Below are 72,089 nucleotides of genomic sequence, written 5' to 3'. Positions count from 1 at the left end.
GCTGAATTTCATATTGCGTGTAATGGAACATTTAAAATAGGAAGGGGCTGTAATACAACTTATTAAAATATAATGAGTTAATTAGGCCTGGCACTGCTGAGAATTCAGAAGTTACCTGGGTATAAGTGGAAAGTTTGTGTAGTGCGTGTACGTGTAGCTGATGGAGGAGGGGCAGCTAACAAATCGTGTCTTGAGGTAGAACTCATGCCACGAGCTTCCTGGACCAGGCAAAATATATTTGATTCAATGGCCACTCCTTACTTGGGGAGGATGAAGGAATCTGAGTGCAGTCTCAGTATCATAGCCAATACTAGAATTCACGTCCGCTCTCAGCAGTGTTTTTAATAGGAGAGTGCGTGGTACACACTAAAATGTTGAAGTTACCTAAGCCTTGGGATGCTTTGGTGGCCCAAAGAGAGTCAATGTTCTTTTTGTGTTGGTACCTCTGCAGACAGCGGTCCTCCCTTCGGGTCAGGGCCATTGTTTGCAATGAAAGACTACCTCCAACAGAGCTATGGGAGAGATGATGACTCTTGGTAGGCAGGCCAGAAGAGCTCGAGGGCCACCGCACAATAGCAGGCAACAATCACCACTCCACTGGAAGGCTGAACCTGAAGGCATTCAGCTCAGGCTCAATTGGTCAGCCAAGCCAGCTCCCTGAATTAAGTGCCCAGAGACACTTCACTGCAATAAGACAGCCTTTGGCACAAAAGCACTCAGCTTTACTTGCCCCTTGGGTTGGGGCGTCCACCACTCTGTTCCACGCTCTGGCTCCTGGTTCTGCCGCTATGACTCTGATAGTAGAGCTGCCTTCTGGATTCTGGAGGCTCACTGCGTCAGAAACTTGAGTAAACTTGGATCCGGGGCCTTGCTTCACTCCTGGCTCTTGCTGGTAACAAGATTGCTTATCCTGCTTCTCAGAGGGTTCATTTTATATACAGCAAGATGGATTTCAGGGAATTCTGTTCACAATTACTCACAAGATAATTCTATCGGTATCTTCTCCCACCTTCTTACCAGATCAATGCACAAAAAGATTGTTTGGTGGGAGTTAGAGACTTTGGATAAAAGAGATCAATCAAATAAGTCCCTATCCCTCCAAGGAGGTTCACAAGGAAAATTCAGATCACAAAACATTATTTCAACTCCAAAACTATTATGCAGTTGCAGTAGTCAAAACAGCCTGGTAATGGTGCAATGATAGATACACAGACTGATAGGACATACTATAAACCCAGAAATAAATGCAGGCACCTATAGGCAATGGATTTTTGAAGGATGACCAAAGAACACTAACTGGGCAAGGAACAACCTCTTTGACAAATGATGCTGAAAAACTTGGATCTTCATTTGCAGAATAATGAAATACGACTCACACTATGCCCGTGAACACACACAAGTTTCACAGGGATTAGAGATCGCAATTGAAACCCCAGAGCTATAAGGATCATCAGTGAGAAAACTGGGACAAACTTAACTGCCTTGTTGCAGGGCATACAGAGTCTACCACATACAATATAGGAAACACACGGGGTGGAAGACAAAAAATGAGGGACCTATTAATAGTTAAACCCTGCTGCACATCGAAGACTTCATCAAAAGAGCAAAATGTGAGCCCACAGATTGGTAAAAAAATTTTTTAGCAGGAATGACTCAATAGACAAGGGAAAAAATCCTAAAATATATAGAATTCTGAAATACCGAAATAAGAAAAAAATAATTAATTAAAAACTAGGAAAATGATATGAACGGACAGTTCACCAAAAATGACTATTAAATGGATAACAACCATATGGAAAAATTGTGGTCACAATTACTGGCCATTAGTGAGATGCAAATTAAAACAAGATATCACTATATCCCCACAATGATAGCCCTTAAAAAATTTTTTTAATTGAACAACAAATGCTGGAGACAGTATGAAGGGATTAGAAGTCATAGGCACTGCTGGTAGACATGTATACATATTAAAACCATGGGGTAAAGCAATATGATGCTACTTAAAATAACTGAGACAAGAAAGACCATAAAAACCCAGTAATACCTCTACTGGGCATATTACCCAAAGAAATGAGAGGCAGAACAGGGACAGGTGTATGCTCTCTCATGTTCACTTCAGCACAGTGCACAGTAGCAAGAAGCTGCAAACCGCCCAAATACCCATCAATAGAAGACTGGATAAAGAATGGTACATACACCAAACAGAATACTAGGAGTCCCTAAAAAGAAAACTACAAATCATTTCATGACATTTAGAGACCTGAAAACCACTATGCTTGGCAAAGTTAGTGAATTACAAAAGAACAAAAATTATAGTAGAGAACTACTCTAAGGACAAACACCAATACAAAGGCAGCCTTCTCTTCTCAGGTTGTAATCTTCTAATCCAGGCCCAAGCACTGAGGTAGTCAGTGAGCCTGCCTAGGGTCCATGAACCATATTAGTGCCCCACTTGTACATCTTAAAAACCACTTTGAAAGTTTGAAAAAAGCGTTCTCACCCCAGCTGGGGTCTGTTTCTCAAGATGTGATGCAGGGAGACCAATCAGTTCCTGTCATATAACATGATTCTATAATTACCTCAAATCAACATAACTTCTATAAGATTGACTAGAACGCCTTACTGGAAATCCAAGCCAAGGAGTGGACGGGGTTGGCCTTGGGGAGGCATGTCTGTCTCAAAGCAAGTGATTACACTGCTGTTGGTGGGTAAACCAGGTTGGGCAACCTGCTATTTGTTTCTTTAAAAACTTACCATTACTTATATAAACTAACAACGGGATAATACACCCAACATCATGGTCCTAATTGGAAACTTTGGGCCAAGTTTCTATCCAGATCGTGGTGACTTGGTGTGTACTACAGGAAGCTGGGACTTTAGAGTCTGTCCTTTTGAGATGCACAACTTCCTTCATAGGTCACACCGAAAGGGTCTGATCCAGAAACCCCACTAAGCAAACTAGACTTCACCTTAAGTTCAACTGTAGTAGATCTAAGGGACTGAAATATGCCCTTGGACTTAAAACACCCGAGTGTGAGAAGAAGCAGAGGACTGCTATCCCAAGGATACAGAACTGGTGGTTGCTGGATGCTGGTTCTGGTCTCTTGCTCTGAAAGCACCCAGGATTGCCATATATTCATTATTTTCATGCCCTCTTTGTTTTGTTTTGTGACATTTGTTAGTCCAGCAGGCATGGCTCTGCCGTTGTGAACGTGTGCTATTGAAAGTGCTGTCCTCCTACCACCCTCACTGTTTGTGTAAGTCTTGTCCAGTCCTTCAGCTTTGAGTCTCATCTGTTGTGGTCTGAAGACCTACTGTCCTGTGCATGTATGCTTTCCTTTCTTCAACAGTGTTTTAAATTCTATACCATTAGCGAAACTAATGATACTATCAATCAAATTACCTTAAGCCTCATGGGGATGATTTATAACATTCTCCCATAAAATGATAAAAATGTCTCTAAAATGAGCCAGTGACATACATAAACCATAGATATATGAAAGGAGTTGGGCACTCCCACTTTATCATAGCTCTTATCTAAGAACAATTTGTTCTTATGGCATGGCCCTACTAGATGCCCTCATGAAAATATCACTGAATATATGGGTACAATAGCAAAGTGTGATAAAGAAAACAGATCACTAATGGATCATGCAATATACCTCTGATCCCTGGTGGCCTCCTCACTGCCTCCTGCGCCCCCGCCCCCCGCCTTATCACGACCTCAGTGCCGCTTCCCAATCTAGACTAGACGGCAGCATATACATAGGTATAGGCAAGAGATAAAACTCACAACACATGGAACCCAGGAACAGAAATTGGAATAGAGATACCAAAAGGGTAGGGGGAAGGTGAGAAGAGGTGGGGAGGGAGTGGGACACAGATTGCAATGAATGGCACACACCCCCATCTAAGGGGGTAAGAACAACAGAAACCAGAGGGGAAGGGAGACCGCGATCGGTGTGAGATTTGAAAATAATTAACAATCTACAATTTATCAAGGGGTCATGATGGTTGAGGGGGATTGGGAGGAGGGAGGTTAAAAAAAAAGAGGAGCTGATCCCAAGGGCTCAACGGAAAGTAAATGTCTCGAAAAGAGCAATGGAATATATGTACGAATATGACGGATACAATTGATATATGGTTTGTAACAAGAGTTGTAAGAGCCCCCAATAAAATGATTAAAAAGAAAGAAAGAAATCAGAGGATGCCTGGCTATCAGAAAGAATAGCATTTGGAACTCAAAGCCTTGCCTTAAAGAAAGCAGTCAACTAAGTGAGATACTCAGCTATATTCACATGGAAGAAGGGCAACCGCCTGTGTGATCTACAGGTTGTAATAATAGAGTCAAATCCAGAGGCGGGAACTGTATCAGAGCCTAAATTCTGAGCACCTGGTTCTGAGAAGAGAATGGATAAGAGTGGCGGCCCAGAAGTCATGTGCAGGGTTCCCGTGTGTGTGCAGCCTCCAGGGAACCCTTTTTGACGAAGGCCCAGCAATGTGATATAGCCTTGTCTTCAGACAGAGAAACTGCAAAGTCAATTATGGCAGATGTAATTCAGTTAAAGTGGAACCCTTTATCATTTGAGCTCCCTTTTAAATTCATTTAATATTCCCTGCCTTCTTTTAGATTGGAGTTTCTGTTTTATTTTTGGAAGTTTTAGTTTTTCTGTTTTATAGTTTCTTATTTTTGTTGTGTAAGTTGTTCTGCTTATGAAATCCAGGAGCTATAGAGCAAATCGATAGCGCTACTACCTGAATTAATAATTACATAGGGACACGGCAGGGGTTGAAGGGAAATGGGACGTAACAATGATTATAAGAAAGAAGAAAACATTCTGAAACTGGTTGTGATGGTGATTGCACACTCTTTTTAATCTGATTAAACTATTGATTTGTGTAATATGCGAATCACCTGCCAATAAAAGGAAACTAGATCTGTCAGCATAATCTTTGCTCCTGGAATATAACTTGAATGAGGACACCGACTTTGTGTTCCCAACCAGCAAGCAGCCTCCAATACATGTTTACTGATTGAATAAAAGATTTAAAGATTGACCAAAATGTTTCATTTGATTGGTAACATAGAGAAAAGGTTTTCTGTCATTGAATAGGGACGGTTACAGAAGAATCAATGTGTTCACATGGTGCTGCTGGAGAAGAATGTTGGGGTGCCACGGACTTCGGGGAGAGCAGACTGATGTGCATCTGAAGGAGAGAGGCCAGGGTGCTCCTGTGGGCAAGGATGGAGAGGCGTTGTCTTACATTCTTTGGATATGTTGTCAGGAGAGACCAGTCCCTGGAGAAGAACATCGTGTTTGGTACAGCGGAGGGGCAGCAAAAGGGCGGAAGGTCTCCAGTGAGACGGATGGACACAGGGGCCGCATCCATGGGCTCAGGCATGGGAACAATTGTGAGGATGGCTCGGGACCATGCAGCGTTTCATTCGGTTATGCAGAGGGTCGCTTTGGGTCGAAGCCAACTCAGGGGCACCTAATAATAACAATGATATTGAGAAAGGGAATCGACATCGAGTGAGAGGCAAGTGGAACATTCCAGGTGAGAAATGATACGGCCACAAACAGAATGAATCTGTGGGAACCTAGTTAAGAATTACATGAAAGAGAACTGCATAGTTTGGGGACTAGCTGAAGGGACACTCGAGGACTGCCAGTGGCATTTACTGTCCTAGGACTGGCACTGTGAGAAGCAATGGTCCCCCTGGTCTGGAGGCAACACCTGGCCCTCACTCAGGATGCCCGGACAGGAGTCTAATTGGAACAGCAATGGGGTGGTTCTTCCTGTGGGAGGGGCTGTTCCCAGCTCAGGTTCCCACAGGCACAGTGGCTTCTTCCCTGAAGAAAAGGAGCTTCCATTTCTGATTGTCACTCAGAGCAGGTGGTTGCCTGGACCATGCCTGGGAAAATCCGGCAATAAACAGACTTCTTGGCACCAAGGTCCATGTTTACTTCTTCTCCCTCCCACTCATATTTTCCCATGCACAAGGAAGTGTTAGAGTGGGAATCCTGGGACCATACCCACCATGCATGCTCAGCAAAGCATCCTGGAGCGGTAAACTGATGGGACCCATGCCTTCTCTTCTGTTGCTGCTTTATGGCTTTGTTAGCATATTCGCCGCTCAAAATAGATTTACTCTTTGACCCATTCTGTTGTAGAATTTGTGTTAGACTCTGGAGCAGGGGCCCTCAAACTTTTAAAACAGGGGGCCAGTTCACTCTCCCGCAGAACCATTGGAAGGCCGGACTATAGTTTAACCACACACACAAAAAAACTATGAACAAATTCCTATGCACACTGACTGCACATATCTTATTTTGAAGTAAAAAAACAAAAGGGCAAAAACACCTGGCGGGCCGCATGTGGCCTGCGAGCCGTAGTTTGAGGATGCCTGCTCTGGAGTATGACAGACGGTGACCACAAAGGGACCCACCAGGCATGACTCAGTGGTCGAGTCTTATGAATGATTCAGCACTAGCTGGCCCAGTCTGGGGTTATAAATAGTAGCAAGTGGATTAGGGCGGGGGTTAGCTCAGGGACTCTCAAAAAACCATAAGCGATTCACAAATTGACTCTTGCATTTTCAATGATGTAGAATAAAAGGTCCTAAGAGCTCCCAGGGTACTCAAAATGAGCTATGATAAAGTACGCCATATTCATTAATGTACTCAAAGACCTGAGGACTTAAATCGATATAAAAGGCAGTTTGCCTCTGAAATTAGTAATATCCAATGTTTCTCTGGTGCAAGTAGACTTGGATGTCAAGCACACGAACACAGTTAGCAGCAGGGAATTAAAATAGGAGAATTACTACCTGCTTGTCATGTCCTTATTTTACTATCTTATATCTCTTTTCTTATTAAACCAGACAGGCTAAACTCTCTTCTTGGAAGTGTCTATCAAAGATTTCTTTGCCTAAGTTCTGTCTAACCCTTGGTCCAAAACAGCCATATGACACAAAGAAGAATTATACATTTTAAAAATGGTATGGCAATTTAAAAACTCACTACCAAACCAGAAAATTGCCTCCTTTGATTCTGTAAATTTGGCTTGAGATTTTAATAGCGGGTCTAATTCCCAAGCTTTGGTGTCCCATGCAAGTTTGTTGTTATTTGAAATTAACTCCAAGATAGGTTTGTGACTTTGGTCTGTGCGTTGAAGCAATATAATTATGACAGCTGTGTTAATAGATCAAAAAGCTCTGCCCTAAAAGTCTGTACCTAAATCCCTTTGTGCAATGCAGGGCATTTCAGAAGGACAGCTCAGTTCTAGGAGCTGTGGGGTTCTGCTGCTGCCTAGACAAGTCTGAAATAAGAGCAAGTTTTAAACATTTTTTATTTTGAATAAACCATAAAAATTAACACCAGTGATGCTTTGATATCCACCAAGACTTTCTTTCAAGTATTGTCCATAATCTGACTGACAGAGGGAGTCCTGAGATAGATATTTTTTACTTCTCCCAGCATCAAAACAAAGAATAATTTTAGTTTGGGTTCGGGTATAATGTGATATTTTATTGACAATAAAACACATTGCTTTCATGTTCTTCTTGCTTTCTTCCCATCTCACCGCACATGTTTGGCACGTGTGTTTGGCACGTATGTATTGGGATCCCCTTCACCTTCGTGCTACTCGAACTGCCTTTGAACAGAGGAAGTTTGGTGGAACAGGTAGAGTAGCTCCTTTCTGCAGAATATTCCTTGTTGGCCTGTAAGCAGCATCTTGTCTTAGGTTCAAGTCAGTGGGTACCCGGCTATTCATAGAACAGAGTGTGGTATATCCAAGAAAGAAATGCTTGCTACAAGCCATGAAGAACTGGCCATTGGAAATGCATGAATATGGCCACGGATTTGAAATACACAAACCCAACCTGATTCGGGCACACAGCGAGCCGTGATAGATTTCCTGAGACTGTGCACCTTTACAGGAGCAGAACAGCTGCATCTTTCTTTTGTGAAATGACCGATAGATTTGAACTGCCAACCTTGGACTTACTAGTCCAACATTTAACCCACAACGCCACTAAGGCTCCTTGGAATATACAACAGTTGGGAAAAATATGATCCCTTTGAAAATGAAACCTCCTTCACAAAAATCCTTTGTTGGGTGCCTGGTGTTGTCAGCAAGCTAGGAAGGCTGTGGGGACAGTACAGAATCCACGCCAGGAATTCCATCCATGCTGTAGGACAACCAGTCTCTCACGTGCCTTCAGAGACATCATGAAGAAGCACCGTTCTCTAGATGTGCTGGGCTTTACTTAGTGTAGGACCAGGGGCACTTTTGCTGGAAGTCCCTGATGGTTTACCATCATATAGAAACAAGGTAACACCCTCTTCTCTTAGGAATCTGGCTTAAATTCTACCTCTTGCTCCTTCATGGAGCATATCATGTTTCTCACTGCCCTTAGATAATACCTCTCACTTTTCAGACTTGGGTATCTTGTCCCTGTTTATATATATATATATGTTCTTTGTAAAACTCTATTCACTATTTTGAGTTCAGTTTGAACTCTTTCAGATAGAATTCATCCTTTCCTCCAAACATTCTCTCCATCTCACTCTCCTCCTCCCTTTGCCTCTTTTTTCAGCAGTTCGAAATCACCGGCCACTCGACAAGAGAATGATGAAGCTTTCTTTCTACTCATAGGAATCTACAATTCCTCAAATCCAATACCCTCCCAAAATTTTTCTCATAATCCATTTGGTGGCAAATCCTGACCTGAAGTTGCTTGTAATCGTGGTTCTGCCTCTTGATGTAGGTACTAATCCATGCCTTTTACTACCAAATTTAGCAACAAGCAAAAATGCGTTCAACCATAAACTGCGGGGTGGCAGACCCCACTGTATATAGTACTTGGACTTCAGGAACCAGAAGAGCTGGGAATTTCTACATACCTCCCCCGCAGATGTCTCTGAAATCTACTGCAGAGGCATTTCCAGTGGGAAGAGGGATGGGTGCCTTGAACCCAGGTCCAGATGCCACCATGCAAGAGTCCTGTGGCTTCTTCACCATCGTTCTTATGGTGAAGCCCATGTGGCAGCGCCTGTGTCAATCCATCTCATGGCGAGTCTTCATCGTTTTCTCTGCCTCTCCTCTTTACCACCCATCGTGGCATCCTCCAGTGACTGCTCTGTCTTAATAACATGTCCCAAGTAAGTGTGAACCAGTGTCTCCATTGTGCCTCTCAGAAGTTGCCTGGCTGTATTGTACCCTATAAGACAGATCTGCCTGTTCTTTCGGCAGTCCGTGGTATTGTTAATAGTCTTTGCCACCTTCAGGTTCAAATGCATTGGTCTTTCTTTGGTCTTCCTTATTCAATGTCCAACTTTCCCATGCATGTGAGGCAATTGCAAATACCATGGCATACCTTACCCTTCGGAGTAATGACCTTGCTTTTCAACATGGTAAAGAGGTCTTGTGTAGCAGATTTATCCATTGCAATGCATCATTTGATCTAGTGACTGATACTTCCATGTTCATTTATTGTGGATCCAAGCAAAATGAAATCCTTGATGATTTCAATCTTTTCTCCACTTATTATGATGCTACCTATAGGTCCAGTTGAGGCAGACATCACAATTTGCACACATTGAAAACTCTGCAGAACAAGATAGACTATGGAATGGTGTGACATTTTTGCTTCAATTTCTTTTTTAAATGATGGTATTTATGTATAATTTTGTAAAACGTTGTGTTTATGTGTTTGGTTCAGGAGCAAAGAAGAATTATATTATTTCACATCTTAACATGACTTCAAACTAAGTCAGACCTTGGCTTGAATGTATAAAAGCTTATTATAATGAAGAAAGACTATAATAACCATCATGCAACCATGGAAACTTACATTAACACAATGACTTCCTACCTAGTAACTCCCCTCAGCTTAAAATGTATATAAACATTCTCCTTTATCTTTCTGAGCTCCAGGCTATACACTAAATTGCTGTATACGAGAGACTTCATTTCTACTATGAAGTTCCACTATATTGCAGCAAACCACCAACTAATAAAAGAAGGGCGGCGCTGAGGGCTTCTGATGAGCCACACAGAAGGCACATCTGCGTAGCATCTGTTTCCGTTCCTTTCACAGAGTTCCTCAGGGAAACACCTCATCCTCTTAGAAAAGCTCCCTGCAATGTGTTAGGGTCTTAGCAATAGGATCTCCCTTCCCACAAGAGGACAGGGTGGGAGAGTGAATCCAGAGTGGGTCAGTGGCTCTGTCTGCTTGCTCATCCATAATAAAGGCCGACTTCCATGTACCGCCTCCTCCCTATTCTTAAGTGGTGCCCAGTCTTCTAGAGGGAGTATTGATTCTTGATGATATCCTCTCAGCCTCAGTACTTTACCCAGCAGTCCGGCGATGTCAAAACCTATGAAAGAACAGCATGGCGAAAGAGCAAGATGGTACGGCTGGTGCATTACTTTCTGGCTTTGAACTTTTATCTCCTCATAGTTAAATCATTGTTTCCTAATATCCCATTAGGTTCTAACACTTAGATTTGTTCAATGATAATTATTAAGAAGAATACAAATAAAATATTGAACAAACACATGCTTATGTAAGAAATTAGATTTTCCAAGCAGTATATAGGAGGAAGGGAAAATGGAAGAAATCATTTTTAGAAAACTGAAATTACCACTATGATAAATATGCTTGTATAAATTAAATCAGTGAATCCTCTGCAAATTTAAATTATAGAAATAAAGTACGTACAGTGCTTGTCCACCAGAGAATAAATATTCAATATACCAATGTTATACATCATAAAATAATTTATATTTGTCTGCATAAATTATCACATACAATATATATTCTTATGTATTGTAATCTTATGAGTCCTGGTGGTGTAGTGGTTATTTGTTGGGCTGCTAACTACAAGGTCAGCAACAGAAACCATTAACTGTGCCTCAGGGAAAAGACAGAGCATTCTACTCCCATAAAGAGTTATATATTGATATAATGTTGGAAACTCATAGGAGCAGTTTTACCCCATCCTATAGGGCCACTCTGAGTCATCATCAACTCGATGGTAGTGAGATTCATTTTTAGAAAATATTATTAATATTTTATATGTATACACTTATAGGTAATGGCATGCTTATATAATATAGTTAGAGTATATGTATTATCAGAAGTTTTCATTCTCTTTCAAGTCTAAGGTTATGAATATATTTATTAATATATATTCTGCATAGTTGTAATTTAAGGGTTGTGTGCTAGTATCTAAGCTGCACTGAGGCATTGGTCGAAACCCAGGCTCCAGGAATTGATGGAATACCAATTGAAGTTTCAATAGTTGACAAGGCACTGGGAGAATTTACTGATCTATGCCAGGAAATTTGGGAGACAGGTACTTGGCCACCTGACTGGAAAAAGATTCATATTTGTTCCCCACTCCAAAGAAAGGTGACTCAACAGAATGCTCAAATAATAGGACAATATCATTGATATCAAATGCGAGCAAAATTTTGTTGAGGATCATCTAACAATGGTTGCATCAGTACATTGACAGGGAGCTTCCGGAGGTTCAGGCTGGTTTCAGAAGAGTCACAGAGCAAGAGATGTCATTGCTGATATGAGATGAAGTCTTACTGAAAGCAGAGAATCCAGAAAGATGTTTATTGGTGTTTTATTGCCTATCCAAAGGCATTTAACTGTGTGGATTATAACAAACAATGGATAACCTTGAGTAGAATGGGGATTCCAAAATACTTCATTGTGCTCATCCAGAAAGTGTATATGGATCAAGAGGCAGTTGTGTGGACAGAAAAGGTGTGCGCTGGGATCGGATTCTTTCGCCATACATCCGCAAACTCTATGCTGTGCAGATCGTCAGAGGAAGCTGGATTATACGAAGAACGTGGCATCAGGACCAGAGGAAGGCTTATGAACAGCCTGCGAGATGCAGATGGCACAGCCTTGCTTGCTGACAGTGAGGAGGGCCAGAAGCCGTTGCTGATGAAAATCAAGGATTACAGCCTTCAGCCTGGGTTAGGGCTCAATGTAAAAGAGACCAAAATTCTTACGACTGGGAAAATAGGTAACATCACGGTAAATGGAGAAAAGGTTGAACTTGTCAAGGATTCCATCTTGTTGCATCTACCAGCAATGTTTATGTAAGCAGCAGGCAAGAAAAAGACAAGTCACATTAGGTAAATCTGTTACACAGGACTCTTCAGTTAGTTGAGAAGCAAGCGTGTTACTTTGAGGACTAGGGTGTGGCGACCTCAAGCTATGGTATTTTCAATTGTCTCATATGCATGTGAAATTTGGACAATGAGTAAGGAAGACCAAAAAAAAAAATTATGCATTTGATTTGGTCCTGGTGAGGAATTTTGAAAGTACCATGGTTACAATTATAACAATGAATAAAATTTTCTAAAACTGATTGCGGTGATGACTCTACAATTTTTCTGGATGTGATTAAAATACTGAATTGTATGATATTTGAATTATATGCCAATAAAACCTCTGGAAAAAAATTAATAAAAGAAAGTACCATGTGCCCAGCTATCGAAAGAGATAGTGTCTGGGGTCTTAAAGGCTTGAAGGTGAACAAGCGGCCATCTAGCTCAGAAGCAATAAAGCCCACATGGAAGAAGCACACCGGCTGGTGTGATCACGAGGTGCCAAAGGGACCAGGTATAAGGCATCATGCAATATATATATATATATATATATATATATATATATATATATATATATATATATATATATATATATATATATATACATATATATGTGTGTGTGTGTGTGTGTGTATACCTTAGTGAATGAAGGGGGAAGTGCAGAGTGGAGACCCAAGGCCCAAGTGTCGGCCACTGGAGATCCCCTCATAGAGGGGTTTAGGAGAGGAGATGGGTCAGTCAGGGTGCGATGTAGTACCAATAAAGAACACAGCTTTCCCCCAGATCCTGGATGCTTCCTCCCCCCAACTACCATGATCCGAATTCTACCTTGCAGGACTGGATAGGGCAGAGGTTACACCTTGTTGCATATGGGAGCTGGAGGCACAGGGAATCCAGGGTGTACGATACCTTCAGGACCAGGGGTGTGAGGGGCGATGCTAGGAGAGGGGAGGATGAGTGGGTTGGAAAGGGGGAACTGATTACAAGGATCCACATGTGACCTCCTCCTTGGGAGACGGACGGCAGAGAAGGGGGTGGAAGGGAGACTCCGGATAGGGCAAGATATGACAAAATAACAATCTATAAATTATCAAGGGCTCATGAGGGAGGGGGAAAAAAAGAGGACCTGATGCAAAGGGCTTAAGTGGAGAGCAAATGCTTTGAAAATGATTAGGGCAAAGAATGTACGGATGTGCTTTATACAATTAATGTATGTATATGTATGGATTGTGATAAGAGTTGTATGAGCCCCTAATAAAATGCTTAAAAAAAAAAGAAGAAAGTACCATGAACTACTAAAAGGACAGTCTAATCTGTTTTGGAGGAAGTACACCCAGAGTGTTCCTTAGGGGCAATGATTGTTTAATGGAGCAATGCAGAGGTGAAACTAGCAAGCCAATGGAGAGTCCTACGGATTCCCAATCTAAAGCTCAAGGCTGGGGTACATAGTGATGTCAGATATCTACCCCAGTAAGAACCCAAGATGTATCACAATCAGAAAGAATTTAATTTTCAAGAACAATCAGGTTTGAGCCTAACAACTAAAGTCTAAGGGACAAGAGCTGCGTTTTGCTATTATTGCAAAATATTTCAATCATGCTGCATAGATTTGGATTAAGATGCTTGAGGAGCTTGGCTTAAGAGGCGGGTCTCTGGAAGCTAAATTACTGTGGACTGGCAGCGCTTAACTGAAGGTGAAGAGAAAAGGGGACCAAAGGCCAGCTGGCGTGTTTTCCTTCAAGCCAGACTGGAAACTTTCACGGCTGACTTCCTGCGGGTGGGCAGGGAGAGAGAAGGCAAGCTCCCGGCGTTCTACAAGATTGTCAAACCTTTACTCTGTCCATTTCTCCAAGCCCTCCAGGGCCCAGGGCTCAAGAAAGACTTGCAGCAAAGGTCCAGAAGGGGTTCATCTGAAAGGAAACTCAAGAGATAGAAGAAAAGAAAAAGAAGTCCTGGAAGATGTTGCAGGTGTGCCGCTCTGCTGCAAGTCTCCTCTGGACGCCGTTTGCTGCTCTCAGCGAGCTTTGGCATGAGCCCAGAATCTGGAATTTATTCCGTAAATATTTATCAAATGATAGCAATGATTCAAATAACACCTCTTCTGCTGCCTGGGCCTCTTCTCTGTAAGGCTTCTTTGCATCACCTTCTTTCTGTGCGTGTGTCTCCATAGACTCCGTGTAAACATAAAAAAACAGACCCAGCTGTTGCCAAGCGGATTCCAATTTATGATGACTCCGTGTATTTCATCAAGCTAAACTCCATGGGGTTTTGAAGGATGCTACTATTAAGGATGCTACTGTGGTTTGTTTTTCCCTGAGACCCCTCTCCATGGTTTGGATCACTGGCAAATCTTTGTGCTAGTAGTCATTGATGCTAGTAGACATAATGTAGGTTAATCATTTGTGTCACACAGAGACTCCTATATACACATTTGAGAGTACATCACTAGTGGAAGAAGTGGCAGGAGAACAAAGGGATTTCTTGATGTGCATATTTCAACAACTTTTATTATAGTAGGTTTAAAATTAAGGGACTAGATGTCTAAATTTAATATTGAGAAACACATGACCTTTTGTGGTTATAGCTAAGAAGTTTTCATAACCTTGCTCCTATTAGGTCTACCGCATTCATGGATATGTTTTCCATCAGAGGAAAATACACAGATACAAATATTACCAGTCATATTACCCATAAATATTCATGGGTATATTCCGACTCCCCCTCCTACACCTGTGCAGTATGTGTGTCTAGCCATACATTTACTTGTAGATCTCAGTTACTGTGAGGTCGACACACATGATTTTTTAAAAGAAGTTATGTTTTTCATATGAATTGATTTCTGATACTGTGTTAACAGAATATCCTACACCCTCATTCCTGAGATGTTAGGCTTCTGGATAGCATGGGCTCAAAAGTGAAGCTACCAACAACAATCTGACTTCTAGAAGAGTGTTTGATTGTAGGTCAGGGGCCTACTACTCTCAGCTGGATGACCTTGGGCAGAACGTGTCTCTGAGGTGAGGCAGAAGGCTACCCTAGTCTTGTTATTGCTGCTGTCAGTTGTTGTAGAATTCACTTCAACTCATAGCAAATCTTGTTTTCTGAGTGTGAAATTTCACACCAGATTCAGAAGAGGAGTGAAGGAGATGATTATTGATATCAGATGGATTGGGGCTAAAAGCAGAGATACAGACTATCAATGTTTTATTGAGTGTGCAAAGGCATTCAACTGTGTGGATCATAACAAATCACAGATACTATTAAGAGCAACGGGAATTCCACAGCATTTACTTGTGCTCTTGTAGAACTGCTCATAGACCAAGAGGCAGTCTTTCAAATAGAAGAAGGGGATGCTTCAGGTTTAAAATCAGGAAAGGTATGCATCAATTCTGTATATTTTTACCACACTCATTCATTCTGCTTGCTCAGAAACTAATCTGAGAAGTTGGGCAATGTGGACGAGAACACGGCATCAGAATTGGAAGAAGATTCAAGAACAATCTGCAGTAAGCAGATGACACAGCCTTGCTTGGGAAAGCAGAAGAGCCTAAGCACTTACTGATAAGGATCAAAGATTACAATATTCAATGCGGATAACTACTCACTGTAAACAACGTCAATACACAACTGAACCAGTGCACAAAATCATGATTAAACAGAGAAAAGATGGAAGTTTTCATTTTATTTGGATCCATCGTCAATGCTTATGGGATCAGCAGTCAGGAAATCAAATGGCATATTGCATGGGGAAAAGCTGCTGCAAAATAAATCCCTCAATGTTGACAACCAGAGACACACTTGACCCAAGTATTTTCCATCATCTGAGATGCCTGTGAGAGCTGGACAGTCCATAATGAAGTGTGGTTAGTAATTGATGTCTTTGAATCATGGTGTTAGCAATGAATACTCAACATAGCAAGGATTCCCATAAGAAGGAGCAAATCTGTCTGGCAAGAAGTTGGGCAGCAATTCCCATAAGTGTCGAAGATGAGACTCTGTCACAGACATTGGCTGTGTTACCCGGAGGAACCAGTAGAGAGGGATGTTAGGCTTGGTGAACGTCGAGGGGTCATTGAAACAGAGAAAGCCCTCTCAGGAAATTTAATGACCCGGTGGGTGTCATGGGCCCGCACATAGGCAGGCTCCGGAGGAAGAGGAGGGGCGGGGCACGGTCTCCTCAGTTGTGCACAGGGACTATAGGAGGCAGGACTGGCTTCACTGCTCCAAATACAGCAAACTCCCAGGGAGGGACGAGGGATGTTGGGGGCCAGAAAGATTTCTGATTTCGTGTGAACAGCTCAGTTTTTATTTGTCGTACATTTTGGGACTCTACATTGGATTTCAGAATAGAAAAGAAGTTCATGACCAAAATGAATGAATGTCACACTGCCTTAATCAATTAATTAAATACATAATTCCAGACGTGTCAATTTTCTAAGATAACAGGAAGTGCTATCGGGATTCAGAGAAGTCCCTGGCCACTTCCGTTGTGTAGCTTCTGACATGATAGAAGATGAAGAAATGCTAAACGGTATTACCAAAACAATGGATTCTATAAGGAAATGAGGACTACCTTTTAGTGCTGTCGATTCTGATGGCTTTATGAGTAAGCCTCTTGCAGCGAGTCTCTCCGTGTAAATAAAGTCTTTGATAAAGGAGAGGCCCAGGTCACATCGTTTTCTTGGCTTCCCTCAACAACTGCCTTCAGGATAATCCTCGGTTTCTACCAGGTTCCTGGCCCTGTGAAGTTGTAAGGTTTAGGAAACCTTCGTGTTCCAATAAAATCACGCCACAGAAAGGGTCCTCTATTGAGAGTCCAGAGAGGATTCCAGAAGGTTCTTTATCTGCTTGTACTGCATATTTCTAGATATAACCTTACTAAATGTGCTAACAGGTTTACTGTATTTCAACACACATATTATTTCAACCATTAAACTATTTACTTAATCCAAATACAACAAAATAAACATATTCCTATAGTTCTCTGAATATGCAGCAGTAGGACCTGCCAACGGTTGCAACTTTTATTTCATCAGTGTTGCTTATTTCATTAAAAGTATAGGAAAATATTTCATTTTAAACCATCTAAGCCCTAAAAAGAGCCGTAAAATGTGCCAATCACAAACAGTGACAAGAGCTCCACGTTTTATAATAGAAGTGAGTTCTTTGTTTTTAAAATCAACCCCACAGTTATTGAAGACAGGTAACTTTTAGTAGCTCCAATGACAAGTCCATTCAGAGATACGCTGAAACACTCAGGAAATGCTATACACACGTCTCAGGAAAGGGACGAAGACACCTTGAAAGAATACAAGCTGAACAGTACGAGCCCACTGGGGACGGTCATGTCGCAGAACAATACACGAGAGTGAGCCAGCCAGCCACAAGGAAACTGGTGCACTGTCAGGTCTGCGGGTGGAGGACTCGATCCCCATCTTCCTGGATCAGGCCTCGTGATTCTTGGTGGCCGGTGCTGGCTGGAAGGGCAGGGTCCCATTGTTGAATGCCACAGAGCCAGCCCGTGCCCGGGGGCCAGGTAGAAGTGAGTTCATTAAAAAGACTGTGTATGTCTTGCATGAGTGGGCTAATATAAGCTCTTTGTTTTATTAGTGCCGCTGTACTAACCTTGTCATTCATATCTCTATAAAATCAATGCTGGCTCTGCATTTAGCTAGATAATGAAAAACCTGGAATTATTAGGGGACTAAAACCGGTGGGAGCATTTCTTGCAGTAATTGAATTCACCAGGTAAGGTATTTTATGCAAAATGAGACGTACCCTGCAATATACACAGGAACAGGATAATGGGGCAGTGCTCACATCTTCGGGTACAAGGATGAGTGTAAGCAGTGAAGCCCTTTTGAGAGGATCCTGATTCCTGTTTTGTTTGTTTTCACAATCTGAGAGACGTGCGCTGGGCTCACCACAAGTCACCATTTCTCAGAGAGTTGATTCTGAATCGTAGTGAATTGATTTGTGTTAGAGTAGAATTGTGCCCCATAGAGTTTTCAATGGCTGATCATTTTAGAATTACATTGATAGGGCTATCTTCTGATAGGGTTATCAAGCCTTTGAGTGAACTCGAACCTCCAAACTTTGGTTAGCAAACACATGCTTTTACAGTTTGATTCACCCAAGGACTTTTTTCCAGGCTGAGGTCACCATGACTTTCTATTTCTATTGCTTTTAGAGTATATGAAGCAAGCTAAGCTGTGGGTGAGTATATATATATAAATTAGTCTCAGTTACACGATCAAGGATATTGGTTTAAATACATATTCAGGACTGTGAATTTAACCCTTATGATGGTGAAGACTCTCAAGAGCTTCAGGAGAAGGTTCACACCAGGTAGCATTTTATCTTTATTTTGCTGAAGCATGCATTTAAATCTTAAGCTTGCAAGCTTACTAAGCAAGAGATGATTGTTTTGCAAGTGAGCCCCCTATGTTGTTTTTACACACCCACACGCCATTATCGTTCTACACTTTTTCTGCCTTTACAATAAGTTTGGTGGTAAAAAACTAAATTCATATTTTTCTTGGAAATGTTCTGAATTTTCAGTGATCAAAAAAGTTAAAAACAATTCAAAGGAAGTCATAATTCCTATCTAGAAAAGAAAAGTTTCAAATAGCGAAACTGTATTAGGAGGTAGTGTTTTAGGAGGTAGCTCAGAGCTATGCAAGATGACCAACTACATATTGTGGAAACCAAACTAGCGATCTATTCTGATCCCTTTTAGTGAATGCTCCACAGTTCGCTGTTTGTTAAATCGGAAATAAACTGCCCTTCCAAGTTGAATAGGTAGTTATCGTGTTGTTATGTGAACCAACAAACAAAAAAGACTGCCAACTGAAAATGTTTTTGGAAGAAGCCTAAAACATTACAAATACTTCAAAGACGGGAACAGTGAAACTATTCAATCGATCATTTTCATGAGCAAAATTTTGAAAATGTCAAATTAATAGGAGAATCATTTAGCTGAAAAAAATGCTGAGTTAAAGATAAGAAAGGAGCAAATATTAAAGGAAGATACCTTCACTCAAAAAATAAAACAAACTTTGGTGTCTAAGGATAGACCATCTCTCCCGACAGCTTGAAGAAACACTTCAGCTATCAGAATCGCCTTCCTGAGCTGCCACGACCTAACTTCCTGCTTCTGTGTGGCACGTTTCATGTTCATGGTCATCTTTGTCTACCCAGCAGCACGTTTTATCATTGGTGTGGTAGTTTTGTTCATTTAAGCTATTTAAGTGGCTGACTTTATTTTAAGAGTTATAACCATACAAAAGTCATATATCTAGAATTTGTAAAAGTCTGAAGAATTATGCTGAAATTCTCAGTTACACTGAACTGTGTTTTGTGGATGGGGAATTCAATGTCATCTTGAAATGAATCAACTGAGGATTGTTGCAGGCCACGGGATGGGTCCCTAGTGAATCCCAAAGTCTACATCAATTTGAAGGAGGAGGTAATAGGCAGTGTTCCACAAGGAAAGTGAAACTGCTGCTCTGAAAACCAGTGTTTGCATGATGAAGCTAAATGATGGCACTGGAAGCCAACTGAATAGAAACAAAGGAAAAGTACAACAGCAGCTCAGGGGAGTATCTTCTTTTCTACAGAGATCAAAGTAAGATACCAGAGACAAGGAAAGCTTGCAAGAGTGCTTAAATGAGGGGGGGGGGGGGGGGGGAAGCTTGTTTCTAGCTTAAGGTGTAGTGAATGAGGCACTTGGCAACTAGTCAAAACGTGTATATTTTAGTCATGTCATACAGCTTCCTCTGGCCACATGCATTACTGAGTGAAAAAATTACCCATGTCATAGAGCAGTGACATTAAAGGCATCATTTTGCCCAGCACCACATAAAATAAACATCGAAAGGTTTATGGCTAGGAAATTATGTCAAGTGCAGTGCTCTCCAGCTAAATCTGGGTTTTTTCCATCTTATGTCTTCTTCAATCATTAGCTCTTAACCCCTACGGGAATTTACACGAGGACAGCTTACATACCTCTGCAAATATAAAATTTCCAGGGGTTCTACTTGATCCTTAGAAGGCCGTAGGCATTAGTGCTTAGAAGCCTGGACTGGGTTGGCTATTCTGAAAAAGGACAATATTTGGGTACATGACCATAGGGGGTTGTGCAGGACACAAGGAGATAGAACAAGGCAGAGTCCATGCGGACATTTCTATTTTCCCTCTTCTATTCCTACAGGATGAATCAAGGAGAAAAGGCTTAAGGGTAAGCCAAATCAAGTGATTTGAGTTATTTTAAGAAGAAGCAATTCATTGCACTGGTTGCCAAACTTAAAATGCCTGGACAACCTCTGGAAAGAGCCGGCAGCAGGACGAGGCCGGATGGTGCCAGAAGCCCTTGCCAAAGAACACAGTGAACGCTGGGACAAGAACCCCTCCTGTGAACTCACATTTCAATGGTCCTCCTCACCAGGAGATTCCGTAATTTGTTTATCTGTGCTAGGTTCCCGTGAACTTTCTTTTCCATGAAAAGCATCTACTCCCTAGGTCGGTTGTGGCTGCTTCAATGACAGAGTAGGGGCTGTTAGGACAGAGAACGCATGCATCGGGCGGTCTAGGTATACTTTCCCGCTCAGTAATACTAGCTATGGTGGGTACGGGGCTTTAGAGTGTCCAAAGCATTTCTCATCTTATTAAAAATCACAGACTCTGTGAAAGGGTATGATTGTTTCCCACTTATTGATGAAGAGCTTAGACTTAGAGAAATTGTAACTGGTTCAATATATGGAACACAATTAACGGCAGAGTAAACGCTGGAAAATCCCAGTGCAGTTTCAATGGAGCCAAAGGCCCATCCCTAAACCAGGCAGAAAGAACGTAGAGCAGTAACAGACTGCGCGCCTTGTAAATGACTGCTCTGTACTAGCTGTTTTGCATACCGTGACCCCTTGAATCTTGGCAAATCAAAACTAGGTACAAGAAGAAAAATCCTTGAGATCATTTCAAGATAAAATGGATAGAGATGACATGGAAAGTTATAGGAGATACATAGCCCACCAGCAGCGATAGAAAATAAAAATTCTAAAGGAAATGTAAAGTTTTCACCCAATATAGATGAAGAAGGTTCTGTGACGAGGCAGGGACCAAGTGCAGCTTCTCATTGGAAGGTCCGTATTCATGGTGATAGCTACAAACCTGGAGATTCTTATTTCACAAATCAGTTGTCGCTTATTCAGTTACTTTCATTTCCAGAATCTAAAATATAACTTCCTCCACCACAAATGAGATAGTCAGTGAGAGGCCATTTAATTTACATTTTATCTTTTTAGCTAATAAATAATAGCTAAAAAATATGTCTAGGCTAAGTCATTTCAAATCGGGACCATTATCAACTGAAGGGAAAATGTATAGCTAACACTAATAAATGGGCTTGATGCAAGGAGACATGAAACAGAGCGGTTTCTGCCAAGTTCCTCCTGCGTCCTGGCAACTCTCCTGTGTGTCGGGGTAGAAACGTGCTCCACGGGGCTTTTCATGGCTGATATCCCAACAGGAGGTTGCCAGGCCTTCCTTCCAAGGTATCTCTGGGAAGACTGGAACTTTCAACCTTTCCAGGAGCCGCTGAGAGAATTAACTATGTGCTTCACCCAGCGACTCGGAGAGGCACAAGATCATTTTAAATACAGTTAACTTGGGTTTATTGTTACTGTGTTTCTTTCAAGCAATCACTGCCCAAATTGGTAGGAAAGTAACATTTTTACACAGGAAGACATCCTGGTCCTAGCCCTGTGTGAGGCAGGAACCTGTCAGGTGGATATAAAGCTTTTGATGGATGATCAACTCACACATCAGGATACTTTGTACGTCAGATAGTGTGTGCCTCATTTCCTGACAAACAATCAGCCTCAGAGAAAGGGAAATTAGTTTTTCTGTAAAAGCAGAGTATTCCACCAGACGCAGACAGAAGGGCTGATGAACATAGGTAGAATCATATTTCCTGTCTCTCCCTTATCCCACCAAACTTCCAACCACACTTGTGAAAAAGGTAACTGCAATTTTGTCTGTCCATTTTCAGACTTAGGGCCAACCCATACGAAGCTGTAACTTATGATAAATCCATATTTATTATAGTCACAATTGCTATTTTCTGCCTTTCTGTTCACAATTTTCTAGGTTTTTTTAAAACATATTTTAATATGTTAGTAAAAGGTCATTTGAAAATATTTAAGCTTGGTAGCAAATTTAACCTTGATAACACAATTTCCCTGGAAAATGATTTCCTAATAACACATTATGCAAATGTTGAATTTGCCTGTGTTTATGTTTATAAATAACACTTTCAGTTTTTTTAATCTGGTTTTCATTTTAATGTGTTAATTTTTTCCAATACAGAAACAAAAATTAAACATCACTTATGCATTGCTGAACTTTTCTGCCTCAAAGACAATTTTCCAAAGGCAGACGTGTGTGTGTACCATGTCCCATTTATCAATGAGAGCACCGTTGGTAGAGTAAGGTGGCCTTGCTGTGATACGATGCTCTTGTTTCTCTCTTTCCCATCTCCCACTCCCCTCTTCCTGCGTCTAGTGTCAGCAACCCTATGACACGGATGCTCAATGGCTGAAAGGAGGATTGCACCAGGGAGAAAACCTCACACTGTGTACGGAATGAAGAAGTCACAAAATAAAACCAGAACAGTCGGCCAGCATTGCTCCACATTGCCATTGGCATTCATGAATTGAGTGCTTACTTTATCTGGGGGTCTATGCTGGGTTGAGTACCAAAGGAGCTGGGCAGATAGCCAGTGTTCAAGGTGATTTTGTTCTGGTCTGGGCACCATGAGCCTGATCTAAGACATAGGAACAAAACCTGTTCCCACTGCCATCGAGGTCATTCTGACGGAAAGGGACGGTAAATCTCTCCAGGCGCAGTCTTGTCTTTCTCCCGGGGCTGAGATGACCACCACAGAGGAGATATCGAAATGAGCATAGAGGCTGTAATTCCTCTAATCGGAGAGGAATAATGGAAGGCTTTGTGAAAGAAGTTGTACTGCAGTTGAGTCTTCAAAAAATATCAGGGTTGTTCTTCCCATCTGAAATGCCTACCCATATTTTCATTTCTTGAACTATAAGTCACTTTCCACTTCTCTTATGAGATCTATCTTATTCTTACTTCAACTACCCTTATTTACGTATCTTATGGTTGACTCCAGTAGACAGCTGGTTCTTCCCAACTTTCCATATCTCTTTTAGTGAGTAGCTTGATATATGCCACAGATTCCGATTATTAAGAGTAGTTTTATTCACCATTCTCGGCATCGTGTCCATTAGCTTGTAGCATCACGGTCTCCCCTCTCTATAAAGGAGAAGCCAGGTAACTGTAGCCCCATCTTCTCTGGTACTTGGGCAAAATGCACTCATCACTTAAATGTAAGCATAGTGGAAGGGTCACTCTGAGTTGGAAGCTGCACTTTCCATGTTGGCTTCTGGCAGGTTGTTCATCACTCAGGAAGCAAGTTGAGCCTAAAAGTTGGATATTATGCTACTACATTGCTTCCACAAGCCAAATCAAATTAATTTTTAGTCCCTACAAGTCTAGAACATGTATTACAAATAATCTAGTTTCCTTAATATTCTGGAGTCCTAGAATTAAGAGAGCTACATAAATAACCAATTACTTTGAAAAACAGTTGTTAGAAAATAAAAACAAGAGTTCTATAGATTTTACTTTGCTTTATTCTTCAGAATCAAGTTTTGGTTTTGTAAATGGGCAATTAAAGCAAAGAAATAGAGATTTATTTGTTTCACTTACTCTTAATTCATTCATTTATTCTTCTGTTCTGGGGTGAGTCACCGGGCAGGTGCACCCCTATTTGGACAACTATTTTGCAATGTGTTACATCCATTGAGTCCCAACTTTCAATTTATCTATTATCATAACCAGCAGTTCTTTAATGGCTTTGGTCAACTTCATATGGTTTAGGCTGTGTGACAATTTAGTGAAGTCAAAATGCTCAGTGATTTAGCAGTTAACACGTAGTAATCACCCATGATGAGATCTAACAATGTAATCGCCTCCATAATGAGCCCTGCTATGAGAAGCCAATCAATCGAAAGGACATTTCCTTGGGGATGTGGCTGCTTCCAATATAAGTGGACAATGTGGGAAAATCTTGCTTTTAACTGGAACTGGACCTGTGTATAGCTTGTTCTTTGAACTTCAGTCCCTAGGCTGCTGTACTGCCTGCCAATCCCAAGAGTTATCAGCAGCCTGCTATCTTGACTACAAACCTTGGATTCAGTCATTTCTACAGCCAGAAACCTGCACTTGATCTGCCAGTCTTGGGTTTATTAGCCCTTGCATCTGCATGCGTCAAGAGGAGCCATGGGACTTGCCTCTACAACTGTGTAAGCTGTTCCTTTAATATAAACTTCTCTTGATACATATATAAACTCCCCTGGTTTTGCTTCTCTAGAGAAGCCGGCCTAAAATTACACAGATACATTCTCATGGTCTCAACTTGAATAACAACAGTGTACTCTCACTTCCTCTCCTAAAGGTTCCTTTATCCCCTAGGTTCAGAACATTTCCTGGACCATAGTTGATGCTCACACATATGAGGATAAGTCAAAAAATATTGCTACTGGGATTCCAATTCATACGTGCGCTGGTTTGTTCCAAACAAAATTTGTTTAAAGTTGACGTTGAGATCAGTGGATGTCCCAATCCAGTCCATGCATGTAGTTGGATTACAATTACTCTCCACTTTGACATATGAGGAAATTGTAAAATGTAGGTGAACCATAATGATAACCAATATGGAGGAAATTTTGAAGGAGATCTACTGGGCCAAATTCAAGGCAGCAACTGGTTTTTGAACTTATCAACGTATAAAACTGGTAGATTTTCTAGAAAAGCACAGGATGATCATCGGAGCTTATTGTAAAGACGTTTTAAGAACATAGAAAATGGCATCAATGGCATCAATGGGAAACAAAGACCAGGAAAACTATCAGGGAATTATTTTCCAGTAAAAAATGTGCCCACTCCTGCTTTCAGGATAGCAGGAAAAATTCCTATCAGAATTTCATTGAGAGACCCCATCCAGCCCCAATTTTACCCTTTCAGACTTTTTGGTGTTCCTCAAACTCAAAGAACATGTAAAAGGAACGTGATTTGAGTCCCTACAGGAAACATGAAATGTTGTTTCAATGTGAAGAATGCAGAATTCTCTGTGGTGAGGATTAGAGAAGTAGAAACACCATCTTCAGAAGTAGAGAGACATGGCGAAGATCTTGAGAAACAATTTTAATGACTGTGCCTATGATTTGTTTAGCAATACATTGTTTACTTACCTGGTATCTAATCTAGATGTTCAGGGGAGTCAATATCCACAAGTCTAGTCTTACCCCAGGCAGGATCCAGCACGCGTCTGTTATTTGTCATGTGTCCGACTTCACAAGGTAAAATTGTATAGGCTTTATGGCCTCTGCCTTATTTCCCCAGTTCCTCATTCCTGCTCTCTAGGATCACTTGCCAAATGAACTACCTGCACATGAGCTTTTTCCTCATGCTGTGGTGTCAGGAAGGCCAAAGATAAAAGGTTGGTACCAGGACTGACTATAAATATTGGATAATTAGCATAGGATTTTGCAGCTGGATTACCTATTAGTCACATGGCAATAAGGACCTTATTGTGGGTGGTGAGTGATGTGGTGGCCACGCTTACTCTCAGCTCTGATGGATTAGGAAGCCAGCAGCAGAGTCTCAGCCAAGAAAGGCTTTGAGCCTATTCAAACCGGCTCTCACAGTGAAATTAGAACAGACGCGGATTTGTAACATGTGGGTATACCAAAGTGATAACCAATATGGAGACATTTTGGGGACTTTGTAATGGGAGACTTGGAAGTGGTGTAGCTAGTCCTTTTCAAAGGTTGTTGGACATGTAGTCTATGAGAGAGAGAGAGAAAAATTACCACAGCCCCTTGACTAAATTGGAGATTAATGGAATGCAGGTGACAAATGTATTTCTACCTCAAATACATAAAATCCTCCCTACTGTTATTTTCCTGGTCCCAAAGTAATCACACATATAAACTAATATCTGTGTCCATTCCAGAGAAGGGTATCTAACAGAATGTAGAATTAATGAAAAATATCAATATCACACAAATGTCAAATTTTGCTGAAGACAATTCAAAAATGATTGCAGCAGAACTGATGGGGCACGACCTGAAATTTAAGCCAGATTGAGGAGAGGATGTAAAATGAAAGCTATCGTTGCTGATGTCCTATGGATCCTAGCTGAAAACAAAGGATAGCAGAAGGATATCCATTTATGTTTTATTGACTATGAAAAGGCATACAGCTATGTAGATCATAAAATACTGCAGACAATAGTGGTAAGAATACCAGGCACATAAAATGTGCTCATATGTAACTTGTACACAGGTCAAGAAGCAGCTGTTCAGTTTGAACAGAACAAAATGATATCTCATTATTTAAAATTAGGAAAGCCACCTGTGAAAGTTGTATCCCTTCACTAGACCTATTTGATCTGTATGCTGACAAATAATCCAAAGGGCTGGGCTGTATGAAGAGGAAGGAGTCTTTAATAACGTTCAATATGCAAATGACATAACCTTGCTTGCTGAAATTCTAGAGGCCCTTATGCAGTTACTGATAAAAGTCAAGGGCCATAGTCTTCAGTATGGATTTCACCTCAACATAAATTTTTTAAAAATCTTCACAACTGGACCAATAGACAACACTATGCTAAATATAGAGAAGAGATTAAAGTTGACATCAATAATTTTGTTTTACTTGACTTCAAATCAATGTCCATGGAAGCAGAATTCAAGAAATTAAGCATGTTGCACTAGGAGAATTGCTGCTAAGAATACCTTTCATGTATTAAAGAGGAACAATGTCACTTAATGACTCTAGAGCACCTGACTCAAGCCATGGTATTTTTAGTTGCCTCATATGAATACAAAAGCAGGACAATTAATAAAAAGCCCCCCAAATGGATGCCTTTGAATTATGGTGTTGGTGAGGAATTTTGAATTGCCCAGAAGAATAGTCAAACAGCTAGAATGCTCCTTAGAATTAAGGATTGAGACACTTCATGTCATATACTTTGAGATACTCATGTCCCTAGAGAAAGATCCCATGCTTGGTAACTTAGAGTTTCCGTGAACAAGAGAAAGATTCTGAAAAAGATCATTGACACAGTGGCTGTAACAATAGAATTAAACACCGCAATAATTGGACCAGATAGTAAGTGGTTAAGTTATACGTATGGTTGCTATGAGTCAGAATATACTTATTTGCAACTAACAACAAAAACAACCACATATATCCAGCCAGTCAACCTATAATGAACAACTAACAGAATTCCCACGATAGTTATGTGACCAAGGAATAAGAACCATTTTCGTAGAAGGGTCATGTGTAAGCTTTAGTAACTGCCCTTCTAAATCAAAAGACTAAATTAGAAGCAATATTATATCTAGAGAGGATCTGCAGATATTAATACAACTATCAAAAAATTAAAGGATGAAATATAGTCTTTATTGTATCTGGTGGTGGTCACATGACTAGTCACCGGAAAACCATTTGGAACATGATGGATGACAGTTGTTGTTAGGTGCCCTCCAGTCAGTTTCGACTCATAGCAACCTATGTACAATAGAATGAAACGCCGCCTCGTCCTGCACCATGGATACAATTCTTCCCATGTTTGAGCCAATTGTTGCAACACTGTGTCAATATAGCTTGTCAAGGATTGTTCTTTTTAGCTACCCCACTAATCTACCAAATACTGCCCTTTTCTAGGGATTGGTCTCTTGTGGTAGCATGTCTGAAGTTCATAAGGCCGGTCTTGCGATCCACGCTTCTAAGGAGAGTTCTGTTAATACTTCCTCCAACACAGATTTGTCTGTTCTTTAGGCAGTCCATGGTATTTTCAATATTTTTCACCAGTACTATAATTCAAATGCATGGATTCTTCTTTGGTATTCCTTAGTCAATGTCTAACTTTCACATGCATATGAAGTCATTGATATAACCATCGCTTGGGCTAGGCACACCTTAGTCCTAAAATTAACATCCTTGATTTTCAACCTTTTAAAGATGTCTGTGTGGCAGAGTTTCCCAATGCAACATGTCCTTTGACCTCTTGACAGCTACTTTCATGAACATTGATTGTGGATCCAAATAAAATGTAATCCTTAACAACTTCAATCTTTTCTCAGTTTATCATATTACTTACTGGTCCCAATATGATGAAATCTGTTTTCCTTACATTAACTTGCAATCCAGAAAGGCTGTAATATTTGACTTTCATCATCAAATCCTGTAAGCCTGTCTCACTTTCAGCAATCATGGTTGTCATCTGCATATCACAGATTGTTAATAAGCCTTCCTCAAATCTTGGTGTTTTGCTCATCTTCATAAAATCCAGTTTCTCTGATGGTTTGCTCAGCATAGACTGAATAAGTATGGTTAAAGGATACAACCCTGACACACACCTTCCCTGATTTGAAACCATCTGGGATTCCCTTGTTCTATTCAGACTACTGTCTCTTGATCCATGTAAGGTTCCACATGAGCACAATGAAATGGTCTGGAATTTTCTTTCTTCCCAAGGCCATTCATCCATAGTTTGTTATAATTCACACAGTTAAAGGCTTTGTGTAGTTAATAAAACAAAAGTAGGGATCTTCATGGTATCTTCTGTTTTTAGCCAATATCTGTCTGATGGATGGTACCCCTTATTCTATATCCTCTTCTGAATCTGCTCTGCGACTCTGGAAAACCAAAAACCAGACCTTGACCAGAATAAAAAGCCCAGTCTTTCTCCTTAGGAGCTGTTGGTGATTTTGAACTGCTGACCATTTGGAGAGCAGCCCAACACTTAACCACCACACCACCAAGACTCCCTGAACCTCTGGCAGCTCCCTGTTAAAATATTGCTACAACTATTGTTAGACGATCTTCATCAAAATTTTACATCCATGTGACATTAAGGATATTGTTCTGTAATCTTCTCTTTATGTGGAGTCACCTTTCTTTGGAATAGGTGCAAATAGAGACCTCTTCCTCTCACATGGCCAGTTGTCTTCCAATATTCTTGGTACAAGTGAATGCGTGTTTCCAGCGCTTCATCAATTTGTTGAGAGCTTTCGTTTGGTATTCCATCAATTCCTAGAGCCTTCTTGTTCACTATTGTCTTCAGTGCAGCTGGAACATCTTCCTTTAGTGCTATGGATTTTTGATCATATGCTTCTTCTTGAAACCATTGGATGTTGACTAGTTCTTTTTGCTGTAGCGAGTCTATTCCTTCCATCTTCCTTTGAAGCTTCCTTCATCATGCACAATTTTTCCCATAGAGTCTTTCAATATTTCAACTTGACACTTAATTTTTTTCTCGGGTTCTTTCTGTTGAAGATGTGCAGACCATGTACTTCTTTGTTTTTCTAGCTCTGGGTCTTTGCACATTTCATTTAATACATTACCTAGATTGAGATGTTTGGCATCCACAAATATAGTCTTCATCATAACATTTAAGCTGGATGTCCTTAAGGAGTGGTTAATACAGAAATGACACTTACTATAAGCTTATGGTCTGGTGAATGAGTCCATTTTTTTCTGTCATAAGCAAGGAAAATCAGAAGCAATTTAATTTCACATGATAAAGACATCAATTCACATTCACTGTCTAGGTGGTGGCTGTAACAACTATTACATTCTGTCACAATGTAATTTTTAGAGAACTTGAGCATATTAATATAAAACAATATACTACGCTATTCCACCATATGGATGACATAAGGTTATTATTCCCGATGAGCTGGAAACAACAATTATTTTAAAAAGAAATAAGCCATAGGATGGGGATTGCATACTCTTGCCTATTACATATTTATTTACTCAGCTCCAAATTCACCCTTCATCACATGTATCAGTATGCCTTCAAAGAATTTCTGACTCGTGGTGACCCTCCAATCAATACAAATATTATTCAAATTTACGTACCAATCACAAAGGCTAGTGATGAAGAAATTAAATAATTATACCAATGACTTCAGCCAGAAATTGATCAAACATGCAAGTAAGATGCATTGATAATTATTGGTGATTGAAATGCAAAATTTGGAAGCAAAGAGGAAGGAACAGTAGTTGGAAAATATGGGTTTGGTGATAGAAATGAAGCTAGAGAAATGAATCAAGATATGTTCTGAGCATCTACCTTTCTCAACAGCACAAAGACAACAACACACATGGACTTCTCCAGATGGAATAGATAGAAATCAAATTGAGTACATCTGTGGATACAGCAGAAGAAGCTCAATATCAGCAGCTAACATCAGGCCAGGGGTTTACTGTGCAACAGACCACCAACTGCTCATATGTAACTTCAAAATAAAACTGAAGAAAACTAAATCAAATTCAAAGAGTTAAAATACAACATTGAGTCTATCCTACCTGAATTTTGAGGACATCTCAAGAACAGATTTAATGCATTGAATACCAATGACAGAGACCTGATGAGCTGGAGGAAAACATCAAGAATATACACAAAGAAACCAGGATGTTATTAAAATGACAGGAAAGAAAAAATAGATCAGCGTGGAGGTCAGAAGTTGCTGTTAGCGATCAGTGTAAGACATGAAAAAATATATATAAATTATCAAGGGTTCATGAGGGAGGGAGGGTTCATACCAAGGGCTCAAGTAGAAAGAAAATATTTTGAAAATAATGATGGCAGCATATGTACAAACGTGCTTGAGAAATGGATGGGTGTATGGATTGTGATAAGAACTGCAAGACCCCCCAATAAAATGAGTAAATAACAAAAGAGAAGTTGCTGTTAATCATAGAGTAGCTAAAGCCAATGGAAGAAAGGATAAAGACAAAGAGCTGAATAGAAAATTTCAAAGGGAAACAAAGAAGACAAAGCCAAATATTATAATGAACTGTGCAAAGACTTAGAATTGGAAACCAAAAAGGAAGAAAACAATATATCTTAAACCTAAAGAACCCAAGAATAACATTAATGCTTGAATTGCAATCTTGAAAGATTCTATGGGGGAAATTTTGAATGATGCAGGAAGCAATACAAGAAGATGGGATATACACAGTATCAGTGTACCAGAAAGAACTAGTCAACATTCCACCGTTTCAGGAGGTATCATATAATAACCAATGGTGCTGAAGGAAGAAGGTTAAGTTGCAATGAAACCATTAACCAAAAACAAGGCTCTAGGAATTTGTCGAATACCAATTGGAAAGTTTTAGCATGTTGATGAAGTATGGGCAGCAATTATCTATGCCAGGAAATTTGGAAGACAGATACTTGGCCCACTGATTGGAAGAAATTCATATTGGTACCCATTCCAACGAAAGGTGACCAACCAGGGAGCTTCCATGGGTCCAGGTTGGATTGAGAAGAGGACATGGAACAAGGGATATGATTACTGATCTTGGGCAATAAAAGAAAATACCAGAAAGATGTTTGCTTAAGTTTTATTAACAATGCCAAGGCATTACACTGTGTAGGTTTTAGCAAACTCTAGATAACCTTGAAAAGAATGAGAATTCCAGAACTAAGGTGCAACTGACCGAAGCAATGGTATTTTCCATCGTCTTGATGTGTTTCCGCTGTGATGCTGATGAAGCATGTTGGAAGTCCCGTGGACTGCTGAAAGCGCAAACAGATCTGTCTTGGAAAAAGCAGATCAGGGTGTTCCTTAGAGGCAAGGATGAGGAGATTTCATCGTACACACTTTGGACATGTTGTCTGGAGACTTCAGTCCCTGGAGAAGGACATCATGCTTGGTGAGGTAGAGGGACAGGGAGAAAGGAGGAATGCTGTCGAGAAAATATGCTGGCACCCTGGCTGCAACAATGGGTGGGCTCTGGCAGAGGAACACTTGTGAGGACGGTGCGGGACAGGCCAGAGCTTCGTTCTGTGGTGCATACGGTACTGACTCGATGGCACACAATCACAGCTGTGACACTCTGACAGTGCGGAACTGCCCCCAAAGGATTTCCTCCCTGTAACTGCTATAGGGGGGCCAGGGGGATTGCATGGCTGACCTTTCAGTTAGCAGCCAAGTACTTACCCCTTGGGCCGTCAGGGTCCTTCTGTCATGGAGAACTTGACATTTATATATACATACTTGGAACTTCCACAGGTTGCCTGTCGGCTGGCTGTGCTGTGATGGCTTGTGTACTGCCACGCTGCCAGAGCTATGACACTCGTATTTAAAATACCAGCAGGGTCACCCAGTATGAAGTTTCAGCAGGGCTCTCAGAATAAGAGACCACGAAGGAGGAACAGGATGTCCACTTCAGAGGAATTTGCCACTGAAAACTTCTTGGTCTAAACATTGTCATCTCTTGAAGGCCTAATGAATAGAAGAGAACATTGGCAGATGTAGTGCTGGAAGATGAGGCCCTCAGGTCAGAAGGCACTCAATATATGCATGAAGAAGAGCTGACTTCTCCAAGTGGAGTTGGCCAGAGAGTCGTAAATGGAGGAAAGCCTACAGGGGGAAAGCCTGCAGGACCTTCCTTTGCTGATGGGGCATGCCTCAAAATGGGAAGAAACAGCTGCAAAAATCTGCCAATAATCAGAACTTGGAAATATGACACTAGGGACATGGGGTGTTGTCAAAAAGGAAATGGAACACATAAAGATTAATATCCTAGGGGTCAGTGAGATGAAATGGACTGGCATTGGCCCTTCTGAACCATAAAGTCATGTCAGTCATCCTCGAAAAGACCTTCAAAATCTATTTTAAATTACAATGCTGTCTGTGATACTATTATATTCAGGGTAATAAAATCCCCATTCAAGGTAATAAATCAATACAACTATTATTTAAATTTACGCACCAGCCACCAAAGCTAATGATGAACAAATTGACGAATTCTACCAATGTCTTCAGTCTGAAATTGATCAAAGATGCATGAATAATTATTTGCAATTGGTATGCAAAAGCTGGGAAACAAAGAGGAAAAACAGGTGTTAGAAATATGACCTTGGTGATAGAACGGAAGCTGGAGATTGCATGACAAAATTTTGTACAGCCAAAGACTTGTTCTTAGCAGATATGTTTTTTAAAAATATCCAGAAACAGCATCTATACATATGGACTTCTCTAGATGAACTACACAGAAAACAAGTTGACTACATCTGTGGGAAGAGATGATGGAGAAGCTCAATCTCAGCAGATAAAAACAGACCAGATGCTGATTGTAAATCAGACCATATGTACATTCAGGTTGAAACTGAAGAAAATTAAAACAAATACAAAAGAGTCAACATACAACTTTGAGTACATCTCACCTAAATCTGGAGACAATCTCAAGAACAGAGTCACTGCACTGAAGACCAGATGAGCTGTGGGAGAGCTTCACACTCTCATTCATGAAGAAAGCTAAGGCGAATGGAAGAAATGATGAGGTCAAAGAGTTGGACAGAACACTTCAAAGGGCAACTCGAGAAGACAGAGTAAAATATTGTGATGAATACTGAAAAGACCTAGTGATATAAAAGCAAAAGTTAAGAACAACCTCGGTGTACCTTAACCTGACAGACATAAAGAAAAAATTGCATCCTCGAGTTGCAATATTGAAAGATCCTATGGGCAAAATAATTGATGAAGGAATCATCAAAGAAGAATGAAAAAATACAGTCACTGTACAAACAAGAACTAGTCAGCATTTGACCAGTCCAGAAGGTAGCATATGAGCAAGAACCAATGGTACTGAAGGAACAATTCAAGCAGCACCAACAGTATTAGTGAAAAAATAAGGTTGCGAGGTAGTACCGATGAAGAACACAGCTTTCCCCCAGATCCTGGATGCTTCCCTCCCCCCACCATCTACCATGATCCGAATTCTACCTTGCAGGGCTGGATAGGGCAGAGGTTGTACACTGGTACATATGGAGGCTGGAGGCACACAGGGAATCCAGGGTGGATGATACCTTCAGGACCAGGAGTGTGAGGGGCGATGCTGGGAGAGTGGAGGGTGAGTGGGTTGGAAAGGGGGGACTGATTACAAGGATCCACATGTGACCTCCTCCCTGGGAGAGGGACGGCAGAGAAGGGGGGGGGGGAGGGAGACTCCGGATAGGGCAAGATATGACTAAATAACAATGTATAAATTACCACGGGCACATGAGGGAGAGGGGAGCGGGGAGGGAGGGGGAAAAAAAAGAGGACCTGATGCAAAGGGCTTAAGTGGAGAGCAAATGCTTTGAGAATGATTGGGGCGGGGAAGGTGCAGATGTGCTTTATACAATTGATGTATGTATATGTATGGATTGTGATAAGAGTTGTATGAGCCCCTAATAAAATGTAAAAAAGGAAAAGAAAAAAAATACCAATCAAAATATTTCACCAGCTAATGAAGCACTGGAAACATTTGTCTATGCCAGGAAACCTGGAGGACAGCTTTTTGGCCAACAGATTGGAAGAGATCCATATATGTACCCATTACAAAGAAAGTTAATTCAACAGAAAGTGCAAATTCTCGAGCAATATTATTGTCACATGGCAATAAAATTTTGCTGAATATCATACAATAAATGTTACAGTAGTACATTGACAGTCTTGATTGAGAAGAGGACACAGAACAAGGGATGCCATGTCAGATGGTTCTTTGTTAAGACTGAAAATACAAGAAATATGTTTACTTATATGTCATTGACTACACCAAGGCATTCAACCTTGTGCATCATAACTGACTATAGATATCTTTGAGAAGAATTGGAATTCCAGAGCATTTCATTGTGTCCAGGTGGAAGCTGTGCATGGACACGTTGTAGCAAACATAGCCCTTAGTAAGTTAACCAAGCGTTTACATGGCTTGAAAATGAATGTTGGATAGAAGAGGGAGAGAGATACCAGACTTCAACCCAGTGCACCAAGACACCAATGCAATATACCAGCATGAAGCAGGGAACCAATAAAGAGGACTGTGGGGCCAGCCCCAATTCCAACTACGTGGACACCCCTCCCTCCAGAAAAATTCCTTTCAGAGGACAGCACTGAAGCTGCAGCTCAAGGAAGGGGGCACGTCTGATCAGAGCACACAGGAGCAATTGAAGAGGGAAGGAGACAGAGTGGAATACATCCTGACCCACCAAGCCCTGAGGAGGATATTGCTGCTCAGAGCAGCCAATGCACAGAGAGGACCACAGGGACCACAGGGACCACCATAAGACACGACGTCCCTCACTGACCCACAGCACTTCGAGGGGCATCACTGGAGACATAGTGTGAGAAATGTACCTGATCTGACCCCACCACTTGGGGCAAAAGGCTAAGGGCATGCAACAGAACAGCAAGGGGAGCAAAGCAATGAAGTCCCGGGGAATACCAAAAATAAACTTTGGGGCCAGACTCGACTGGAAAGCACTCCTTAAGGTCAATAGACATTGAATTATTTATAGGCTTTTCTTCCCCCTCCCCCCTCCCGCCCCGCTGGTTTTGTTGTTGTTTGGGTTTCTTGTGTTGTTTTGTTTTTCTCTGTCTTCTTTTTGTGCTTATTCTTGTCAAAGCATGTCTATCTAGATAAGATAGGCGCATAAACAATCTGGAGGAGAAAACAACTGGACTGATGGTTCCCGGGGGACATGAGAGAGGTGGAGGAAGGTTAAAGGACCCAACAAACCCAAGGACAAGGAAACTACAAGTGATCTAAAATCAATGGCAAGGAGGGCAAAAGATGCCTGGTAGGACTTGATCAAGGACTATAGGACTGAGAAGAATTACTGAAATCTGAAGGAAGGTCTAACAATATAGTGGGACAAGAGGAAAGTAAAAGGAAATAGAGGAAAGAAATAGAAGGCAAAGTATATTTATAGAGATCTAAATACAGGCATGTACATATGTAAATATATTTATGAATAACTATAGAAAAATAGATCTATTTCCACATATTTATAGGTTAATATTAAGGTAGCAGATGGACATTGGGCTTATACTCAAGTACTTCTTCAACCCAAGAACACTTTGTTCTATTAGTGTGGCATTCCATGATGCTCACCTTCTTGACATAAGCAAATGTGGTGAAGAAAGCTGATGGTGCCTGGCTATCAAAAGATATAGCACCTGGGGTTTTAAAGGTTTGAAGATAAATAAGCTGTCATCTAGCAGGGAAGCACCCAAGCCCACATGGAAGAAGAACACCAGCCTGTGTGATCATGAGGTGTCAATGGGTTCATGTATCAGGCCTCAAAGACCCAAAACAAAATATCATATCATTGTCAATGAAGGGGAGTGTGGAGTGGAGACCCAAAGCCCATCTGTAGGCAACCGACATCCCCTTATAAAAGGGTCACAAGGAAGAGATGTGCCCATCAGGGTGCAGTATAGCACCATTGAAACAGACAACTTTCCTCTAGCTCTTTAATGCTTCCTCCCCCCAATGATCATGACCCCAATTCTACCTTACAAATCTTGCTAGACCAGAGCATGCACACAAGTACAGATGAGAGCTGGAAACACAAGGAATCCAGGACAGATAAACCCCTTGGGACCAATATTGAGAGTAGCAATACCAGGAGAGGAAGGGGAAGGGGTAGAAAGGAGGAACCAATCACAATGAACCAACTATAAGCCCCTCCCAGGGGAACAGATGACAGAAAAGTGGGTGAAGGGAGGGAGACATCAGTCAGTGTAAGACATGAAAATTTTTTTTATAAATTATCAAGCATTCAAGAGGGAGGGAAGAAATGAGGAGCTAATACCAAGGGCTCAAGTAGAAGGAAAATTTGAGAGTGGTGATACCGGAAGGGTTGAGAGAGGGTGTAGAAAGGGGGAACCAATTACAGGGATATATATATAACCTCCTCCCTGGGGAACAGATGACAGAAGAGTGGGTGAAGGGAGATGTCAGACAGTGTAAGATATAACAAAATAATAATTTATAAGGGTTCATGAGGGAGGGGAGAACAGGGAGGGAGGGGAGAAAATGAGGAGCTGATGCAAGTGGAGAGCAAATGTTTTGAGAATAATGAGGGTAGCACATGTACAAAATGTGCTTTACACAAATGATGTATTATGGATTGTGATAAGAATTGTATGACCCCAATAAAATGATTTACAAAAAGAAGAAAATATGTTTAAAGTGATGATGGCAATAAATGTACCTATGTGTTTGAAACAATGGATGTATGTATGGATTGTGATGAGTTGTAAGCGCCCCCAATAAAATGATTAAATACATTTTTTTAATTATGAAAAGTAATAAAAGAAAGAAAGAAAATGAAGGTTGAGTTACTAACACATCATCAATCTAGATACACTGAAGTGATAGCTTATCACCAGTGAAATCACTAACATTAAGGTATGCGGTGTTTGAAGGAGACTGGTCTTGGACAAATGCTCTGATAAATTCTATGAGGGCTGAATGAAGGGCATGAGAGGATCTGCCTGGAGCGGAGGGTAAGCTGTAGTGAGCACCCTTTATGAATCACTTCACATTCTCTCAGTCTCACCACTTTCCTGTCACAGAGATGGAGGTCACTTCCACACAGCGAGTAACTTTGCACAACCTATAAAGTGCCAACCCTGCCTTGTTGACCTTACTCTTTTTTTAAAAATATTTTATTAGGGACTCATACAACTATTATCACAATCCATACATATACATACATCCATTGTATAAAGCACATCTGTACATTCTTTGCCCTAATCATTTTCCAAGCATTTGCTCTCCACTTAAGCCCTTTGCATCAAGTCCTCTTTTTCACCATCCCTCCCCACTCCCCGCTCCTTCATGAGCCCTTGATAATTTATAAATTATTATTTTGTCATATCTTGCCCTATCTGGCATCTCCCTTCACCCCCTTTTCTGTTGTCCATCCCCCAGGGAGGAGGTCACATGTAGATCCTTGTAATCGGTTCCCCCTTTTAAACCCACTCACTCTCTACTCTCCCAGTATCGCCCCTCACACCCATGGTTCTGAAGGTATCATCTACCCTGGATTCCCTGTGCCTCCAGCTCCTATATGCACCAGTGTACAACATCTGCTCTATCCAGGCTTGCATGGTAGAATTCGGATCATGATAGTTGGGCGGGGTGGGAGGGGGAGGGACGAGGAAGCATTTAGGAACTGGAGGAAAGCTGTATTCTTCATCGGTGCTACGTTGCACCCTGACTGACTCATCTCCTCCTCTAGACCCCTCTGTGATGGGATCTCCAGTGACCGACAAATGGGCTTTGGGTCTCCACTCTGCACTTTTCCTTTCATTCACTATGGTAAGATTGTTTTTTGTGATGATGCCTTATACCTGATCCCTTTGGGACCTCGTGATCGCACAGGCTGGTGTGCTTCTTCCATGTGGGCTTTGTTGCTTCTGAGCTAGATGGCCGCTTGTTCATCTTCAAGCCTTCAAGACCCCAGACACTATCTCTTTTGATAGCTGGGCACCATCAGTTTTCTTCGCCACATTTGCTTATGCACCCGTTTGTCCTCAGCGATCGTATCATGAAGGCGTGCACCTAATAATCTGATTTTTTGTTCTTTGATGCCTGATAACCGAGACCTTACTCTTTTATCCCGGGATCACATTCCAAATAAGACAACTGCACACGTCTTTTGTCTCTGGCTCTGGTTTTAGAGTCAAATTGCCGAAAACATTTGGCGTCTTTATTTCTTATCTCAAACTCTCTTAATACTTCAAATCATGTCTATGATTTTTTTCTCTTCTCAAATAACAGAATTTTGAAGTTTTGCCTCATACCCTAGTTCAGGGGTTCTCAAACTTTTTAAACAGGGGCCAGTTCAATGTCCCTCAAATGCATTGGAGGGCCAGACTCTGATTTTTTAAAAAAACATCTATGAACAAATTCCTATGGACACTGCACATATCTTATTTTGAAGTAAAAAAACAAACGAGGCAAAAACACCAATGGGCAGGATAAATGTCCTCAGTGGGTCGCATGTGATCCACGGGCCATAGTTTGAAGATGCCTGCAGGCCTAGATTATATTCCCACTCATACAAATGACCCATTACTGCCAACCCCCTCAGGAACATGCTCCAGCAAGCACTAATCTTATGGTTTAAAAACCCCAAATAATCGATTTCTCCTTTCCACTTGATTTTGCTCTGCCACTTACATTCTCAAGGCTCTCATACATAAAACTTTTCTTGGGCTCCAAATTCCTTCCTTTTTTCTTTATTTTCTTTTATAACCACGTTTATGAAAAAATGAGGCTACATTGCTTATTTCTCTACCTCATTGCTAATAATTTACCCACTCCCTCATCATTCTACATACGCTAATATAAAAAATTTTAGTAATCATATATTCATTTGTAAAATAAAAATATGTTGAATAGTGTCAGTCTTAGTGTTCTTCAATTTTCTGAAATATTGGCCCTATGGATCATGTCCTATTTTTGAAACTCTCTGATGATAATCATCGTATTCTTCTGCTTCTCTCCTTTCTCGGGCCAATTCTTCTCCCTTGTGGATTCTCAATGCAAACTTGGACCTAATAGCTTAATCCTCATATAAACTCTATTTCATAACTGTAAGCTTTCACTCTACATACTTTTATTTCAATGTAACAGTTCTTGATGCAGTTTCTTATTCATCTTTTTTATGTGAGCACCATACATGAAATCATTGCCAGAGTCTTTGCCAAGTCCCAAATTTCCATCTACTAGAAGACCTTTCTGCTCGCGTATGTAATTGACACTTCCAATCCTAAGCGACAGAAGCACATTACTTTATCCTTCCCTCTGAATCTTCTTTTTACATTGGCTCCCAAACTTCTTCCCATGGCAATTCTTCCTAATCTCTTCCCTTTTATTCTAGTGTCCTCATGAGACTGAGTCAATAGTTCAACTCCACCAGCTGGTCCTTGGGAGGAGGGTGAGGGTATCCGCTCTGGTACAGATTTATAGCCTCTGAACCTCATCGGGGGCCCGGGAGTCAAAGCTGGCTCAATGGCAGTAGGCTTTTGGTTTAGTCAATCAAACTCTGATGTTGACTTGCCATTTTATCTTTCTCAGATCTGTTGTATTCTTCCAGCTTGTACTGATACCCTAGTTTAGGTCTGGATTTTTTTCATCTCTTCTCCCTTTTTATAAATCTCTCAAGATTTCCAGAAGCCGAGAAATTCACCACAAGTCAATTTGCTCAATGGCCAGTAATCCCAATTGAATCGATATTTTGTCAAATCAGTTTCAGTATGTTGACTTATGTCCAAGTTCACTGCATTTGGACTTGGTTGCGATTTTTCTATCTGCTTGCATTCCATTGTGGATGAAGCTTCTTCCATCAAGAAGGCTTCTTTTCCCCAAAACAATGGTGGTCGGTTTGTGGTTTCCCTCACCTCCTCAGTCCAGTCAGTGTGGCCGCTACATGTAGAGAAAAGCATGCTTGGGTAATGTAGTCAACCTATTATGACAACTGTATTGTTGAGGCCTCTCAGAGACACACTGCTCCAAGCTCAGCCTTTGGGTTTTACTCAGACACTGTAAATTGTCTAAAATTATCTCACATATACAGTGCATCAAACCCTACAGAATGATCTGCTTGAATCAAATTGCCTCAGAACCCTATTATATCTGGTGTTACAAAGCCTGTAAAATCCATTTATATTTTCCTTTCTCTCCAAGAGATGAATTGCAAAACTAACAAACAAAAAGTCAATTTGTATCTTATCAATTATTTTGTGGAGTTTTCATTTGCCATACATCCCTTCTCTTTCTAATTACTTCTAAATGGTAATATCATCTTTATTTTTTCCTTATAACTATTATTCTATTGCTATTGTCTTAGCCACCCCCAACGAGATGAAGAATCTCAAGGATATTAACATCATTTAAAAATGTGAGTCTCACCTCATCAGCATCTGTCTAACATAATGCCTTCACTATGTTGTTGCTGCATGGTATTGAGTTGATTCTGATTCACAGTGACCCGTGTGACAGAGCAGAGTGACCTCACAGGTTTTTCTTGGCTGTGATCAGAAGCAAATTGTCAGGCCTTCCATGGATTTGAACTGCCAACTTTCCTTGAATGTAGTAAGTTACAAAACACTTTAAAGAAAGCAATCTTCATTGTATTGTACTAGATACAACTGAGTTCAGAAATAAATATCAAGATCTCAATCTACAAATGATTTACCTTCATGGTGGACACATAGTTGTTTATAAATGAGTTGTCAATAGCTGCACAAAGTAAAGCATTACAAAAAGGTCCAAATCACCAAAAATAAAGGCAGTGTGGGGCAGATCAATTCCCCAGTTATGAGCACTTTCAATCAGCAGCCTGCCCTCCATGTAAGGTAGTTCTGCTGGTACATCGCAATTTATAAGAATGTGGATTGCTCAAGTCCTCCCTCAATACAAGAACACTGTTGTATTAGATTGGCATTCCATGATGTTCACCTTCCCTACACGGTCGCTGAAGACAAATGTGTGCATAAGTAAAGGCGGTGAAGAAAGCTGATGGTGCCTAGCTCTCAAAAGATACTGCACCTGGGATCCTAAAGGATTGAAGGTAAAAACGCGGCCATCTAGTCCAGGAGCAACCAAGCCCACATGGAAGAAGCACACTAGCATGTGTGATCATGAGGTGTCAAAGGGATCAGGTATCAGACATCAAAGATCAAAAAATCATATCACTGTGAATGAGGGGGAGTACAGATTTGGGACCCAAAGCCCATCTGTAGGCAACTGGACATCCCCTTACAGAAGGATCGCTGGGAGAAGATGAGCCAGTCAGGGTGCAGTGTAACAACGATGAAACATTCAACTTTCCTATAGTTCTTTAATGCTTCCTCACCTCATTATCAAGATCCCAATTCTACCTTACAAATCTGGCTAGAACAGAGGATGTACATTGGTAGAGAGTGGGACTGGAAACACAGGGAATCCAGGGCGGATGATCCCTTCAGGACCAGTGCCGAGAGTGGTGATACCAGGTGGGTGGAAGGAAGGTTGGGTAGAAAGGGGGAAGCGATTGCAAGGATCTACATATAACCTCCCTGGAGGACGTTCAATAGAAAAGTGGGTGAAGGGAGACATTGAACAGTGTAAGATATGATAAAATAATAATAATTTATAAATTATCAAGGGTCCATGAGGTAGAGGGGAGCGAGGAGGGAAGGGGGAAATGAGGAGTTGAAACCAAGGGCTCAAGTAGAAAGGAAATGTTTTGAGAATGATTATGGCAACAAATGTACAAATGTGCTTGACACACAATGGATGTATGTATCAATTGTGATGAGTTGTATGAGCCCCCAATAATATGATTTTAAAAAGAATGTGGATTGATGTGGTAAATAAGACTATTCTCAACTGGCCACACCCTGGTCACCAGCTACCTAAAGTGACTATTGGGTCTTAGGACCTTTTAGTAACAATTGCACCCTGGCAGGAGGGTTGCCTCAGAAATCTGGCACTAAAGTTTGATAGATGTGTTCCTATAATTTTTCTGAATGCAATTTCTGATGGAGCAAATCCCCTTGCACACTAACTCCTAAGACTCAGAGTAATTCCATAAGGTAGATTCATTGTAGAGTTCTATCCTTGTTTTGCACATAAGGTAACTGAGGCACAGAGAATAAGCAACTCTCCTAGGTACATGGCTAATATGCTTGGAACTGTGCTTTACCACTATGCTATGCACCTCACTTGTGATATATCTGAACACTTACGCAAGCATGCTTCATGCTTTAGAAACATTTACTACACTTCTCTGTAATGTTTAAATAAATTTTATCATTTGCATATTAAAATTTCTATTATAAATACTATGCCTATCTTACTTTTAGCTTTATACATAATATTGTGATGGATATAATTATATACGAAGATTTTGTGTGCTTTCTATTTTTAGAATACATTCTCAGAAGTAAAATCAAAAAGCTTCATTGTGTGACTATTTCCAAGCTCTTGAGATGCACTGCAAGGTGCTTCCCAAAAGGTGAGTGGCTCTTTAGCTCTTTAGTAGAAAATTTGGTCCTCTTTCACCAAAGCCCACTGCTATAGACATTACTCACAGCACCATATAGTCAATCTGTATGGATAGTAAAGAATGTTATTCATTCATTGTTTTTCTTATTTGGGCTTTATATGAATTTCATAATAATTAAGAATTTTTCCCAAATAAAGAAATGATTTAAATAATAAAGAAAATTATAATTCAGTTTTTAATTTAACATGTCATTGAATTATTAAAATAATGATTTGTATTTTAAAATACTTTAGGTACCATACAGCTGCATAAATACTCTACTCAATATGAACACCAAGAATGTAGGTAAAGATAGAATATCATCCGCAGATAGCCACTGAGATAAAATAACCTGCCACAGTTATCTGTAAGTAGAATTAGAACTGAAATGTTATTCCTTTTTATATTTCTCCATTAAAACAATAACAAAAAGTATGCACATTCAGGAGAAGAGAAAATATACAACTCCATCCTAATTTAAAATGTTTCTCAGAGAAAAAAATTCAAAGAATGCATTTCTTTTTCCCATTGAATCTTGGTGCTTAGCTTAAGTCTTCAATGCCCTTTTCTTGTCCACTGGATAACCTAAACCAGGGCTGTAAGAAACTATAAATAGTCCCATCCACTCTGCGTAATGCTTACTTCCTTCCGTTGATGCTTTATGGTCTCCCATAAGTGCGCTGGGGCCAGATGGCCTTCAGCCCAACTTCCTGTAAATATTCATTTTAATGGTAATAATTAAAAACTCTAATTTGCTCTTACATAAGACCTGATCTACCAAGATCTGTTGGTGCTTCACAAATACGAATTAAGCCTCAGAAATCAGACTCTCTTTCCCAGCCTTATTACATGCTACCGGATCTGTTGGCAAAGCCGTTTTCTACGCGTAAGCAATGACAACAGCGGAGGTGAGAGTCTCCGCCCTGTCCTTCTCTCCTACTGTCCAGAGAAGCAGATGACTGTGATGTCTGAATACACTGAACCCGGGGTGCAACTAGGCTGGAGTCAGCTTGTGTGGGCTAGATGCAGTTACCTATGCCGCCTTTAAGCCAGAAAAGCCATGTACTAAATGGCTTACTGTGGTTGTGCACTGCCATTGCCTTGGCTCCAACTCCGGCCAATCCCATTTACAAAAAAACAAAATCTACACCACCTTTATGATTGTTGGTTGGATCAATATGGCATGTAGTCAATAGAGTGTCCAACACCATGGAAGGCAATATTCTGTTGTAATCTATAGGTTTTCATTGGTTGGTTTTCAGAAGATCACTAGGCCTTTATTTTTCTGACATTCTCTTTGTCTTGAACATGTCTACCATGACTGGCGGGTGAAATAGGGGTGACATGGATATATCATAGCAATATACAAGTCACCACAGTGTGAGAAACATAGCGGGGTGGTTGAATCCATGCTTTATCATAGTGGTTTTCAAATTGAAGAACAGAACCACGTTGTTTTTTTATACCTGTCTCGACTGAATTACTTTATATTTTGCATTTTTGTTAATACTACATATCTTCAATAGTGAAAGACATTCTAAAATTAAAGAGAAAGTTTTTGAAAGATGACATGAATTTGGTCTAATTATATGGATGTCTCGAGCATATTCTGCTACTAGGAATGGTGGGATGAATCATTCCCCCTTTCTTTTTCTGAGTTACCAGGTGTCAGTACTTAGGACATTTACAGGATAGCAGCTTACCCCCAAACCCAAAAAGTTTGGAAAATATTAGTAGGAGATATATGTTTTACAGGTTGTTAAAGCAATAATATAAAATTTATATTCTTTCAGGGGGTCTAGAGACAGAATTCAGCAGGTTCTCCCAACCGGACCAGTAAGACATCATAATACATTTAGAAGAGATTTAAGTTGTCACCGATGTCGTTTTACCTGGGTCCACAACCAGTGCTTATGAAAGTAGCAGTTAAGATAGCTAAGGACATATTGCATTGGAGAAATTACATAAGACTTCTTTAAAGTTAATGAGCAAAGATGAGGACTTACGGGTGCCTGAACCAAACCATGGTATTTTCAGTCACTTCATATACATATGGAAACTGGACAATGAATAGGGAAGATCACGGAAAAACTGATGCACTTGAGTTATGGTGTTGTCAAAGACTATTGAAAGTACCCTGGACTGCCCAATGTACTAACAAATCTGTTTTGGAAAAAGTACAACCAGAACACTCCTTGGAAGTCAGGATGGTGAGAATTTGCCTCACTTACTCTGAGCAGGTTGTCAGGTGGGAGTAATCACTGGAAAAGGACCCCATGCTTGGTAAAGGAAAGGCTCAGTGGAAAACAGGAAGACCTTCAATGAGATAGATTGACATAGTAGTTCCAACAATGGACTCAAATATTACAATGTGTGCAAGGCAAGGGACCAAACTGTGCTGTGTTGTGTTGTGCATAGCGTTACTGAATCAGAACTGACTGGATGGCACCCAATAAATCAAGACCTTTGGTAGAAAAGTAATTGACATCTTTATTTTCACTTTTTCATAGAAATGTGTGATTTCCTTAAGGTTCACCACACTCCTAATACACTAATATCCGTGCCTTCATCGATCCGCTCTGGCGTTGCAGTGGTTAGAGTGACCCGCAGCGAAGCAAAGGCTGGTGGTTCACACTCTGTGCTCCATGGGAGGAAGATCCTGTAAAGATATACGATCTTGGAAATCCTGCACAGGCAGTTTTACACTGTCCTGTAACATCACTATACCTTGGAATTGACTAGATGGAAGTGTCTTTTTGTTTGGTAAATTGGTCTGTAACAGAAATATTAAATATTCTCTTATTACATTAAGCCTTACAGGTATTCTGGAAATATCATTTATTCACTCTACCATTTATAGTTTATGGTAGCTATTAACTTTTCCTTAATATTTCATTTAAAATCCCCAATATGGCTATATCACACAATTGAAAATGGTTTAATAACTATAGTTCAATATGATTTTCTTTTATAAGATTATATACTTTATAGATGTACAAAAATAACTCTAGCAGAATACACATACTTCACAGGAAGCATTTTCCAGAAGAGACTACAAGTATAAGTAAAAAATATTGCTACTAAGGTTTCAGTTTAAAAATGCACAGGTTTGTTTTTTTCAAACAAAAGGTATTTAACCATGTTTCTTCCATCAATCAAAAATCACAAAGGGATCTGTTAGGTCAGTTAAGTTCCAGACTTTCCGGGCTAAGTTAATTCGGAAGGTGACGAGTGACTGTCTGAGAGGGATTGTCAAGGGATAATCTTGATAGATTTTCTCAAAAGATGCATGGCCATCATGATGGCCATCATGGTCTGAAGATGAGAGTGCACAATTCTTTAGGAAAGGGTTTGAGAGATGAAGTAGTCATAGGGAGGATGAAAACAATTGCTTCACATTCTGATCTCTTTGTTTACAAGTGTCTATAGTTTTTGACTTACATTCATATGTTATTCCCCAAAACAAGCCTAAATATATTTAAAATTGGTGAAATAATGCAAAATATATTTCCTGATCATAATGGGATGAAGCTAGAAACTAATAACAAAAGTGGAAAATTAAACTGTGAACATTCAGCAGCACACCCAACATGAAATAATTTTAAATTCTTTATAGCCTTTGCTTTCTCTTAGAATGAAGTCCCTATCGTTTTTGGTCATGGTTGATGGATCCTTATTTTTTTTCCTGCCCATGCTTCATGTATTTATCTTTATACAGAAGCTGGGAAGAGTGGAGTTATGAAGACTGAAGTGGAGTTGATGGTTGCTGGGGGCCAAGGAAAAGGGGGGATGCACAAAATGGGGAGTTAACATTAATGTGTAAAAGAGGCTAGAGACAATTCCAAAGTTGATTGTAGCAATGCTTGCACACTCCTTCTTGACTGAACTATTGAATTGTATGATATATTAATTATAGCTCCATGAAAAATAAAATAAATAGCACACTCTTTAACAACCTGTGGGTAAAAAAACAAAATCACAGAGAGATGAAATACAGAAAGACAAACTTAAAAAAGGGCATAGAGTTACTGTGTTAGTCTGGTATAACTAGAGAAACAAATCCAGAGACATTCATATGTGTATAAGAAAGAGTTTTATATACAAGATCAATTGAATATTGAGAAAACATCCCAGCCCAGTCCAGATCAAGTCAATAAGTCTGATATTAGCCCATATATTCCAATACCAATCTATAAAGTCCTCTTCAGACTCATGAAACACATGCAATGATGCCCAATGCAGGACAATTACAGGTCAGTGAGTGGAAAGTCTTGTGGATCCAGTGGTGCTGGAAGCATCTCCGTGCTGGCGTGGGTCTCCTTCAGCTCCAGGGCTCTAGCATAGCTCCGTATGTCTTGTCAACAGGAATGTCTCACAGGGAGTAAGCTTGTGTCCCGCCTTCTGCAAGCTATTTATTTCCTTAGTGCCTCCAAATGAGATCCTTAAGCTGTGACCTGATTGACAGACTTACTTCACCCTTCACTCTTAAAGTCTCAAATTGACCACAGATGATATGACTACCAAAGATACCAACATGAGTGGAATGCAGGAAAAGCAGTATTCGGAGGGTAATTTACAGCCTTCAGAGCTTGCATTGGCATTAAAAAGAAAGATCTCATGGATAGCTTAGCTTTCGTATCTTAATTTTATACTTTAAGGAACTAGAAAAACAGGAGCAAAGTCAAGAAAAAACCAACAGTAGGAACGAAATAATAACAATAACCATAATTGCCTTTTCTTAGTGAAAGACCTTAAAGGCAAGCAAATCTTTTAGATGAACTTCAGGATTGACCTAAAAGGTAAACATAAGAAGAATGAATCTAAGAGGCTCCACTCTTAAGTCAGGGTACTTTGGTGAGTCATCGAGGTACCTCAAAAATCCTTTGGAACCTGAGAGTACATTCTCTCTAGAGGAAGACACAAATTTAAGTCTCAAATAATGTCTTAAATTCAGGAACAGCAAAATATCTTGCAGTACGTGAAACACGCAGTAATAAATATCAGTACACAAACTGAACAATGGAACGAAGCACACGGAATCCCTGCTTTGGAATTATCTGATGTAGAAAGTAAGCAGATATATATTCTATAATCAGTGAGATATAAGCTGAATTTAAACATCAAACAATTGGAAAAAAGTGCAATGTGTCACAGCAGATTCGAAGTTATGAACTAGAAATTATAGAATTGGAGAAGAAAATATCCACCAATTTTATGTGGTTTTCACAGTAGTGAAAAGAACATTAATGGCTATAAGATAGATCAGAAAGATTTAGCTGGAGAGAAGCGCGGAGAGTCAAATAATTTGAAAAACATAAAAAGCTAGCTTAAATGAAAAGAAACGTTATGTAGCATAATATGGGACATCATAAGTCTGTCTTAATGATCTAATATTGTAACAGAAATAACAGAATTAATAGTTTTAATAAACAGATTTTCATTTTTTTTCACAGTTTTTAGGCCTAGAAATTTGAATTCAGAGCACTAGGTCACAGGGAGGGTTTCCTCTGCGCTACGGCTGGGGGAAGAATATTGTTCCTTTTCAATAACTATAGGTCGAGCATCTTCAGTCTAAAATTGATCAAACATTCAATCAAGATACATTGAAAATTATTGGTGAGTGTAATGCAAAAGTAGGAAACCAAGCAAAAGGAACAGTGGTTGAAAAATAAGTATTGGTGATAGAAATGAAGTTAGAGATCATTGGATAGCATCCTAAGACCAATGACTTGTTCACTGCAAGTACCTTTTTTGGTTTTTGCAAATAAACATTTTTCAACATAACAACACAAGCAAGCACCATTAAGGAACGAACTCATAAGAAGAGATCTGTTTATGTACCATTCCAAAGAAAGGTGATCCAATATACTGCTCAAATGAGAACAGCATCCTTGATATGACATGCACGTAAAATTTTGCTGGAGAACAATTGATGCTTTTGAATTACGGTTTGGGGAAGAATATTGCAAGTACTGTGAAATTTTGAAATATTGCAATGGACTGAAAAGAACACACACATCTGTCTTGGAAGAAGTACATCCAGAAAGCTCTACATGGTAAGGATGGCAAGACTTTGTCTCATGTACTTTGAACATGTTATCAGGAGAGACCAGTCCGTGGAGAAGGGCGTCGTGTTTGGTAAATAGAAGGGCAGTGACAAAGAGGAAGAGCCGCGACAAGATGGATCGAGAAGGTGGTTGCAACCATGCGAGGACGTCACAGCACCGTGCAGTGGTTTGCTCTGTTGAACATGCTCAGAGCCAGCTCAGTGGCACATAACAACAGCAGCCGACAGAGCAGGGTTGTGATCTGATGAAGAGTGTTACACTCCACCTCAAGTCCCTTGCAACGATTGCCGTATTCAATTGGATCACATCTTGGAGATGATTGCGTCATGGTACCAAACAGCACTGACAAGGAAATATCCCAAACCAAACTCGACGCTATAGTGTCACTTCTGGCTCATAACCTACGTAGAGTAGAACTGCCGCGGTGGGTTTCCCAGGTCATAATCTTTACAGGAGCATAAAGCCTCACTGTTCTCCTGAGGAATAGCTGGTGGTTTCGAACTGCAGACCTTGCAGTTACTAGTTCAATGTGTAGCCCACTAGAACATCTGTGCCACCAGAGCATCTGCGGCAGTTACATAATATCCTGTCAACTTGAGTGAAGGGTTAGAGTCTAGACTGTCAATCAGGTCATAGCCAATTATGCCTCTGTGTGGGCTTGGCTTTCTTCTGAGGACTCTGGGAACACCTGTCTTCCTTCCAGGAGGGGGACCACATACACACATTCTGCTTGACATTCCTGTTGACAAGCCACGTGGAGCTACGCTGATGGAGCCAGAGCCTAGGAGTTAGAGGAGCCACGTGGAGAGCCATGCCAATGCTGAGATGCTTCCAGTGCCATGGGATCCACAAAACTTTCCATTCACTGTCCTGTGATCTTCCGGCAGTCAGCATCATTGCATGTGTTGCAAGAAGAAGAATTTATAGACTGGTATCAGACATATGGGCTAATAGCGGACGTATGAATTTTATCTGGACTGGGCTGGATATTTTCTTAATATACAGTTACTCTTTGATATAAAACTCTCTCACACACATATGAGTGTCTCTGGAATTGTTTCTGTAGTCAACCCAAACTAACACAGCATCTTATTCAACTGCCAAATTATATTAACATTTAACTGCCAAACCACTGACCATCATGATGCCAGCAAGTTGACACATATTCAATCTCTGTCAAGGTGAATTATGACAACCACAGAGGAAGCAAGACACAATTGGCACGGAAGCAAAGTTTGAAGAGAACTGATGGCTGCAGTCAGATCGGACTTTATTAATAGGTGATTGCGATCGCTTAGAAAGGGTGAGCCAAGGAAGCAACATTTAAAAGGCTCTCGTTGGCTGGTTCAATACCACAGATTGTAGCGAAGAAAATACGCACACAAGAAAGTTACTAGGTCACTGCCGGTCCAGAGGATACCTTTTGGGAGCTCGATCTGGGAAGTACTGGCGGTGGTTTCACATGCATTAGGCGTCATGGCGTCGGTTGGAACCCACGGTGACCCCATGGACAACGGAAAGAAGCAACTCTTCCTGTGCCTGTGCTCATTGTTACAGCCCAGGATCAATCCATCTCCTTTTTCACCGCCCCTCCACTTTACCACACATGACGTCCTTTTCCAGGGCCAACCTGTACAAAAGATGCAAGACCAAATGTAGGCATGTGTGCCTCTAAGAAACACTCTGGCCTTACTTCTTCCAAGACAGACCGGTTTGTCCTTTCAGCAGTCCACGGCACTTTCAATATTCTTCCCCGGCACCACAATGCAAATGCATCGATTCTTCTTTGGTCTTCCTTATTCGATGTCCAACTTATACACGCATATGAGGCGATTAAAAATGCCATGGGTCGGGCCTGGGGCATTTTTGTCCTCAAAGTAACTTCCTGGCTATTCAATAAGGACAACTGGCTCTGCAGCTTATCTTTTGATCTCTTGACTATGGATCCAAGCAAGACACAATCCTTGACCACTTCAGCCTTCTCCATTGATCATCGTGGTACCTATTGGTCCAGATGTGCAGAGCCACTACTTATCTGTCAGCTTGTCTTACTGTGGTGACTTGTGGGTTGCTGTGATGCTGGAAGCCATATCACTGGCATTTCAAATGCCAGCAGGGTCGCCCACAGTGAACAGGTTTCAGCAGAACTTCCAAACTAAAAACGGACAATGAAGAAGGACTTGGTTGCCCACCTCAGAGCAAACAGCTGCTGAAAACCTTAGCTGTGAAGCACTGTCAGACACTGAAGGTCTAATGACACAAGTACTGGTGGAGACAGTGCAAAATAATTGAACTTAAATTATATTTTAAAGTTATTTCCAATTGGCTTTGCTTGTGGGTTGAATAGGGCTGATAGCATAAAAACAGAAGCTAAGGATGATGTTTAGGTTTTAGCAAACAGATATAAAAATATTTTTTAAAGGCATTCCTTTTAAAGTTTAGAATGATAGAGATACAAACATTTATAATCATGCAACAATAATGGAGTTTTAGGCCAATGCAATGAGAAAAGTTAAATTAAAATGATAAGTATTGAAAAGGATAAAGTAAAATTATGTTTTTTGTATCTGATATAGCATTAATTTTGGAAATCCAAAGAATAAACTGAATAAACCGAGGATACTTGTACAAGAAGGAAATCAGGTAGAAGACACAAAAAAATCAATATTAAGATTCCCCTCACAGCAGTAATAAAATTTTTAATTTTACTTAAAATTCATGATATAAAAATATATGAAACCTTAATGAAAGCAACTTTTATTCATATTGGCACAGAAAGATCTCTTGCATATATCAAGTGAAGAAAAGCAGTGCTTATAGAGTAGACTATTCAGTACCAGTCCTTTTAAAATTATTTATATAAACTATTTTTCATGATTAGTCCTACCTATGACATTGTCATGATAATTATTTGTATATATAGTGTTAAAGTTCAAACAAAGGAAATATGCGACTTTCCCAAGTTCACACAGCATGAAAGCAGCAGGGCCAGGCTTGGAAGTTCAAGTTCCTAACCATTTCACTGTCCTGACTATAAAGAGTCTTGCACATCACTACGAAAAACAGTTCATATTTTAAAAATCAGGAACTACAAAGGAAGGACATGCTGAAATGAAAAGAAGCATAAATTAACATTCTTCTGAATACTAAATGAAAGGTGACTGAAGTAAAATGAAATTTAAAAATCTGCTATCATGGTAGACATTAAACTTTGCTATGTTAGTATTTTTGTCCTTCTAAACTTTAAAAGTTGTGTTTCATATGTTTAAATGTTAAACCTGTTTTCTAAAACCTTAACACAATCCTTGGCATCTCTTTTTCTCTCCTAAGTCCTATTCAGGCCATACACAAATCACTGTCCTTATATATACACTGTGGAGATAATTACTGATATATTTATTTTGTTCTTTGTAAAGAACTTTTAAAACTTTTTATACTGTCTATGTAGTTTATATAATATATACTGTTATTAGGTGTTCTGAGTAATAGATTTATCATTATCTGTTACAAATTACCAACCTTTGAATACAGGCACAGGGCACAAATGACCAACTTTTGAATATGGGAAGTACAATAGGACATATTACAAAGACACATTTGTGAATATAATTTGGTCTTTAATGATTTCCAATTTGTTTCAGTTTTATACATACATATTTTTAATGGTTTCAGAAGTGCTAATAAGTCAAGAGAATCCTGATAAAATCGACTTTACAATATGTTGGCACATTCTTGTCTTGAAGACTGAAATTTGATGTCCATGCCAGGGTTTATGATTTATACTGTCAGCATGTTATATTGCTAAGAAAACTATCTGTATAGGCTTATTTTCTTGAAGTGATTAGATAGTAAAACTGCTTCATAATTTGAATAAGAGCTCCTGTCATTATTAATATGACCTTGCATAACTAAAAACTGCTATAAAATATTTTGTACCAATGGAAATGGTAGATTGTAGTATCAAATTGTCTGGATTAGAAGCTGCAGAAAAATATCAGAATATCTTTAAGTTTAGGCCAGAAAAATAGCAGGAAATCTTCACATTTTAGGCAAAGGGAATCCCTCAATTTCTAGCAGAGAGGCACATTCTTAAGAACTACTTACAGTTTCTCAGGGGGGAGGGGAAGTGAACCAAAAATGAACCAGAAAAAAATAACTTTTGCATATGCCATTCTGCAAAAGTCTGAGTGGCACCTGATAATACTCTATTTTCCCCCTGTCTTGATTAAATCAATATGTGGACCTTTCTCTGAAACCAAACTGATTAAATATTAAGAATTATCACTTTGTTCCTAAAATAAGACCTGAAACAATCCAATTACTTTCCACCATGAACTTTCTCTTTTTCCATTTTAGCATCTGCGGGGCAGACTGTCCTGTTCACTGCAAGGTAAGACTTTCTTACAATTATCCAGACCCCAGCTCTGACATCAGATGTGGGCCTCAGGCTTGTATTTCGACCTCATGGGGTCTTGAAACAGCCTTCAACTATGTGTGAGTTTGCGTATGCAGTTATGAGGAGAGCATCCAGCAGATCTCACCTGCGTCTGCGGTATCATCTTCCCTCCCTGAATGCTCTCCTCATAACTGCATATGCAAACTCACACAAGGGGTCTTGAACTGCTGGGAGGAAAATCTGTGACGTTATCAATCAACTAGGAAGTAAAGATGCCTAGGTTAAGAATCTGATGGAAACTTACTCTGTACTCATTCTAGGAAAGTTTGTATGTTCAATTGATATTAAAGGGCTGGGTTGGAGGTTACAAAAAGAGATTAGAGAAATAAAATGAAGATTACATCATGCTAAGGTCCTTTAGAACAGTTTATGAGGTTAATTTTAGAACCGAACCTTAGGTCAAATAATCATAAAAAATTAAAATTAATGAGAATAAATTAGTAGGAAACTGAACATTTGAGACCAATTTGTATACTTTCAAAATATGGCCTTTAATTGCATGGCTAATAAAGGCTTTTACAATGAGTAGAAGAGACAAATTAAGGAGGAAAAGGTACACATTGTACCCAGCGCTGTGTCATATAAAAATGGAATATAGGAGGAACAGGTTTTCAGTGTTCTATGGAAAGGCTCATGGTTTGGGGGTGAACCAGTTGCTGTGGGGGTAAGTGTGCTTCGTGGCGACCCCAGATACATTGGAGGCACACGGTGTTCTATATGGTCGTCAATAGGTGCACTTTCACTTGGCTTTCTGCCAAGGTGGTTTTGGGTTGACTCGAACTGCCAGCCTTTTGGTTAGCAACCAAGAATATTAACCATTTGCACCACACAGGGTCTCTCTTTGGAGGTCTCACCCACTCACAGCTATGCAGTCGATTGTGCCTCATAGTGACACTGGAGGACAGAGTAGAACTGTCCCTTTGGGGTTTTGAGACTGTAAATCTTTACAGGAGCTGTCAACCTCATCTTTCTCCCACAGAGTGACTAGTGGATTCCAACTGAAAACCTGATGATTGGCAGCCCAATGCTTTGCCCACCACACCACCAAGTTCCTGTCGGGAGGGTAAAGGTTGTCAATTGGAGAGTTTTGAGTGCCCCCCATCTTTGGGAGTCCCCGGAGAAGTTGCACAGTAGAAGAGCAACGTACAAGAGGCCGAGAATGCTTGTTTTCCCTAGACCAGGCCCACTGCCTCTGTGGCTCTCCTCTGTTGCAGGAGCGCAGTATTGGTGAGATAGAATTTCTCACCTTGAACTCTTCTATGACAGTAAAAATAAAATAAAACTGTGTTTTTCGAAGGGAAATGTCATCCCCAAAAGTCATTTGGTTCACGGGAACTAGAACAAAGAGTTCTCTTTGAAGAAATAACTCCCTGAGAACTGGCTTTAGAACTCCCGAATGAGTTCTCATCTTCACAGCCTGCAGCTCCCCGGGAAGAACTTTTGTTGATGACCTGTTTCCTTGGGAATCTTGGTTCAGGTGACATCAGCACCACCCCTGAACCGCTCACAGCTGTCAAAAAGTACAAGGAGTCACATGGATCTCTGTACCAAGGACAGCTCATCTTATCCCACCAAATGCAAACCGCAGAAATAAAAGCTTAGAGAGGCAGAACGTGAGAGACATTCTCCAAATGAGTACTGCGCCCTGTCTTATGCAAAACATTGGCTAAACTTCAGAATGGAGAACCCAACGCTGCTCTAGAAATTCCACATGGGAAGACTAATAGCCATAAGTGCATATATTGATAATAAAGTCTGGTGACAGGAATCAGGAAAACGCAGGCAGAAAGGCAAGCTAATATATGACAAAGGAGTCGGCGCATTGGAATGGACACTGTTCTCTGCTTATCAGCTCTTTGCATTTTGCTCTAATTTGACTTGGATGATTAGCGAAGATGCATGAAGTCTGATGACTGTCAGTCACATGACTGCCAGTCAGGGAGCAAATGAAGCCATCTGGGAAACATTGGGTAGGAAGAGCGGGGAGCCAACAGACTTTAGGGGGTTTAGCCTGGCTGCGGAGGGAAGGCACTACTAAGGATATACTTTTCTAGAAAGGCATGATCCGAGATGCTCCTGAAGAAAGAAGAGGGAACCCCGGACTACCAAATCACGAAAAACAATAACGTAACTTTAAATGCAACACAGACAGGAGCTTTGGAGGCAGAGTGGTGACTCACTACAGGGCCAGCATGGAAATCACCAGACCCTGTGGGGGAAAGACGGGGCTTTCTATGCCATGAAGAGTGGCCCTGTCCTGCCTGTAGTCTATGCGTGGGCATCTACTTGACAGCAGTGAGGTGAGGTGAAGGGCAACTCAATCGTCTGCATCTAGACACATGTGCCTGAATTGGGTACAATGTACAAAAGTAAATCCAAAATAGACATATTAACAGGATAGTTTTTTCTTAAGGGAAACGTGCTTGTAGCGCTTTCAGTGCATCGTGTTTCCTTTTAAACCAAACTCATTGCTATCGAGTTGATTACAGCCCATCAAGATGCTGTGGAGGACAGGCAGAACTGCGCTTGTGGTTTTCCCAGACTGTGTTCTTTATGGGAGTAGAAAGCTACGTCTTTCTCTCAGTGTTTCCTTAGGGAGAGCAAAACAATATTTATATAGGAGAAGAAAATGTGGGATTAAAAAACTACCAAACTTGTGCTCTACTTCATGAAGCACAATTAGGCGCTAGTTGCTAACCTCCAAGGTGGAAGTTCAAATTCACCAGCAGTTAAAGATGGCCCAACAGACTGGACTGGAAAACGCTCCTAAGGGCCAGCAAACAATCCTTGAATGAACTACAAGCCTTTCTTTTGTGGAAAAAAAAAAAAGATGAGACCTCCTGCTCTTGTAGGGATTTACCATCTCAGAGACCACAAAAGGCAGTTTTACAGGGTCGCTGAGGATCATTATGAGCCGGAATCAATTCCATGGCAGTGGATTTAGTTGCTTTTCTAAGAAAAAAATATCAATATAGAACAAAAGACCTGGGTTCTAAATGTACTTTTACCATAATTTAGGGACAAATCACAACTTTTCTGTGTTTCCGGTCCCCTGGTGGGAACCTTGGTGGCATAGCGGTTTCACAGTGGGCTGCGATCTGAAAGATGTGAAGTTTGGAACCACCAGCTGCTCTGTAGAAGAAGCACAAGGCTTTCTACTCCTCCAGGGAGCCACCAGCTCAGCGCCCCGCTAGGGGTCGTCCTAGCTGGTCCTATGGGGTTGCTCCGAGTTCGCATGGACTTGATGGCAGTGAGTTTGGGCTTTGGTTTTGGCCTTCTGATAGTGGAGATAATTTCCCCTTGAGACATATTATCAGCGATACGAACTCAAACTGAAATTCAAAGACTTCCATCCCCAAGGACAGTGCCATTCGCTGGAAGGAGCCTCACAGACTGTGAAGAACTGGATAGCAGATGAAAACAGATACTTTTCAGAGCTGATCAGAAAGCCCGTCTAGGAAGCATCATTAAGGAAGGAAGAAGAAAGAGGGCTCACAGAACATCTTAATATTAGTAACCCAGCTGGGACAAGGAAAGAGGCTGATGGGAAACAGAATTCATATCATCTTAAAGGAAAACAAAATATGTATAAGGAATTCTCTGTGATGCAGAGCTTTACTAAAATGGGGGCTATTGGGACTGAAAAAGTGAGTGGAATGCATAATATCACCTGAATTTGGTAAGCATCAACAAAATCTTTTAGGAGCAGAGTGTTTTACCCTTCGACTGGTTGATAACAAAAGACATTGTGTAAAGGGTGCTTTGACTCATTCTTTTATACATCCGTCTACAACCTACCACTCCTGTGATATCTGTATGTTTCATGGAATTGCAAATGAGGCTTGGGAAGGAAGACACATCAATAATAGTAAGAAGTAAAGCCAGGAGCAGTGTTGCCCACTAATAAGCCTATTCTAGCCCAGAAAGAACAGATAACCTTTAACCTTTAAAATTTCTAGACATTTATAGATGACAAATAACTGCCCATCATTCAAGTCTAATATTCCCAGACAACTCCTTCTGGAAAATATCACATGGATCTTCCTTATGCTGTATTAAGTCCTAAAAGCAAACACTCTCTGTTCCAAATTTTCAGTTTCTAGAGGGTAAACTCACAGTTAACCTAAGATATGTGAGATTCCACAGCAAATCCTCTGTGCACCGCCATGTCCGATACAGTACTGGGAAGGTGTGGCTCCTGAGAGCTGATAATGTGGCTGGTGTGACTTGAGATGGGAGGTAACTGCAAAACAACTTAAAAAAATTAGTTCAAAACCTCTCATCGATGATTTTAAAATTGATTTTATAAGGGAGTTTCAAGAGGCCATGGGAAAACTCCATGGTGTCTGCATTCCAATTTTTTCTTGAAAGTTTTGAATCCCCCTTCTCTGTCCTGATGGTAATATTTTGGAATACTGGATTAAATAGACAATGCCTTTACCTGCTATAACGAGGGCAGTAGCAACTTTAAAATCACACATGGTTCCCATGTGTGGCTCACCTTCTGCTTCTAATGTACAGAACTGCCCTAAAAGCATCAATGACTATTTCCTCTAGAGCTGTGGTTCTCAGCCTTCCTCAGGCTGCAACCCTTTCAAACAGCTCCTCCTGTGGTGCTGACACCGCCCCCGACCATACAATTATTTCCATTGCCACTTCATTACTGTCATTTTGCTACTGTTATGAATCGGGTGACCCCTGTGAAAGGGTGATTCGACCCCCAAAGGGGTCACAACCCACAGGTTGAGAACCACAGCTGTAGCGGATGAGATTAGCTTTCTGGTCTCCATTCTCTCTAGGGTACACACAATATTCATGGCTTTGTACACATTGCTGAAGTCCCTGACAAGGCGCCGACCACACTTGTGCTGACTGCCTAAGAATCTCACGCCAGATGTAAAGGAGCTTCAAAGAGGTTGCGAAAATGGAATGAAAAGGCAACAAACATATTCCATGAACTTGTTGAAGCCCCTCGGATGTGAAAGAAGTTAATAGATAAGGGAAACTTTCACAATATCACTTTTAAAATTTAGTGAATCAAACCCCCCATTGCTGATGAGTTAATTCTGACTCGTATTCAATATTCTGTGACAGGGTAGAACTGCTTCCTAAAGTTTGCAAGACTGCACGTTTTCCCAGACGTCCCTGGCCACATCTTTTCTGCAGAGCAGCTGGGGGATCACAATTTTTCACTTCGCAGTCAAGTGCCAAACTACCGCCCCACCAAGCATCCTTATTTAGTGACTAAGATGCTATTTTTCCAAAATATATTTTACAAATCACTCTGCTATTGACAAATTTGGCACCCAAAATAGTTCTTGGTCCCTAAACCTTAATTCCTTCATGGAAAGTTAGTACCTCTCTCACAGGGATGCTGTAAATTAAATGAGATCATGTCTAAGCAAGGGACTGGCCCCTATAATGCACTCTATATCACTAAATGATAAGTCACTCCATCTTCATTCCTATACCTACACAGAAAACAAAACAAAGCAAAACTATAAAACTTACAAAAACATGATGGACACAATTACAAGGTAGAGTCTCCATAAAGAACTTATATATTGAGTTGGGTTTTGAAGCAATAGGTAAAATTCATAATGTGAACTTGTGTTCCTGAGAGGACTCGTGCCTCTTCTCCTGAAGAATGGCTCGGTGGAGGCTCACACAGTCCCTGCGAAGGGAAACGAGGTCCTGTGACCTGCACCGCAGAGAGCAGATGGCTGGAATGCTGCCTGGGATTTATCATTTGTGTGGGAGGACTTCTGTGTAAGGCTGCCAGCAACATCTTAGCTCAGCTCTCAGTTCCAGGCCTACAGTACTCTACAATTTGCTCAGGAAACCAACAGTGGGGTAAAGAATTTGGCCTTATTCAAAGCAAAGGTCTGACTTTGGCTCTCAGCTTCAGGAAGGTATCCTCTAGAAGCCGGAGTGTTATGCCTGAAAGGAGCAGCTTTGTTTACCGGGGGCTCTGAGATCATCAACAGAAAATGGGACAATGAGACTTAGGGTAGGGTGGTACAACGGTGGCTTGCCACCTCCATATAGTCTTAGAATGGAACCTGGCTCCCTGAGAAAGATCAACAATGTGGATTCGGTTTGGGCATTAGGTTGCTTGGTCTCAATTGACCTGAAGACTGAGATCATGTATCTGAGCAATTATTTGGGTCCAATCATGAACAATGACCCAACAATGAAGCCTTAATAAAAATTTTGACACAGATGCCCAGATGAGCTCCTCTCACCTTCATATCGTCACATCTGCATGCGAGAAATGCCCCTGCCGCTGTGGGCAGAGGGAGGTTGATGTTTCGAACAGTACTGGACTGTACCCTCTCTGTGCGCCTCTCGTGGTTGATTTCACCAAAGTAGTCAGGATTGACTCAATGGCAGTGATTTGCTTTGGGTGTATTTTTCAATGAGCGCAATAGCCATGAGTGAGTTCCATGAGTGCTTCTAGTGTAATGCCAAGCTGGAGGGTGCTTTGGGGAACCTCTGAAATTGCCGTTTATGTCAGATATAAGGACAGTCTGGCTGGTCCCTCTAACTTTATGGTCGATGTTACTCCGTGCACTAAAACTTTGAAATCAGTAACTCTTAAATCAAAAGGTTTACTATAAAAAACCACTTAAAGCGTTTCTCCCAGGGCTGGCAGGAAGCCTGTGCCCGTGATGGGCAGAGATGTAGTAACATCTGACAGGAACTTCCCCGTGCTGCCAGAAAACGAAAGGAGCGATTTCTAAGGTCTTTCTTGTTACTGTTATTCAACAGACCATAGTGTTCTGACAAAAACACCGTGAGTTTTGAATTTATGCTCCTTGATTTTTTGTGTGTTCTTTATATAAAGAGATGAGTTGATTTATTTGGTCCACCCATTTTTCACTTTTACATCTAAGTACCATGAAAATGAAAGTGAGGAAGCACTTGGATTATGGCTTGTGAACGTGTGGTTTCAAAAAGGGCACAGGTTTCAATTCATATATGGAAACAAATCACAGAATGAGTGCTGTTAATGATCATGAATCAACATGAAGAATTTGCCTACAGTTAGAAAAATGGTTAAAAGGAAAAGAAACGTGAAGATCTCAGGGGAAGACGAGCTGTTTCCAACTATAAAGATGGAATCTGTCATTAGAGATCATATTTAGCTCGGAGCTTAAATTCATATCTAATTGGAGACATATTTTCTAGTTCATAAAGCAGGGTCACGTGTACTTCCTCATTAAAACTGCACTACACAGAATGAGATGGGACATTCTCAGAATGCCCTTGAGAAAGCAGAAGCGCTGAGAGCCTTGCTTGCCTCTGGGTCAAGCTCACAAACGCGGAGGGGATCTCACTGAGCATCTCACCTGTGGCTCATGCTCTACATGAACAATGGCCTTTTGCTGAGGAAGGTCTCTCTGAGGTTCCCCCTACTCAGAAAGACCAAAAGTCTCATTGCCGTTCTGTGGATGCCTGGCCCCTGCAGGACAGAGCAGAACGTCTCTCTAGGGCTTCCAAGACTACATCTGTATAGAAGCAGCCCATCCCATCTTTCTCGCACAGAATGGCTGCTGGGTTTAACCCATTAACCTTGTAATTAGCAGCCCAGTGATTAGCCCACTTTGCCACCAGGGCTGCTCCTTCTGTGGGAGGAAGGGGGAAATGCAAAGTCTATCTGGTGCCTCACATGTTAGCCATTTTACTATTTGATTACTTGCTATTTTTGCAAGCAGAATTGCATCTCTGAAAGGGATTTCCATATACGATAAAGCTTAAGGAACAAATTGTTCTTATTTTAAAACCACATATTTCAGGAACCAGAATGCTGTCCTACTGGAAGAGGAAGAAGCCTGGCTATCGCACTGACTGGCCATTCATGGATGTTGAGCCACATTGGAATGGGGAGCAAGATCTTTTTGATACAGTGAATCCATCCAATTGTGTAATTCAGCAGATATTTTGAAAAATAAACGAGAAAATATATAACAGCCTACAGCTCTAAAGCCTCAGGATTTCCAACACCAAATGGTATACAACTTGGACTCTCTTTTTGAGAAAATGTGGGGAAATTCATGCAATTTCTAGGAGTATTAAATTTCTCTTACTTTTCTTGAGACAAGATATATTCCCACCCCCCACATACATTAAGCCCATCCACAAACCATTTATCCTCAAAGTTTCTCCCCATGCACTCTTTTCACCTTCCAATTAGTGTGTTTGCCCCAAACCAGACTGCAATCAAAATACAATTAAGGTGAGGAGGGCTTAGAAAAGACAAGCAATGGGTAAGTTCTTCTGATTCAATTCAAAAGAAAAATGTTAAGTTTATCCTTTCCATTGCATATATTAATTTCATTATGTCTACTAAAGACCTTCTGCTAAAGTATTGTCTGTAAACTACAGAGATGGGGAAGCTACGCATTCCCTGTGAACTAACCTAAGTTAATTCTTACCAATGAAGATACTTTTCTCTTATGGATAGTAGAAAGACTCTGCTAATTCATAGGTGGACATTATCAACCTATTTTTCACATCAACCTCATGAATAGTAGTATTTGAATATTGCAATGCAAATGTCTCAAACTTCTACCACAGTACAAACATCTTACAAGTACAAAAAGATGGTACATCCTTTCCCATTAATTCAGTGACATCTTGAGTACTCTGATTAGTACTTTGTATGAAAGGCTCAATCCTAAAACCATATACAATAATCTGACACAGAAATATTTAGAATGTCTTCTTGTTGAATAATGAGCCTGGTATTGCCACTAAAAGGGGAATGGAAGGTACGGAGAAGGCAGAAAGGAGTCTCAACTTTGCAGTGCAATGATCTGTGGGCTTGCTGGATAGGTTGTTTACTGAAGGGCAGATTCCAAGGCCTTGCTGTCATCCTAAAGAGGCAGAGGGGCCTCGATAATTGTCCTAGCCAACTACCTGTCTTCAACATGATTCATTTAACCAATGAAAATGGATTTCTGGCATGCCTGATGCTAATTAGTGAACTTTATGAGGTTGATTAAAACTGATCTGGGAAACATTTGCCTAGAGACCATTGGAGGTTGGATTCCTAATTTGGGCACTTCAAATATCAACAAAACACTTATAGAGAGTGCATTAGTATTGATGAAGGCAACATATAGTTATAAGTTTATACTAAAGGGTTCAAAATAAACAACGACGATAAAACCATACTGGAAAAATCAACAGTACAAGGTATTGCAATGGTTGTAGAGACATGCCACAAGGCCTTAAAGGAACAAACCTCCCTCTCTTCCCTTCATCCATTTCCTCTCCAATTTTCTCACCTGGTAAGGCTTGGCACAGATTAGTGGATTCACTTATCCCACTCAAACACTATAAACACAGAACGTTGGAAAGACAGCCAGTTTTCCACTTGCAAACAAAAACCACCTGTGTATTCTAACACTAATTTTCCAGGGAGGGGAATTCAGGCTGAAAGAGGAAGGTAAACCAGGCAAGAAAGGGATGTGGTTCCCCAAATTGCTTTCAGAAAAAGGGAGCTCAAGAGTCAGGACAGCATACCTGTGCCAGACTCTGTGCTAGGTTCAGCTGTTGTAGTAGGTGCAGTTGAGCATGCTCCAACCCATGGTGACTCTATTAACAACAGATATGATCACTATTTCCGGTCCTGCAACATGCTCACAATTGTTATGCTTAATATCATTGTTGCAGCCACTGGTCAATCCATACAGTAAGTTCATTCCAATCCATACAGTAAGTTCATTCCAATCCATACAGTAAGTTCATTCCAACCTGGTCAATCCATACAGTAAGTTCATATTCTGTCACTGCATCAGATGCTCTTCACAAGGTTCCATGGCGAACTTCTTACACGTACCCAGCCTCTTTTTCCTGCCTTGTGGGTTCTTATTCTGCAAGGGCCACTGAAACCTGTTCCCCATGGGTGACCCTCAAGATATTTGAAATATTGATGCTGGCACAGCAAAAAACAAGTTCCCAACATAATCGCTGAAGGCAAAGCGGGTGCATAAGCAAATGTGGTGAAGAAAGCTGAAGGTGCCCACCTATCAAAAGATATAGTGTTTGGGGTCTTAAATGCTTGAAGGTAAACAAGCAGCTATCTATGTCAGAAGCAACAAAGCCTACATGGAAGAAGCACATCAGCCATTATATTGATGACATTATGCTGACTGGACCCACTAAGGAGGACATATCAAAGTCTCTAGATTCATTGGTACAATATCTGCGTACAAGAGGTTGGGAAATTAACCCAATGAAGTTTGAGATAACCTCCACATCAGTAAAATTTCTAGGGGTCCAGTGGTGTGGGGCATGTTGAGATATTCCTACTAAAGTGAAGAATACGCTATTGCATTTAGCAACCCCAACGACTAAACAAGAGGCACAACGCCTAGTGGGCCTCTTCGGATATTGGAGGCAACATATCCCTCACTTGGGTGTTCTACTTTGACCTATTTATCAAGTGAAACAAAAGCCTCCAATTTTGAGTGGGGCCCGGAACAAGAAAAGGTTCTTCAACAGGTTCAGGCTGCTGTGCAAGCTGCTTTGCCACTGGGACCATATGATCCTGCTGACCCAATGGTGTTAGATTTGTCAGTTGTAGATAAGATGCAGTGTGGAGTCTTTGGCAGACCCCTATTGGTGAGTCACAGCGTAGACCATTGGGATTTTGGAGTAAAGTCCTGCCATCCTCTGCAGACAACTATACCCCTTTGAAAAACAGCTGTTGGCCTGTTACCGGGACTTGGTGGAGACTGAATGCCTCACCATGGGCCACCAAGACACCATGAGGCCTGAACTACCTATCACGAACTGGGTATTGTCTGACCCACAGAATCATAAAGTTGGACGTGCACACCAACACTCCATTGTTAAATCAAAGTGGTATATACGAGATCGGGCCAAAGCAGGACCTGAAGGAACAAGTAAGCGGCATGAAGAAGGAGCCCAAATGCCCACAGTCTCCAGTCCTGTCACATTACCTTCTTTCTCTCAGTCTGCACCTATGGCCTCCTGGGGAGTTCCTTACCATACTTTAAGTGAAGACCAAAAAAGTCATGCTTGGTTTACGGATGGCTCTGCACGATATGCAGGTGCCACTTGTAAGTGGACAGCAGCAGCACTACAGCCCCTTTCTGGGATCTCCCTAAAGGACAGCGGTGAAGGGAAATCTTCCCAATGGGCAGAACTTCAAGCAGTGCACCTGGCCGTTCAGTTTGCATATAAGGAAAAATGGCCAGATGTGAGATTATATACTGATTCATGGGCTGTGGCTAATGGCTTGGCTTAGTGGTAAGGAAATTGGAAGGACCATGATTGGAAAATTGGTGACAAGGAAGTGTGGGGAAGAGGTATGTGGATAGACCTCTCTGAATGGGCAAAGGTAATTGTATCTCACGTGAACGTTCACCAAAGGATTGTCTCTGAAGAGGAGGACTTTACTAATCAAGTGGATAAGATGACACGCACTGTGGAGACTGGTCCTCCTCTTTCCTCTGTCACTCCTGTTAGCGCCCAATGGGCACATAAAGAAAGTGGACATGGCGGCGGGGATGGAGGTTATGCATGGACACAGCAACATGGACTTCCACTCACCAAGGCTGACTTGGCCACTGCCACTGCTGAGTGCCCCATTTGCCAGCACCAGAAACCAACATTAAGTCCAAGATATGGGACCATTCCTCGGGGAGATCAACCAGCAACTTGGTGGCAGGTTGATTATATAGGACCACTTCCATCATGGAGGGGACAGCGTTTTGTTCTTACTGGAATAGACACCTACTCTGGATATGGATTTGCCTTCCCTGCACATGATGCTTCTGCCAAAACTACTATTTGTGGACTTACAGAATGCCTCATCCACCGGCATGGCATCCCACATAGCATTGCTTCAGATCAAGGAACTCACTTTACAGCAAATACTGTGCGGCAATGGGCCCATTTCCATGGAATCCACTGGTTGTATCATGTTCCTCATCATCCTGAAGCTGCTGGCTTGATAGAACAATGGAATGGACTCCTAAAGACACAACTACGGTGCCAACTAGGTGGCAACAACCTGTGGGGCTGGGGCAATGTTCTCCAGGAAGCTGTATACGCTCTAAACCAGTGGCCAATATATGGTGCTGTGTCTCCAATAGCCAGAATTCATGGGTCCAGGTACCAAGGGGTGGAAGCTAGAGTGGGACCACTCACTATTACTCCTAGTGATCCAGTTGCAGCATTTTTGCTTCCTGTCCCAGCAACCCTGTGTTCTTCAGGCATGGAGGTCCTGAAGGAAGGAACTCTCCTACCTGGAAACACAGCATGGATTCCACTGAACTGGCAGCTGAGAATGCACCCTGGCCACTTTGGGCTTCTCATACCTTTGGATCAACAGGTCAGGAAGGGTGTCACTGTACTAAGTGGTGTGATTGATTCTGATTACCAAGGAGAAACTGAACTGGTGTTACATAATGGAGGTAAAGAAGAATATGTCTGGAATCCAGGAGATCCCATAGGCCGACTCTTAGTGCTACCATGGCCTGTGATGAAAGTAAATGGTAAATTACAGCAACCCAATCCTGACAGGACTTATAATGACCCAGACCCTTCCGGAATGAAGGTCTGGGTCACCCCACCAGACAGAAAACCACATCCAGCTGAGGTGCTTGCTAAGGGCAAAGGTAATACAGAATGGGTAGTAGAAGAAGGTAGTTCTACTTATCAATTACGACCATGTGATCAATTGCAAAAGCGAGGTTTGTAATTGTTGATGTATTTTCTTTTTGTGTGCTTATTGCATATCTCTCCTTTGTTCATATATGATATATCAGATACAATTGGACTTAGTGTCTTTTCATTTATTGTATGATAGATGACTGATGATAAGTATAAGTGTGAGTTCATCAATGTCCGGAAATTATATAAGTATATATGGCTAAAGAATTGTGTACAGGTGCCAGGTTGGCAAGGGGTGGATTGAGATAGTTTATTGTGCCAGCCTGGCTGATAAACACAAGTGGGATTAATTGAAGAGTGGAGAGATAACTGGCTCGGTGACCCTCGCCTTTCTTGTCTCTTGCTCTTTGATCATCGAACCAGTGTGCTTGTTCTGTGCCTCAATATACAGGTTATACTACCTGTGGGACGCCTAGCCGGTGGACTGTTTTGCTGGAAGTTGAGGTCCCTTTAAGCCCACAGTATTGGAATGTACATCTCTGGAGCTGGGGACTGACGGTTGGTGACCTGGCTGATGGTTGGTGACCTGCCTTGCTGTTTGTTGCCTGGGTATATATAGGCCAGCTCTCTCTACAGAGGACGAACTGGCGGCCCTCAAGACTTAAAGGACTGCCAGTGTCTCACAACTCTCTCACAGGAGTGAGGTGCACTGAGCCATTTGTACTGCTTTATAATTTAACTGTCCATTTCTTGTATCTATCTATCTATCTATCTATCTATCTATCTATCTATCTATCTATAATTTAACAGGTCATTTCATGTGTAATCTCTCTCTCTCTCTCTCTCTCTCTCTCTCTCTCTCTCTCTATATATATATATATATATATATATATAAATTTCTAGCCATCTGGTTTTGTCTCTCTAGAGAACCCTAACACACTGTGTGATCATGAGGTGTCAAAGGGATTAGGTATCAGGCATCAAAGAACAAAAAATCAAATCATTGTGAATGAAAGGAAGTACAGATTGGGGACCCAAGACCCATTTGTAGGCAACTGGATATCCCTTACAGAAGGGTTGCAGGGAGGAGACGAGCCAGTCAGGGTGCAGTGTAGCAATGATAAACATAAAGTTTCCTCTAGTTCCTAAGCACTTCCCCTGCCCCCGTCGCCCCCCCCCCCACTATCATGATCCCAGTTCTACCTCACAAATCTGGCTAGACCAGAGGATGTACACTGGTACAGATAGGAACTGGAAACAAGGAATCCAGAACAGATGATCCCTTCAGGACCAGTGGTGAGAGTGGGGATACTGGGAGGGTACAGGGAGGGTGGGGTAGAAAGGGGGAACCTATTACAGGGATCTACATATAACCTCCTCCCTGGGGGACAAACAACAGTAAAGTGGGTAAAGGGAGACATCACACAGTGTAAGATATGACAAAAGAGTAATAATTTATGACAAAAGAGTAATAATTTATAAATTATCAAGGGTTCATGAGGGAGGGGGTGGCAGGGAGGGAGAGGAACACTAAGGAGCTGATACCAAGGACTCAAGTAGAAAGCACATGTTTTGAGAATGAGGAGGGCAACAAATGTACAAATGTGCTTGACACAATGGATGTAGGTATGGATTGTGATGAGAGTTGTAAGAGCCCCTAATAAAATGATTAAAAATCATAATAATTTTTAAAATTACAGTCTTAGAAGGAGTCTCAGTGGCACAGTGGTTAAAGAGCTTAGCTGCTAACCAAAAGATCTGTGGTTCAAATCCACCAGCTGCTCTGAGTTTGATCATAGATCTAAATAAAATCATTGACAATTTATATCCTTTCTCCGTTTATTACGATGTCGTCTACAAATCCAGTTGTAAGAGTTTTGGTTTCTTTCCATTGAAATGTCATCCTTATAAAGGGTGTGATCTTTGGCATTCTTCAGTAAGTCTTTGATCTTCATTCAGCAAGCAAAGTCAAGCCATCTACATATTGGAAGTTGTTACTTAGCCTTCTTCCAGTCCTGATGCTATGTTCTTTATCAAAAATAGTCCCGCTTCTCGAATTACTTGCTCAATATGCAAACTGAATAGTTTTGGCTAAACACACAATCATGACCTAAACCTTTCCTGATTTTAAACTATGTGGTAAACTCCTTGTTTTTCTGGAACAACAGATTCTTGGTCTGTGTACAGGTTCCGCATGAGCACAAGTAGACGCTCTGAAATACCATTCTTCATGATGCGATCCATAGCGTGCTATGATCCACAGAGTCAAATTTATTTGCAAAGTCAGTAAAATACAAAGAATATAGATCTTGCTTGCAGTCTCTGCTTTCAGCCGCAGATGTGAGCAATGTTCTGCATCCTCTTCCGAATTGGGCTCGAACTTTTGCCACCTCCCTATCAATCCTGCACTGCGATCATTATTTTGAATTATGTTCAGCAGCACTTTACTTGCATGAGATACTAACGATGTTACTTGATAATGTCCGCATTCTGTTGGACCATCTTTCTTTGGAATGGGAACACATTTGCATGTCTTCTAGTCAGTTGGCCAGGTAGCTATTTTCCAAATTTCTATTTTATAGGCTAGCAAGTACTTCCAGTGGTGTATTAGCTTGTTAAAACATTTCAGTTGGTATTAAGCCCTACTGGGATGGCTTATTTTTCTGAATTTATTGTAATAAATTCTCTGTAATACCAATTCTGTAGAGAATGGAGATTTTTTTTCTAGCTACCATGGTCTACCAAAGGCGTGCTTGTTTGTTTTTTTAACTTTTAGATGTGAATTGGCATAACATTTACAGAGGATATTGGTTCTCCATTTAATTCCATTTTGATTCAATTCATACACATTACATGTCATGTAACTGGTTGCAATCTCTACAACAGAATATCACCTAACCCGCTTCCTCCCTGTGATGGCTGTTCCCACATCCTCTTGTTACTTAATCCTTCAAAACGTGGTCCTTGGACAAATACTAACCTTTGGTCTCAAATGGTTGACGACTCCAAGTGTTATTGTTTCTCATTATCAATCTATCTATTGTCTGGTCGAAAATAGAACCTTGGGGGGTGAATTAAATTCCAGACGCTAAAGGTGACTAATAACCATAGTCTAAAGGGTTACACCAATCTATATCCAGCAAATTACTATGGTGTTTTTAATCCAAAGATTGTTTATAGAGATGAAATTTGTGAAAAAATATAAGGTGATCTACACCAGAATGTATTTTTAATGCATCACTTAAATGTAATCGTAAAGAATTGAAAACTATTTGTTGCTTCAGAGAAACTGTTATCTGTTCCTTACAAACTCAAAAGCAGTGAAATAAACATTTATGACCTGTTTATTTATAGAACCCAGAAATTGAACTTTGAAAGATTGTTTCCCCTTTGTGTGGAAGCAGTCACATGTTTTTTATAATATATTTAATTATTTGAAAATAAAAAATATAAAGGTATACTGTGCATATACATATATATGCATACATAAAACACAGCGTATGCCTCTATATTTCTCTATCTTGCTGTAGTTGAGTGCAATTAAGTAGGTTCTGACTCGTCAGTGACCACGCATACAACGTGTGCAACAGAAGGACACACTGCCCAGTCTGGCGCCATCCTCACAATCATTGTTTCGTTTGAGTCCATTCCTGGAGCTGCTGCATCAGTCCATCTCCTTGATGATCTATGTCCGTGTATACAGAGATATAAAGATGGCAGCCTGGGAAACTGGGTGAGGCAGTTCTGTTCTGTTTCTGGGGGTCATTACAAGCAGGAATGGCCTCCCAGGCCCCAATAAGAGCAACAAATTGTAGCAAAAAACTGCAATATATTTTCAAGGTTCTATTTCCTTTGTAGGAAAATAGATTTCAGTGAATTTCAAGGTAAAGGACAGATAGACTTTATTAAGTAAAACTGGGACTGCTGTCAAATTCCTCTTGCTGAACATGTTTAAGTGCTGCCTAATGACCATGCTGACGAAGTACACTTCGATCTATTTATGAAACAAAAGTCATTAAAATAGAATGCAAATAAGACTCACATTAAGTATGTCAGAAGGACTCGGTAAAGATTTAATAAGCATCCAACGGTCTAATGCATCCATGAAACACTTTCTGAAATTATTATAAAAGATTCATAACCTGTCAAAAGCCAAAAATATATTTAGTAGCAAACGGAATAAGTATAATGAGAAGAGACAATAATGAAAATAAGTACGCATCTTCTTCTCTTTAAACATCATTATCAAACGCTTGTCATCAAATGAGAAGAAACCACATTGTCAATGTTTATTTCTGCTTTGTGAGCAGTCCAGATAAAAGGCCCTCCACCAACCTGCTGCCCTTCTCGTCTGCCCTGCTCTTCCTGGGAGCCTGCTGGCTTCCAGCCGCACCACGCGCTTCAGCAAGAGCTCTGCTACTCCCATCGGACATGCCTGCCCATCAGGCAGCCTCCTCGACCTTCTGATTCTTAACTCCAGACCTTCCTGATTTAGGGCCCAAGGCTCGAAGGAAAAAATCTAAGTCCACTGTTCCAGCATCTTAGATGGAATGAAAGACAGTCATTGACTCTCGCTGTGAGAAACAAAGGCAAAAACCAAACCTTACTTTCCACTAGGAGCAAAATGAAAGCCAAAACACCCCTGAGCACTCAGGTGTGCAGAAAGGCTATTGGAGAAGTGCTGCCCCCACAGAGAAGCAGAGCTCTGTAGGATGAAAGAATTCTTTTTAACAAAGTTTGATCAAAACTTCTTTTAAACGAGACTTGTGACTGCAAAGCTGTTCACAGAAGTGGTGGGGTGGACCAGAGAAATGTCAGCCTGACTGACAGCCCTGACCGCCCACTTCTCTTTTCTGTCCTAGCCCTCGTCTTGCATGGCTGTCACATACGACATCACACACACACACACACACACACACACACACACACACACACACACACACCCCAATATTTTCGAGATAAGCTTGGTCTGACTATGAAACTATAATGAGAGTAGAGGTAAATCAGAGGGCATTTCTTAAAATCTCTACTTCTATACATTACGGTTTACCATTGTTTCATCTTGCTTTGTTAGTTGAATAGATAAGGAACACGCACTAGAATTCCCCTCAACTAAAACTAAGGTACCTCATTTTGAGGTCCCTCTCTTATGATTCTTCTCCGGTGAGTGAGAACAGAACATGTTCATGCCATTATAGAAGCACATGTCCAGAACCTCGCAGGTCTGCCCTCTCACAAGAAGTTCTCTTCTTGCCTCAACTGGGAGAAGATGAAAAAAGAAACTCCGTGCCATCTCAAGCTACAATTCCATCTGGCTGGGGGGGAGGTAGTGGAGATGTTTTAAAAATACATTTCCCCTCATTTTATGACATTATACTTTTATAATCTTGATTTTTGTGTGATTGTTTGATACCTCGACTTGAAAGGAAGCAGATGGGAAAGAAAGAAATCTAGTAGAAAATAGTTTAAAATATTATAAGTAACAAAAAATTTATAAGCCTCAGATACACTTCACTATTTTGATGGCATTTCATTTTTGCAATTAAATGTAAGGAACTCAGAGACAAAAAACTTTTTTTAATTGTATATTTTCTGAGAAAAAGAATAAAACAGCAACAAAATAACAAGTTAACCCTGGTGCAATGGTAAAAAGACAGACATATGAAAGTGACAGGTGGAGAGCATATGGTGTCATTCTAGTGTGACACGTAGGTTACTTTGAAGTCAAGAGTTTATTGAATATTATGAAAGGACTTATTGAAGTCAAATTTTCTATTAAAAAGCATTCACTGTT

Source organism: Tenrec ecaudatus, chromosome 2 (assembly GCF_050624435.1).
Source record: "Tenrec ecaudatus isolate mTenEca1 chromosome 2, mTenEca1.hap1, whole genome shotgun sequence".
Classification (NCBI taxonomy): Eukaryota; Metazoa; Chordata; class Mammalia; order Afrosoricida; family Tenrecidae; genus Tenrec; species Tenrec ecaudatus.
This window is presented reverse-complemented; position numbering follows the sequence as displayed.